Below are 72,089 nucleotides of genomic sequence, written 5' to 3' on the forward strand. Positions count from 1 at the left end.
ACCGTCTATATCCTGTTGTATCCTTCGACAATCCTCTTCACTATCTGCAACTCCTCCAACCTTAGTGTCGTCTGCAAACTTACTAATTAGCCCAGTTACATTTTCCTCCAAATCATTTACGTATACTACAAACAGCAAAGGTCCCAGCACTGATCCCTGTGGTACACCACAGTCACAGCTCTCCATTCAGAAAAGCACCCTTCCACTGCTACCCTCTGTCTTCTATGACCAAGCCAATTCTGTATCCCTCTTGCCAGCTCACCTCTGATCCTGTGAGACTTTACCTTCTGTACCAGTCTGCCATGAGGGACCTTGTCAAAGGCCTTACTGAAATCCATGTAGATAACATCCACTGCCCTTCCATCATCGATCATCTTTGTCACTTCCTCGAAAAACTCGATCAAGTTAGTGAGGCCCTTCACAAAACCATGCTGCCTCACTAATACGCCCATTTGCTTCCAAATGGTAGTAAATCCTGTCACGAAGAATCTTCTCCAATAATTTCCCTACCACTGACGTAATGCTCACCGGCCTGTAATTTCCTGGATTATCCCTGCTACCCTTCTTAAACAATGGAACAACATTGGCCATTCTCCAGTCCTCTGGGACCTCACCCGTAGCCAGTGAGGATACAAAGATTTCTGTCAAGGCCCCAGCAATCTTCTCCCTTGCCTCCCTCAGTACTCTGGGGTAGATCCCATCTGGCCCTGGGGACTTATCCACCTTAATATTCTTCAAGACACCTAACACCTCCTCTTTTTTGATCTCAACATGATCCAGGCTATCTACACACTCTTCCCTAGACAAATCGACCGCTAAGTCCTTCTCTTTGATGAATACTGATGAGAAGTATTCAATTATTATCTCTTCCATTTCTTCTGGCTCCACACACAGATTCCCACCTCTGACACTGAGTGGGCCCACCCTTTCCCTGGTTACCCTCTTGCTTTTTACATATGTATAAAAGGCCTTGGGATTTTCCTTAATCCTGGTTGACAATGACTTTTCATGACCACTTTTAGCCCTCCTGACTCCTTGCTTAAGTTTCTTCCTACTGTCTTTATATTCTCCATGGGCTTCATCTGTTCCCAGCCTTCTAGCCCTTACGAATGCTTCCCTTTTCTTTTTGACTAATCTCACAATATCCTTCGTTATCCAAGGTTCCTGAAACTTGCCATACTTATCCTTCATCCTAGCAGGAACATGCCGGTCCTGAATTCTTATCAACTGACGTTTGAAAGCCCCCCCACATGTCAGTTGTTGATTTGCCCTCAAACATCCGCCTCCAGTCTAGATTCCTCAGTTCCTGCCTAGTATTGTTATAATTAGCCTTCCCCCAATTAAGCACCTTAACCCAAGGACTCCTGTTATCCTTATCCACCAGTACCTTGAAACTTACTGAATTATGGTCACTTTTCCCGAAATGCTCCCCTCTGAAACTTCGACCACCTGGCCATCATTCCCTAATACCAGGTCCAGTATTGCCCCTTCCCTAGTTGGACTATCTACATATTGTCTCAGGAAGCCCTCCTGGATGCACCTTACAAATTCTGCACCATCCAAATCCCTAGCACTAAGTGATTCCCAGTCAATATAGGAAAAGTTAAAATCACCCACCACAACAACCCTATTGCTTTTACATCTTTCCAAAATCTGCCTACATAACTGCTCCTCAATCTCCCGCTGGCAATTGGGAGGCCTATAGTAAACCCCCAACATTGCGACTGCATCCTTCCTATTCCGGAGCTCTAACCATATTGCCTCGCTGCATGAGCCCTCCGAGGTGTCCTCCTGTCGTACAGCTGTGATATTCTCCTTAACCAGCAGTGCAACTCCCCCACCTCTTTTACATCCCTCTCTATCCTGTCTGAAACATCTAAATCCTGGAACGTTTATCTGCCAGTCCTGTCCATCCTTCAACCAAGTCTCTGTAATAGCAATATCATAGACCCAAGTACTAATCCAAGCTCTAAGCTCATCTGCCTTGCCTGTTATACTTCTCGCATTGAAACAAATGCATTTTAGACCCCCAGTGTTCAGTAATTTCTCCCTGCCTGCTCTTCCTCTTAGTCCTACTGGACTCAGTCATTTATTTCACCTGCTGACCTATTGTTCTGATTCCCACCCCCCGCCATGCTAGTTTAAATCCTCCCGAGTGAAACTAGCAAACCTCGCAGCCAGGATATCGGTGCCCCTCCAGTTTAGATGTAACCCGTCCTTCTTGTACAGGTCCCACCTGCCCCAGAAGAGATCCCAATGATCCAGATATCGGAAACCCTCCCTCCTACGCCATCTGTTCAGCCACGTGTTTAGCTGCACTATCTTCCTAAATCTAGCCTCACTGGCACGTGGCACAGGGAGTAATCCTGAGATTACAACCCTAGAGGTCCTGTTTTTTAACTTTCTGCCTAACTCGCTGAACTCCCGCTGCAGGATCTCGTCACTCTTTCTGCCTATGTTGTTAGTACCAATGTGTACCACGACCTCTGGCTGTTCTCCCTCCCCCTTCAGAATGTTCAGTACCCGATCAGAGACATCCTGGACCCTGGTACCAGGGAGGCAACACACCATCCTGGTGTCTCTTTCACGACCACAGAAGCGCCTATCTGAGCCCCTGACTATGGAGTCCCCTATGACAATTGCTCTTCTGTGCTTTGAACCCCCCCTGCTGAACAACAGAGCCAGCCATGGTGCCACTGCTCTGGCTACTGCTGTTGTTTTCCACTGATAGGCCATCCCCCCCAACAGTATCCAAAATGGTATAGCTGTTAGAGAGATGGACAGCTACAGGGGATTTCTGCACTGACTGCCTGCCCCTTTTAGCGGTCACCCATCTATCTGTCTGTACCTTGGGTGTGACCACATCTGCAAAACTCCTGTCTATGACGGTTTCCGCCAGCTGAATACTCCTAAGTGCATCCAACTGCTGCTCCAACCGATCCATGCAGTCTGTGAGGAGCTGCAATTGGGTACACTTCCTGCAGATGTAGTTGTCTGGGACACTTGAAGCGTCACAGGTTTTCCACATCCCACAGGTGAAGCACTTCACCCCAGCAACTGCCATTTCTAGAACTATTTAATAAATTAATTTAAATCTAATAACTGCTTACTGACTCCTTATTAACTATACGTTCCCTCGGGCTAGACTTCTACTATAAATGCTAAATTCTAAGAACAGTAATCCCCAGCTTCTGGTCTAGATACCCTCTACTTATTAATTAGGTGATTAATTTATTTGGTTTAATTAGTTTAACAATGTTTTAGTTTAAAATTCAGTGTAGATTCCGTACCAGCCAATCAGGTCACAGATTTACCGTGACACCACTTAAAATTTTTTTTTTTAAGACCCGAGGTCCGCCCTCCAACTGCTCCCTGGAAATAGGCCACAAAACCCCCAGGTAAGGTTTTTATACTCACCTCTCTGGTACTCTGCCCTCCGACTCTGCTCCCTGGAACAGGATGAACAGAAATGTATAATGGAAAATAAGGTTACCAAAATTAAAATGTTTTGAACTGTACAATGGATAATTTAAAAGACCATTACTTACACTGCATTATTGAACATCTGCTTCTAAACTGATTTCACATTTTAAAATATTTAATGTTAATTGGATACACCTTCAAGGAAGCAGCCATCACTTTATTAAGGACTTGATCACAAATACAATGTACAGCAGTTAACAAGTCACAGAATTTTAAATTTCAGATCACAAATTAATCAGAATCACATCCTAATTATTACACAAAACTCAAGAGCTTTCTACACACGGCACATGAATTACCAAATTGCACACAAATACTTTACTCCTAGGTCCCTACTCAAGGATCTACCATTTATTTTCAAATTTCGCATTTTATGCTTCAACATAACGAACAAGCAAAACTCCTTGTGAACATGGGCCCAGCCAGCCAATTCTTCCCTGAATGTAAACAAGTTTGTGGTGAATGCTGGAGTAATACTAAAATACCTCATGCAGAAGTGAATGCTCCAGGAACAACAGTGGCAGAATAATTACAGCATACATATAAACAATTTTCAGCTACTCAATGCAGTGTGGAGCATTTTCCGAAAATAAAGCATTGCACTTACAAGATAAACGACTACCATTGATCAAAGATGATCATTATATAAAGATATTCAAATATTTGAAGAAATTGCAATGCTGACCTTCTGATCCATCTGCTCCCTATGATTTTGCATTGCAATTAAGACATTGAAAGATTACTCCAATAAAGACGTTAAAGCACTGAGAACTGTAATATTGCCAAAAAATAAGATTAAAAAAACTAATTTCCCACACTTATTGGAAAATTAGTTTTAAAAATATAATTAATGTTTATGAGTATAGTGAATCAACTTGCCAATGGCTTCACAGGTTATTGTAAATTAAGCAACTAGGATTTGGAGTTAGTTTTATTGTTTTAGTCTTATTTCAAGGAGCAGATTACAAATTAAAACGTCAGCAATGCCTTTAAAAAAACGGAATATGAGGAATATGTCCAGGAAATTCAATGTACATTTTACAAATGAAAACATATAAACTAGAAACAGTAAAGAGATTAAATGCAATTAGTATTTCATGTATTGGGGTGGTGTTGGGGGTGGTGGTGAGCAAAACTGGAATTCAGAAGATTGGAATATAGTTATCAATCTTGGCCCTGTGCCTTTGTGCAATACACTCTGCAATCCATACAATGTTCCTGCATTCCTGTTCTTTAAGCTTCACATATGCATAGAAGACTCCAAAGTGGAATTGGTTCAGAAATGCCAACTTGTTCAGTTTAACCTGCAAAACAATCCAAAGTTAATGTGAGCCATGCAGAATTCTTAAATTCTGTAGACCCCAAAACATTTTACAATCAAAAAATACATTAAAGCAAGCCCAAACGCAATTTCTAAACTTCTTCTGAAGCCAGACATGAACTACAGATAAGACAGTTGCTCCTCGACCTTTTCTAACAGCCTTGTGCAATAAGCTTGCGTGAAAAGTTGCTCGAATTTGATAATTCACCAATGAGTTATAGTAATTTCAATACCTCTCTGTACTTGCACAGGAGAGTTCACTTAATAAATCGAGTTCACAAATCACTCCAGCCTGCAGGGGCGTTGCCTTGCTGGTTTCTGATGCACAATCTTGTGTACTTGGGGGCGACCCTAATCTAAAGATGCTGGATTTGCTAAAGCCCATTAAAAATAATCATTCAAGTGGCTGTTCTTCATAAATCCAGCAAGTTTACATTGGCGTTTCCGTCAAAAACATGCATTTATATAGTGTCTTAAATACAGCAAAATATCCCTCCAAGGCCAGTGTAGAGGGTAGTTAACTGTGTTTTATACACTAGTTTAGAATTATTGAACATTCATATGGGAATATCTGCATTATTTTCTAAATTCCAGTACTCAACAGCTAATGAATAAAGAATGGAAAGTTCTTCTTCCATCTCCATCCATCGTGCTGACTAGCTTTGGTTGCAAATGGCTAGACATTACTCCTTGAATACAAAGGCTCTACAGGAATCACTCACGTACTGAACGACACCTCCACATTTACAGGTCATTGAACATCTACAGAATGAGGCGATTAACAATTTTTGTATTGCATCAAAATGCAACAAACCAGTTTAAATTTTAGAATACGAAGGTGCATAAATACGCAGGCTGTCTTACATCTGTTAAAGTTCTTAAGACTAAATGTTTTCAACAAATGTATAAAGAAATTGATAAGTCTTTACTGGTAGGTAGAGAATCAGATGGGAACCAAGGGGGTGAAGTGGTCCCCAGGTAAAATCCCAGCTTTGGTCCGGAAACCCAATTTTTATTATGAAATTAGAGAACACACTCTACAACAGTTTATGGTCTACCAGGGAATCACTTTAGGAGCACCTAACGAAATTTTATCAATGGCTACTGAAGATTCAATTCTTGAGAGTTCCTCAATAACATTTCAAACAGACTGGGACAGGAAGAGCCATATAATTCTTAAGTCTCCTTACATTTCTTTACTGGTTCCTCCACAGTGTCATCCTACATGGAATCTAGAGTAACTTGGGTAATGAGATCGCTACAGGTTATCTGGGGAGATCTGACTTTATTAAGTGGTTGTTCAAAGGTATAAACCCACAATTCATCTAACAATGCATTGCTGAGCGATACTTTACTCGATGTTCTTTAATATTGTGCCAAAAGTTCTAAAAACAAATGTGCAGTAAAATACATTACATATCCCAGGAATGGTGTTGCACTTCCCCCACACCATCTATTATTAGGCAAAAAATATAATGTAACACCTCACACAATACTCTATTTTTGTCACACTGCTCAATTCAAAAGTTAAGTACCTCATGTTCAAAAAATCTATCCTCAAGGGTTTTGTCTCCAGGATTGCTGCCAGCTCCTTCAAACAGTAGCTTGTATTCCTGAGGGGTAAAAACAATAAGTGCAGTAGGAATCTGGCACTCAACTCAATTATCAGATGTGAAGAACATAGTGCAAGTGTTATAAAGTGCGTGTCTGAAGTGCATGAAATAAAGAAAATACAAGAAATTTGTGAATGTACATTTTATTCTACATCTAAGCCAATCCTCTAAACCCAAGTCAGAGGTGCATTTAGCTTGTAGTAAAAGTAGTTTTCACATTAGCTACTTGCATTAAATTACCCGTTATGAACCAATAGCGGAGATTGCGCTTTCTTAATAAGGGAATATATCAAAGCATAAAAAAGATTCTATTATAGAAAATAGAAAAAAAGAGCAAGCTATCTCTTGGAACAGAAATCAAAAACATATCACAATCCATGGAAGAAGCTATTTACATTTAGTCAGTACTTTAGCATGTACAAATTACTCCAGAACTTTTCAATCTAAAAATGGGCACTACTTACTGGATAATAGTCTGCCACGGTTTTCACCTGCTCATAATCATCTGCTCTGGCTAACTGAGCAAGACCTTCTGGGTAGAGTTTTCCACAATGAGGGAATAGTTTCGCTCTGTCTTCTTTAGACAGTTCTGTCCCAAAAGAGTTTATGGTGATGATGAAAGCTCGCCTGTCTGCTTCAAACTAAATGTTATGGAGAACAAATTATTCTAGTGTTCATTCCTCACAATAGGTTACAGTTTCTTCTACATACACTGCTACACAGTATCTGTAGTGCACAGAAATCCATATTAATACATTTCATTTATTGGTGTTCCAGCACTGAGGAAATTGATTCAGATTGCCCAATTGCAAAGCAAAGGATTTTAAAATGATTTAGAAAATATAAACACTTTAAAAATTATAATTGAAATATTTAATGGATGTTTATAGGCTACTTTGATCCGAAGACAATTTTTTTTTCTATTTAAACTACATTTCAAATCTACACTAACTAGAGGGTAGCGGGAGGGGTGTGGGGTTGGAAAACACAACAGGGAATGGTGACCACTCTGTATCTCAATTTGCACCATCTGCACCACAGGTAGTGTTGTGCATCCTGCTCTTTAGTGAGTTAGTGATTCATGCGGATGTTTTTTTAAGTGATATTTGAAATCTGATCTCATCCCTCTCAACTTCAAGTATAACTGTGCCTGACTGCATCTGAAGCTCTCCATGGAGATCCAGCACCACTTCTTCACAAGAGATTAGCTTCTAGCTGCAGTTTACAGTTGAAGTAGCACTATTGCATTATAATAAATTTTCCAAAAGACTGCACATGCAATGAGTAAACAAGCTAAATCTATTTTTAAAAAATTGAAGTTGGGCTGGATTAAATGTTTATTTTAAAAAGTATTACAAATGTAATAAATTCATGTAGATGTTCCACCTTTACATGAGGTCCAAGTGTCAAAAATTCCAAATAGCAGCTTGGTCAAGGTTTGGGGGAGAGAACAAATGTTAGATGTAACGATGTGGAAGGGACCTATTTTTAAGGTATGGAAACTTCTCCGTGCACATGTTAGATCACTCATTACTAAGCCAGTAAGATCACAATTGTAGCTAAACTATTGTATGCAGTGCCTTCTGTAAACCAGCTGCAGCTGTTACAATGAGACATTTCAGCCATTTACAAAAATTCTAATTCTGACATGAATCTTAAGTCTTACTCTGATTATTCTGAACAAAAATTCAAACAAAGGTTCATTAATATTTAAAAACAAACCCAAACTTCAATCAAACAAATGAGAAATTACCCAACTGGCTACTTTGATCAGAACCTTGGGAACATGAATCAATATATAGGGTTTGTACTGACTGTCAAAAATATTTAAATCATGGCGAGTTTTTAATCCTCAAACTTAATATACTAAGTTCAAATTAAAATTAATAAAACGTTTTTGAATGTTTAGCATTGCAGCTTAAAATTCTCACCTCCAAAATAGGACACATTGCATCAGCAGTTGTACCTCCCAATGTCTTGCAGAACTTGTAAAATGATTCGAGATATGCCTTAGGGTTTTGTGGGGATGGGGGAGGGCAAGAAAAGCAGATAAGTCAATTACATAACAAGCTTCCAAAATCATGTTGAAACATCCTAGCAAACCCCTCTCAGCGAATTGTAGCAAATCTATAGCGGTTGAATTGCATTAGATTTCATGACATTCAACTAAAACTTTGTTCCAACTTGCAAGTTGGCCCATCTGAGATTCTCTTCTCTTCTGCCAAAAAGATTCATACTGAAGCTCTGTTCCATGTACACCAAGAGTCCTTTGTCACCTGCTCATGTATCTATGTTAAATGAGTTTACAGTGAGTTTTGGCAGGTTAGGATTTTGACTGATTCCATTATAGTAGATACCACATTACGACTTAGCACTCACTGAATAAAATAATCAACCTGTCTTATCAAAGCAAAATTTTTCATATTTCATTTGGGCAATATAAACCAATATTCCCAGATTCAAAATGGAGAATAATGCATTCACATGCTTCTCACCTAGGTAGTGAAAACAAAATACTGCCCAAATTTCACCAAAATAAAGGTCTCACACTGAAATGAATTTGACCTGTCTTAATCTTTCAGTTCCCACATGCCCATACACTGAGCTGCCCAAAATTTGATAAGGTTGGCAACAAAATTGGAGAACCCTTAAGGTTTAGTGGTTATGGGAAATGCAAAATATATTGTGTCCTGTTAGTGGTGTTTCAAGATTCTGGGTATTGTACATTACAGAGGGCACTTATTGAAAATCTGACTTTATTACACCCACCTACACGTACTGGATGCTAATACTGGCTGTCCAAGATGAGAATGTGTTCCATTTCTTAGCAATGACATCTTTTACTTTGTTGAGCATAGAGTTCATTTAAAGTTTCAGAAGTACAAGTTACTTTGCAGTTACCTTGTACAGTGTATTACGAATAATTTCAATGTTCATTTCATCAAGGTCTTGTTCAGATATACAATCTTGGAAAAATGCAGCTGAAATGAAGACAAAAATCTCATTGCACTCATTACTTTGAATTTTATAAAGAAAAACTGAAAATCTCAACCACAGTGCATTCACTAAATTAAAATTCTGAAGGAACAATTTACATTGAATATCACTTACAATATTTCAAAAAGCACAGAAACATTTTTACTGTGTAGCTCCCTGAGTTCTGCAACAAGAAAATGTATTTTAAAACATAGATCCCTGTTTACACTCTGGGTCATGCCTGGATGGAAAACTAACTGCTCCATTAACTCTGTAGATACAGGCAGCTGCAGATGTCTCCCAAACAGATATTCAATGGGAGAATTGCAGGTTATTTTAAACCTTAGATTAAGGTCAGATAGGTTCCTAAATTGTCCAGAGGACCCAAAGGTTTGCAAACCAGGTTTACTGTCCATGCAGTACAAGATGTAGGTGTGACATGAGCCCTCCTGCTAATTTAGTGTTTGCACTAAGTGGAAATAGCCTCACACAACTGCTAAACTTGTAGTTATGTGCATCTTTAGCATTGATAACCAGTACATTCTAATAGAAGCCCTCTGATGTTTTTTCCTTAGAAAACTAAGTTATGCAAACTCAAAAGTGTTGTCCTCTGGCCCTTGGGCAATGCTTTACACTACAAGACCATAGATTGGAAAATCAAAAGTTCCTTAGTTGCCTTCTGAATGTTTAGCAGATCACTATACATCTTGCAATGGATGAGAAGTTGAGGGTCAAGGAGGACAAGATCTAGCAGATATAGTACTTTAATACATTATTGCATACAATTAAGATTCTTAAATGCCTCATTTTCTCTTATTAATTAGTGCTCAATGCTAAACAAACTATGGCAACAGGCTTTGATTTGCTGTAAGAATGCTATTGATTTTGAAAGAATATTTAACTTTTGCAAACCTAAATAATAATCCCAGTTTTATTCTTAAGCCAAGGGTTAACTGCATAATAGTTTTAAAAACACTGCAATTTACATAGCTTCTTTGTACAGCACTCTAGATCAGAGCTTCCCAAAGTGTGGATTGCACCCCCCCAATGGGGATGCAAGATGAGATTTTGAGGTTGCGAGCTCAAAGGCAGCAATGGTTGCTATGCTCAAACCAATTTGACAGCTGTAGGGCCCCTTTAAATCCTCACCTTTTTCCCATTGGGTAGGCGAGGCCTAATGGACTGCTCTCTGAGGTCTCATTGCCGTTGCAAAAACAGTCTGTGAAAAGGTTGGGGTTCGTTGTTTTTGTAGAAACCCTTTTCATTAACTTCCCCAACACAACTCCTGTTCCCCCACCACCACCAACCTACCACCATCTCCGCACCCCCCAGTCAAGAACTAAAGCCCCCTCCACTTAACAACTGAAAACCTCCCCTCGCTGCTCAAGAGCTCTCGCAACCCCAGATGTTCACTCAGGGATCACACAAAATCTGAGGCATTAAAATGTAGTCACACCAGGAACAAGTTTGGGAAGCACTGCTATAGATCCTTAATTTCCTGAAGGCGATGCATTGGCATGTTGAAAACCAAAAGTGAATAGTTTCAATTCAAATCAAGTGCTTTGCAACAACCCCTATCTGCGCTATTCACCTGGGCACCTAATAAGTTAATTGCTATTCCAGGTCAGTATCATGAGCCATTAATACCATAGACATGAAGAATAGGTCACTTTTCTAATTTATAAAACAGCTGAAGTATATCCTAGCTGAAGGACTGGACCCAGTGAAGAGCGCTATTCAACTCATCCATAGAATCAATCGTATAAATTCCCACAGTACTCATTAAGCGATTAGGTAGCCCTTCCCATTCAATGAGATGTAAAAAAATAGGAGGTTGCACATAGACTGACATCTTCACCATACTCTGCTCTCATTCCTTTAGGTCAAGTTGTTTCAGCTTGGCTGCCTTTCACGTGCACAGTAATTCCTTATGAGTAATTATCCTACCTTGGTCCGTAACCAAACCCCCAATCTTCCATAATGTGGACACTTAGATTTTATAACAGTTGTTCTGTACCTAATACAAAGTTCCAAATTACAAGGAAGAACTTGAAACGTCGTCACAGTTAAGGAAAAAATAGATTAGATTATAAGCCAAACTTCAGTTCAAAAAGATGCTTTTACCTATGTTCTTGGAGACATAGAACTTAGGAAGAGTAGACCATTCAGCCCTTCGAACCTGCTCCACCATTCAATAAGATCATGGCTGATCTGGTTGTGTCTCAACTCCACTTTGTCGTCTGCCCATCCCCATAACCCTTGACTGCCTTGTCTATCAAAAATCTGTCTAACTCAGCCTTGAATAAATGACCCAGCCTCCATTGCTTTCTGGGAAAGAGATTTCCACATACTAATGACTCAGAAAAAAAATTCTCCTCATCTCTGTCTTAAACAGTAGACCTCTTATTCTTAAACTGTGTGCCCTGGTTCTAGTCTCCCACAAGTGGAAACATCCTCCTGGTATCTACCCTATCGAGTCCCCTCAGGACCTTATATATTTCAATAAGATCACCTCTCACTCTTCCAAACGCCAATGGGCATAGACCCAACCTGTCCAGCCTTTCCTCATAAGATAAGCCCTTCATCCCAGGAATGAGTCTTGGGTCAATCATAATGTTATACAGGAATTAATCAAATGTTGAACTCCTCTCATTACGACTTTTACATTCTTTAATCTTCAGACCCATACCTTACCTAAAGGTGTGTCAACCAAGATGGCATTGTAAAGTTCTGCTGGTGTCTGGGCAATGTTCACTGCTTCCATCTGCTCAAAGCTGCCTAAGGGGTGGCACTTTGGAACTAGTTCAGAAATGGATCGCTGGTGTAATGTTCCAGTAATCAGGAGAATTACATTGTCAATCATGTAGCTGTACCTGTATAAATAAAACTACATTAACAGCTTATATAGGGAGTTGGTGCTCAGTTTGAAGTCCCAGTTATATTTTTAAAGAAAGCCATCATACTGTTGTAAATTCTAAATGCAATCACTTGCACTTAAGATAACTTACCTTTAACCAAAGCACTTCACCAGGTAGGAGAGAGGATTTGGCACCCAGAACACCAAACATAAATGTGCTGGAGTTAGGGAGAAGCTAGTTAAGATGACTTATCCAAGAAGTAAATTTTGAACTTTTAGAAAACAGGGAAGAGATGTAACAAGGAGGATCATTTTTGAAGTAAATTCCAAACACAAGAATATTATGGTTGAAGACGATGCAACTAAGCTTGGAACTAAAGAGTATGGAAAATAACCAAGCTGGAAGAGCAAAAAGATTAACCAGGAGGTAAAGTTAGAGGAAGTTTCAGAGGTGAAAACGGATGAAAGTGAGCACCACTTAATAAGCATAAGATATAGGCAGTACATTTCTCGATAACTTGCAGTTTCTGAATGGTGGAGCTGAAAGCTAGCAGAAAAATCATTGAAGCTTGCATGAGTGCTTTAAAAGGCAAGTCTACTTTACTATTCCCCTCAATCTGATGCTTATGTCAAAATACTTCAGGCAACTTTTAATCTCGTAAATGTTACTAAAATGGTCCAATGGTGAAACCCTCCTTTCATCAGTACCATTTATACTGGATAGCATTTACAAAGTAATGTACAGCAGTAAAGGCAACAGCCATTTTGGAAAAGCAACTTTCTCCATTTCAGTTAATCAGGTTTGGCCCACTTGGTTCCAAAGTGCTTTCTGCACATAATTTTAAGGACACATCCTGAGAGGAGTGCAATTTTTTGAATGGCTATTGGCCATAATTTAAACATTGTCAAACAATGTTTAAATTATATGACCAATGCTGCATCCTCAATATAAAGTAGTCGAATACAACAGTCCTAGAAGAGTATTTTTGGCAACTATCTTTCATAAAGCTTTACATTGGCCCAGGACTTCCAATTTCCAGACAATTGTACATCGGAAGTACACCAGGAGATGAGCTGGAGCATCCCCCAGAAGTCTCCACACAAGGACTACATGAGAATTGCACAGGAAGTTTAAACTTCCGATGGGCAATTACCCTGCACCGGGAACTATCCAAAACTCCAATTTAGATCTGAGACTTTGGATGGTCCTCACTCTTTTAGCAGAATAGTTACCCAGAAAAAGTTGGAACAATTAAAGCCATTTCTAACTCCTGGGTAACTATGGTATTGAGCCCCCGACTCCTGATTGGTTCCCCCCGTCCAACCCAAACATCTCCCACGTCCTTGACCACCCCTGAATCCCCACTAACCCTTTGACCATCCTCCTGACAACCCCGACTACCCACCCAACATCCCCTGCTGCCCCCTCCAACTACCCGCCCAATCCCCATTCCCCTACTACCCCCACAAATGACCACCCGCCACCCCCCCAAACCCACAACATACCTTCCTACCTCACCCACCCATCCCACTATGCATCATCCCTACCCAACCCGCCCATACTACCTACTTACCTTATCCTTGGCTTCTGAAAGTACATTTAAATATAGGAACCATACCTTAAAAAGGGGTTGTGGCTCACTTCGCCGACGTCGCTGTCCTGCACTGGAAGGCCTCGGGGACCAGGTATGCTGCACATTTCTCACCAGGCCCGGGTCGGAAGGTCAAACAAGAAATGTGCAGCTCCCGACCTGGGTAAGTAAAAAGGAGCAGAGGGGCAATCTGACTGCGATTGCCACTCCATGGAAGTTCTGGCCCAATATCTGTTTTTAAAATTGTATTCTTACTCATGGTGCAAAAGAAATCTTATTTGCTGACTGGCATTTTAATTTGCAATTCTTGTTTGCGTTAGAATATCATAACCAGCAGAATTGGAAGCTTGAATTGGCCAAGTACCAAATTTTGCTATTGAAGTGGGTGGTAGAATTTTGGGAGCATTTTACACTCATGAGTAATTTTAGGACTGCCTCACTAAAAATACTATGACAGGATCTTCTGGTATTTAAAACACCACAAATGATCTTGTATTTACACTCATGACACCTTCAGGGTGTTCCAAAGCACTTTGTGCCCAATTAGTTACTTTTGAAATGTTCACCACTGTTATTTTGGTAAATAAGAACCAATTGTACATGATCCCAAACGGCAAATGAGCTGAATGTGCAGTTAATCTGTTTTTGATGGTGTTGGTTGAGGAAGGAATGCTGGTCAAGACAACTAGGTAAATATGATACAGATATTATCGTGAAAGACAAGGTAGATTTTCTCTCCTATGTTACATTGCCCCCACTCATAACTTTTTACTCACGTGATGAAATCAAGAAAGCTGCCCAGTGGCTCGTATGCATGGTTCCTCATATGCCTAAACTCAACCACCATCTTTTCCTTCAACTTATCATCAATCACTGACACAGTGAGTGGGGAGGCCTCATTCGCCAGGAAATTACCATAGTCTGTGCTCTGGAGATGAAGCTTCAGATCTGTAAGATATAATTTAAGATGTAAGCATAATTAACTCATATTCCATGAGACAAAAGCTTCCCCACCCCATCAAAACAAAGATCACGATCAAACTGTCAAAAGAAACAAAAAATATATTTCTGGCCAGGAGGTTAGAGTATACTTTTGTATATTTCTTCCCTGCAGTCTAACTCCTTTGCTACATGCAGTTTTATGCCACAGATCAGCTCAAATAGAATTGTTCTCTGTTTTAGCAATCAAATTGAACACATTAACATGGGGGAAACTAAACTCCATCCCATTTCTGGTACCCAGTGTCAGTGAGCATTTGTATATCCACAATATTACAAGTATCACCAACTCTGTGCCAGTGGATATCTTGAAACCACTTTAGAACATTGTGCAAAAGCCAACTCCAAGATTGCCAACATACAGCAAATTAAGGGCAGTTTTCCTCTGTTGGGCCATAACTGGTAGATTTCAGGCTGAGATTGCTCAAACTCATTTTTATTTGTTCATTCACAGGACATGGGCACCGCCAGAAAGGCCAACATTTATTGCCCACCCATAGTTGTCCTCAAGATGGGAGTCATCTACCCTAACCTCTGCAGTCCCATAAGGTAAAACTACTCTGACAGTGCTGTTAGGTAGGGAGTTTGACACAGCGACAATGAGAGAATGATGGTACATGCCCAAGTCAGGATGGTGTGCAACTTAGGTGATGTTTCCCATTTGTGTACTGTCCTTGCCTTAACTGGTAGAGATTGCAAGCTTGGGAGTTGCTGTTGAAGCAGCTTTGGCAAGTTGTTCCAATGCAGCCTGCAGATGGTACACAAAACACCAATCTACATTTCATAGAGATCAACTACCAGTATAGATTTTCATTCCAGCACACTGGGCTGAATTCCATGGATGAAGTTTCTTCTGAATTCCCTACTGGATTTTTTCATGACTATTTCATATTGATAGCCTCTAGTTATGCTCTACCCACAAAAGGAAACATTCTCTGTATCCACTCTAACAAAACATTTCATAATTTTAAAGGCCTCTGAGGTCATCCCTCAACCTTCTTTTTCAAAAGAGACCCAGGTTGTCAATCTATTCCTGATATGAATACCCATGCATTTCTGATATCATCCTATCAAACTCATCTGCATCCTCTCTAGTGCCTCTGTATCCTTTTTATTATAAAGTGACCAGAACTGCATGAAGTAATCTCAACTATGGACTAACCAAAGTTTGATACAGGTTTAGCATAACTTCCCGACTTTTCAATTCTCTCCCCGTAGAAATAAAACCTAGTGCTTTTGTTTTTTTATGGTCTTGCTAACCTGTAGCACAACTTTTCATGATTGATGGACTTGCACTCTTGAGTTCCCATTGTTCCTCTAACCCATTTAGACTTGAGCCTTCGAAGTAATAGTTGACTTCCCTATTCTTTCTGCCAAAATGCGAAACCTCTCCTTTATCTTTGTTGGACTTGATTTGTCAATTTTCCCATACTGCAAATTTATTAATGTCCTCTTGTAACTTGCTGCAGTCCTCCTCAGCATTGACTTTCACCCGCAATTTGGTGTCATCTGCAAGTTTGGAAAGTTGATTGGGGCATCACTCTAATCCAATATGCTACAGTTATTTTGTGCCAAGTGATTTTTTTTAAACAAAACTAACATGTAGACATTTTCAATTCCTGCACTGAGAGGGGGGGCAAAACCTCATCTAAGGAGCATCCAGACATTTTGGGGGGACATTTGGGGGCGGGGGGAGGGGGGGGGGGGAGGAGGAGAAGAGGGAGAAGAGAGAGAGAGAGAGAGAGAGAGAGAGAGGCCGGGGCGGTGGTAGGGAGGGGAGCAATTGCTTCTTGTCAAGTAATCAGAACATTCAAAATCCTGACACAGCTAATTGATTAGCCACTCAGCTAGGTAGGTAGGTGCAAAAGCTAATTTGCATTCAGCAAGTTACAGTACAGCAAATGACTGGTTAATCAATTTTTGGTGGGGTGATAAATGTTGATGAATGTCAACCAAGCCACAGAGAATTCGCTGCTCTTCAAATGGTGCCACAGGATCTTTTTTGTCCAATTCAGTTGGTAGATGGAGTCTGCAAATGACATCTCTCTGAAAAGATAAAATGTCCAACAATGCTGCACTCCCTAGGTATGGTATTGAACTGGTGGTTTAGATTGATTGCTCAGATCCATAGCAGGACTGAAAATCACAACCACTGGACTCAAGAGTGAGCCAAGTTCAGTAAAGTCTAAAAAAAATGACCAAAAACTTTTGTTTCTCCACAAACTGTTTAGGAGACTTCATCATGGGATGCAGAGGATATAGGCCCAACTAAAAGATTTGGTTTAATCATTTAAATGTGGCACACTCCATACAAAGTGTGGCATAATACATACTTCTTACCACCATGGACTATACATTTGATTCACTGGACAGCTCTACAATCTCAGCAAACAGAACAGTGGAAAGCCCAGCACATTACCATCTGATATGCATAGTGTGTAAAGTGCAAGTGAAATTAATTAATTTTCAACTGAACTTCAATATTGCAATTTATAATAGCAGAAAGCCACAGCACAGACTGTTCAGAATCTTGATCCAAAACCCTGGGAGCGCAGGTAGCTGAGGAATTGGTAATCAAGAACGAACTTTAATGCTGCAATAGCCAGAGACAGGTCAACACCAAAATCCTAATTAAAACAATACTGATGGCATCTCTATTTTACCCGGATGTGACTTAATACTGGAGTGCATCTAGATAAGGGAACTGCTATTCAGTTAACATTAGGCAGGGCAGAGGTAGCTGTCAGTTAAACCAAGTTCAAAGAAACCACAGTATCTGAAAATCAAATTAGGAAGGGTAACCAGAGCTCTGGTTAAATAAGGTGTTCTGCCAAAAATGGCTAATTGTTGCAATTAAGTTACATAAGAATGAAAAGAAATAGCCACTGTAACTTCTCTTTTGCGACTACTTTTTAAACACTTTGCTATTGTCGGGTGTCCTAAAAGAGGAACACAAAAAGTGAATGTTTAAATTGAAAAAGTGTGCACTGTTTTGGCTTTAGCAACCTTTGACTTTTACTCCAACTTATTCAGCTAGTAGAACATGGCTTTGAACATAAAGAAATATGTTATTCATTACTGGTGACTGGAGTCATACAAAACAGTTTTCCCATGAAGTCTGGAGATGCTTTGAGGGTGAAAAACACATTTGATGGTGTAGTACAAAACAAACCATTCACCCAGTTAATTTCAACAATACAAGTACTTTAACTTCCTCACAGGAAACAGGGTCAGTAATGCCTTTAATTCAGTAACCCCACTGGAGGTTAAAGAAATGTTTTTTTTTGTACTGATGGCAAGCTTTATAAGATGCAGTGTTCCAATTTCAAACCAAATTTGATTACATAATAGAGAACATATTTGCAAACATTAATCAGGATTACAACTCATTTTCACCAGTATTTTAGTTCCATTGGACTTTAATAAGCTCAGGCATTGCCCTGCGATTAATTTAAGAAATTCTTGTTTCAGTGCATGCTCTACCACAATTAACATCCTGATCAAACATCGTCTGTGGGTCATATTTCATTTTCATAACTGTTTTAGTTACAGGTTCACAGGAAAGCATCCAAGCTTTGCAGAGAAGGTCCACAAAGCTGATCCACAGCATTGTTATAAAGAAAGGTTCCTAAAACTCACTTTATAGAAGGGGAGATGAAGGTGTGGCACCAATCAATCAATCAACAGGCTGATGTAGAGTATATGCAATCAAATTACAAATTCAGGAGGAGGAGAGGTGGGTAATCTATAAGATCAGTCAATAATTGTTGCCACAGTATGAACCAAGTCAATAGTGAAGGCTATAAACAAAGAGCACAGCAGGGGAATTTCACATACTGGGGATCCCACAGCAAGAACATTACTGCAGCTTTCCAGTGACTCCTGTCTGCAATGCTTCAGTTGTCTTCCCCTTACCTCAATTATTTTCTGCTTTTCCCCCTCACCTTTAGTTCATTTCCATATTCACTAGATTTTAAACTAATGTACGATTCTTACTAACAAAAGTTTGCACAAGTTGACCAGTGAACAATTTTGCTTTTATCCTATTGCCACCTTTCTGGAACTAGGACCTGAACAGTGCAACCATGAGCTCCTGCAGCCAGAGACAAGCAACCTATGCATACGTGGCATTCTGAGAAGCTGCACAATACTTGATATTGTGTAACTGTTTTCAGCTTGCATCGTCAATAACAAATCTTGATCATATTTACAATATTACCATCTGGAATCCTGTAAACAGGGTTATCAGATTAAGGCTAGGAAGTACCATGTTATGCTATTTGCATTCATCATTGGACTGAGCTTCGCATAAGAGATCAATCCTACTGCAACTGTTAGTCTGGACCGCTGAAAAATTCAAAGGGGTCTTGTTTCTCTCTCTCCAGTCCCTTGCTTTTCCCTTCCATATTTAAACTAAGCACTGCTGCTATATACAGCAATTCCAGCGTCAAACACACAGACACAGTACAAGTCTCCAAGCTGCTATTAATGTGTTAATTATTTTTAAGTTGGATTCCAGCAGCCAGCTGCCATCACTATTGCTAGCAAATATGGCTCCCTTATTCCAGCAACAGACTTAAAAGGCCCAACTTTTTTCCTATACAAAGTGCTGTGACGCTTAATTTATTAGGCAAATCAATTAATATGAATCGGAGTTAAGGAAATTTTGTCTGATTACATCTATATGATGCACCTTGGGTTTTTTATCCAAATTAAAATGTCATACTTAAATGCAAGTTATTGTTGTTTTACACTGTTCATACAGCTATTAAAACTGACAAAACAAATAAAAGCAAATCATCAAAGGAATTATAGAAACTTTCTTCAACGTTTCCCTCAATATTGCAGCCACAGAAATATAGAAGAGGAGAAATATTAATTTTTTAAAAACATGCACATTGGTATTTTTAAAGTGTGTTCTGGAAGAGGAAAACATTTTGGACTTCTACAACTTTTGAATTCCTAAACATTGTACTTCAATTATCCCCTGTCTAGGCCACCCTTTCTACTTTCAGCCCAAACGTCTACTAGTGTTTCTCTGAAAGTTTTTTTTTATTCTTTAATGGGAGGTGGGCACCACTGGCTAGGCCAGTATTTATTGTTCATTTCTAATTGCCCTTGAGAAGGTGATGAGCTGCCTTTTGAACCACTACAGCCCATGAGGCATAGGTACACCCATAGTGCTGTTAGGGAGGGAACTCCAGGATTTTGACTCAACAACAATGAAGGAAAGGCGATATATTTCCAAGTCAGGATGGTGAGTGACTTGGAGGGGAACTTCCAGGTGGTGGTGTTCCCATGCATCTGCTTATCTTGTCCTTCTAGGTGGTAGAAATTGTGGGTTCGGAAAGTGCTAAGGAGCCTAGGTGAGTTGCTGCATTGCATTTTGTAGACAGCTGCCACTATGCATCAATGGTGGATGATGAAGAGAGTGGATGGGGTGCCAATCAAGCGGGCTGCTTTGTCCTGGATGGTATCAAGCTTCTTGAGTGTTGTTGGAGCTGCACTCATCCAGGCAAGTGGATATTATTCCATCACACTCCTGACTTGTGCCTTGTAGATGGAGGACAGGCTTTGGGGAGTCAGGTGGTGAGTTATTCTCTATAGGCTTCCCAGCTTCTGATCTGCTCTAGTAGCCACAGTATTTATACGGCTGGTCCAGTTCAGTTTCTGGTCAATGATAACCCCAAGGATGTTAATATTGGGGCATTCAGCAATGGTAATGCCACTGAATGTCAAAGGCAGATGGTTGGATTCTCTCTTGCTGGAGATGGTCATTGTCTGGCACTCAAGTAGCAAATAACATTCGCGCCCAAGCTTGAATCTTGTCCAGGCCTTGCTGCATATGGGCACGGACTGCTCCGGTATCTGAGGACTCTCAAATGGTGCGGAACATTTCATCAGTGAACATCCCCACTTCTGACCTTATGATGGAAGGTCATTGATGAAGCAGCTGAAGATGGTTGGGCTGAGGACACTAACCTGAGGAACTCCTGCAGTGATGTCCTGGGATTGAGATGATTGACCTACAACTACCACAACTATCTTCCTTTGTGCTAGGTGTGAAGCCAACCATTGAAAAGTTCTCCCTATGATTTCCATCGACTCCAATTTTGCTAGGGCTCCTTGATACCACATTCGATCAAATGCTGCCTTGACGTTAAGGGCAGTCACTCTCAACTCAAGTACAGCTTTTTTGCCCATGTTTGGACTAAGGCCGTAATGGGGTCAGAAGCTGAGTGGCCCTGGCAGAACCCAAACTGAATGACAGTGAGCAGGTTATTGCTGAGTAAGAAAGTGCCGTTTGATAGCACTGTCAACGACACCTTTTATCACTTTGCTGATGATCGAGAGTAGACTGATGGGACAGTAATTGGCCGGGTTGGATTTGCCCTTTTTGTGGATGGGACATACCTGGGCAGTTTTCTACATTTTCACATACTTGTAGCAGTACTGTTTTGGAATACAATTAATAAAATGCAAAACTTCCAAACTCAAGTCAATTTGGCTTCATGTCCGAGAGGTGCCAATCATGTACAAAGTTTGCATGGATAAACTATGTTTTCATTAGTCTTGCATTATAAGTTTACAACTGATCCATAGATTCTAGAAATGATGTGCGCCAAGGGATAAAGTTTAAAAGAAACCAGCTTTCCGAACATCTGGATGCCATTTTCATTCGAAACGCATACCTTTCCTTCAGAGGCTTCCAGTTTGGTTTCTATCACATATTTGACAGAAGAATATTAAAAATTGAGAACAGTGCGTTCTTAACACTTGTGTAAGTGCTGCATTTGTAGGATTTAATTTTGTAATTTCCCTGGAGAATCAGTCAAATAGAATTAATCATAAATGATATCTAGCAAAATCCTGGTTTTGTAACTCCCAAGACAGAAAACAAAGGCTAAAAATCACATTTAGAGCACTTTGAATTACTATTTTCCATTTTCTAACAGCTGTTAATCCATTTGAAATATAGGCTGGTTTTCAATCATTTAAGTATTGACAAGCAACTTTCTATTAACAAGGCATGCAGCACAGTCTCCCAAAAGTTGTAACATATTGGTAGTAAATCAGATTTATTATACTGGTCTAAAAGCATTTATCTGGAGTTATTCTAGCAAAAAATGCCATTTGGAGATCTGATGGGATCATTTTTTTGTTGTACCCCATTTCATCCATGGTCACAAGGTAAGGTACTATAAAAAAAGTCCTGTATTTATATAGCACTTTTCATGACCACTGGATATCTCAAAATGCTTTACAGCCAATGAAGTACTTTTGAAGCGTAGTCACTGTTGTAATACAGGGAATGGGGCAGCCAATTTGCACACAGCAAACTACCTCAAACAGCAATGTGATAATGACCAAATAATCTGTTTTTGTGATGTTGATGGAGGGATAAATATTGATCAGGACATCAGGGATTACTCCCCTATTCTTCTTTGCAGTGCCATGGGATCTTTTAAAGTCAGAGCAGGTTCATGGGACCTTGGTTTAATGCCTCTTCCGAAAAGCAGCACCTCCAACAGTGCAGCACATCCTCAAAACTGTATTAGACTGTCAAGCTTAAATTTGTGCTCAAGTCCTGGAGTGAGACTTGAACCTAGAACCTTGTGACTCAAGAGGTGACAGTGCTACAAACTGAGCCACTTGACAAACTATATTGAAACTATATTGTAGTGCTGGACAATGGATACACAGAATGGATGACAACAGAGTCAGGTACTACAACAAATGCCATTACAGTATTTTTGTTGGGCTTAAATAAGAGCAAAATTAGAAAAAATGAAAATTAATGTTCTCACAAATGACACTGGCTGTCAGTACATATTACTCCTAGATAATGAAGCACAAAAATTATTGGCCACAAAAGTCGCAAGAAACAGCCCAAATAATAAACAATACAAAAATGTAAAAACATAATTGGGAATAATGTTTTACTTTAAAGTTTAACATTGAATTCTTTCAATTTTTTGGTGGGTTGGAGGAGGGGAAAGAGAAAGATGCTCAAGAATACATCTATACTTTTAGTTTGTAAGTATTCTGCCTAGAACTAATCGTTTCCAAGTATTACCATCATTGGCTGAATCAACCAAGCTGTTTACAGCCAATAGCCTTATTGATTACCCTCTCACCAAGGAAAGGGGATATGGGTAAGAAAGTCAAGTTCAGAGTTGATCCATATCAAGGGCTTTACTGCATTCAAGAAATGTGAAGATAATTGAATCTGCAATTCAAAGAGGGCTTATATATAAATCTGAACCAAGAAAAAGCAAAAATGAAAAGGTAAAAAATCTTGGCTACCAAGGATTAAACTGTACCAGTCCCTAAAAGACAAAGCCCCACAGAATCAAACTGAAGGGTGTGTTATCCAACAAAATTTAATTAATGGAAATAGCCAAGAATACAGTACTGAGGAGCTGTAATTCAATCAACTGAGTTTGACATCTTAAACTGGAAGTGATGCATCAAGAAGCTAATGTAGATAGATTACTGCCTTGTCATCATTTATAATTTAACGTACAGTAGCTTACAGAACTGTAAAATGGGCAAGTTGAGCCCATGTACATGAAAAGGGGTTCGCAGCAGGGATACTGCCTCCTAGCACATTTAACAAATTACAGCCAGATGATTTGACATTCTTTGGAAGTTACTATTGATGAATTTCTTCAGAGTTTAGATGCAACCTTATGACTTACCAGCCACTTATGGTTTTATTGCAAGGCATACCACAAAGTGAGGGGAAAAAACTTGCATTTATAGAGTCTTTCACATCTTTGGAATGCCCCAAAGCTCTTTGCAGCCAATTAAATACTTTTGAAATATAGTCACTTTTGTAGGAAAGGCAGCATCTATTTATAAGGCCCCACAAATAGCAACATGTTAATGACTACATAATCGATTTTAGTTTAGTGACAGTAATTGAGGGATAAATATTGGCTGGGACACTGGAGAGAACACTCCTGCTGTTTTTTTTTGAAATAGCACCATCGGATCTTTTTCATCCACCTGAGACAGGATCTTGGTTTAGTGCCTCAGTATCACACACTCCCTCAGTACTGCTCTGAAGTGCCGCCTAGATTCTGTGAAGTCTCTGGAGTGAAACTACCACTGAGCCATGTCTAACACTAGGAGAATTAGTATTAATGCAACAGTACATCCTCGTCATATTGGTAATAAGCACTGATATACAAGCAGTTAGTTTGAGTGCAAGGAACATACGTTATAGATCAACACTTGTTTGTATTTGACTTTAATTATACTAAGCTGCAGCACTCCTGCCCTCTGGAGGAGGGATAATGTATTTTTACAATGTACAATGACTGGAAAACTCTACATGGAATTCCTTTGAGATAAACACAAGTAGATATATTACTTCCAATGTGAATACAATGTTGCCTCCCAGAACTTAATAAATATTTTAAAGAGCAATGTCATATTGCATACATTAGAATAGTTCAATAGTTCTATCAGAGTTCTTAGCAAGCTAGAAAATTACTGCATTTGTGTTGCACCTCATTACATTTGAATTACTTATTGGTCTGCAGTCATTATCTTCAGATCAACAAATGCAGTGACTATTCTGCACACAATCTGGGGCTTAACGTCTTCAGAGGCCAAACAGTGCTAACTGAGAGAGGAATGGTAGCCAGGAAATTAGAAAGACTTTCTGATCTTTGGATCCAGTCACAGGATCTTGACCATCCATTCACCTTGGGTGGTGACTGGGACATTGTTTTAACATTTTAGGTTTGCCACCATTGCTGCATTTTTGAGGCTGAGTGTCAATTCGCATCCTTCCTGGTTCCTATCACTCTTCACTGTTCACCATAGAGGCATAGTGCAGGTAACTATAATTTTCAGAATCGCCGCTTCCAGAATCACATGAAGATGGAACCCAGCTGGATTTGAAGTATATTACAAAAATATTGCACTGATCCATTTGATTTATAGAGGGATACACTGTATTTATTACAGCTAGTATACAAAAGGTGTCAGCTCTATATATGGCTCCTATGCTCAATGATGTCAGTCACACTTTTATCTCAAATTTTCAGAATCCGGTCAGTTTTAATCCTGTGGCTAGCACACAAGAGCTGTGAAGTACATGCTTTGCTGTTCCCGCTTGTCCAGTTCACATCTTTTCAAACTATCGCAGTCCAATTTAGAAATTACATGTCAAATACACAAATAATAACTTGAGAGATCAGAGACTGGAGTATAATTTTCTGTGCATGGAGTCAATCCAGAACTTCTTTGCAACATCTTTGTTGTAATATGTATGTTACACACTCCATAGATTGTCACCTTGACATGGTGAAAAGGCTTGTGCCCTCTACTGATCCCTTGTGTGATGCCATCAGAAGCTCCTTGCTCCTGGTAGGGCCAGACAAACCGCAGTCCAAAAAGTCCTCAACGGTAAAACAGGCGAAGGAAGGCCGTGCATCTCACTGCTGTGAAGGCAGAAAGCAGCTGCAGTGGCAAGATGGTCCTTTGGACAATGGCGACGCCCCAAGGTCTCAACTTTAAACAAAGTTACACGCATGGTTGTACCAGGGTACATTTGCCAACTCCTGAGGTGATGGAGAATTGGCAACGGGCACAAAGCTATGAACCTGGGAGCCCCAGGTCAAGAATCTGCACACAGGCGACAAATGCATGGAGGCCATTGGACACCTGTGGTGAGACAGAGGTACCTTTGGGCAGCTACATCTGTGACTACTTCCTGTGGCTGAGGAAATCCTTCCAGAGAAAGTGTAGGGCTTTAGACCTTCCAGAGGAACCTCTGACATGGTTTTTGTTGCCAGACAAATCAAGGAAAAATGTCGAGAATAACATCAGGGACTCTTCATTGCTTTCATCACCGTGACCAAAGCATTTGACTCAGTTTATTGCAAGGCTTTGTGGATTGTGCTCCAAAGAGTTGAATGTCCAAAAAACTTCATCAAAATCTTGCAATTGCTTCAGAATGATATGACTGCAACTGTCCCGAGTGGGCAATCTGAAACAGATTTTTTTTTTTTTTTTTTTGCAAAAATATACTTTATTCATAAAATATCTTCAATCACATTCCAAACCATTTCAAAAACAACATTACAAGGGTACAATCCAGGTTAAACTTTTACAAAATGTATCACCAGGTGCATCAGTACAAACAATATTACAATCATTTACAGCCTTTCATTTTGATCTGTACAGCCCGAGGGGCTCTAAACAGTTCCCAGTCTCTCGGTGCGCTGTGGTAGAAAGGTCTTAGACAGCGACCCTTCCCCATTGCGCCTTTGCGGCAGCTGCCCCAAGCTTTAGTGCGTCCCTCAGCACGTAGTCCTGGACTTTGGATTGTGCCAGTCCGCAACAATCGGTCGGGGACAACTCTTTGTGCTGGAAGACCAACAAGTTTCAGGCAGACCAAAGCGCGTCTTTCACCGAGTTGATGATCCTCCAGCTGCAGTTGATGTTTGTCTCGGTGTGTGTCCCTGGGAACAGCCCGTAGAGCACAGAGTCCTGTGTCACAGAACTGCTCGGGATGAACCTCGACAGCAACCACTGCATCTCTCTCCAGACTTTCTTTGCAAAGGCACAATCCACAAGGAGGTGAACAACGGTCTCTTCCCCACCACAGCCACCTCGAGGGCAACGTGCAGAGGGGGTGAGCCTCCTGGCATGTAGGAAGGATCTGACGGGGAGGGCCTTTCTCACCACCAGCCAAGCTACGTCTTGGTGCTTGTTGGAAAGTTCTGGCGATGAGGCATTCTGCCAAATGACTTTGACAGTCTGCTCGGGGAACCATCCCACAGGGTCCACCCTCTCCTTTTCCCTCAGGGCCTCTAGGACGTTACGTGCTGACCACTGCCTGATGGACTTGTGGTCAAAGGTGTTTTTCTGCATAAATTTTTCCACCAGGGACAGGTGGTACGGCACGGTCCAACTACTTGGAGCGTTCCGCGGCAGCGTGGCCAGACCCATCCTTCGCAACACCGGGGAATCTGAAACAGATGCCTTCAAAATCCAGACCAAGGTCAAGCAAGGCTATGACATAGCCCCCACGCTATTTATGATCTACTGGACAGTGGCTATTCACCTCAAAGATCAACAGCCCTCTGGAGTCAGTATTAAATACTGCCTGGACAGAAAGCTCTACCTTCACTCACCTCCATGCTAAAACTAAATTGACCACCAGAGCCATACATAATCTACAATTTATGGATGACTGCAGTGTCATTGCCCATTCTGCACCAGATTTGCAAGCCACTTTCGATCTCTTCAATTCTGCATACAAGAGACTTGGCCTGTCTTTGAATATTGCCAAAACAAAATTCGTATCAACCCACACCAGGTCAGCCAAATATTCCACCTCCCATATATGCTGCAGGAAGATTTTGAACATTTTTCATAGCTTGGCAGCCACCTCTCTCAAAAGGCCACCATTGACAAGACCATCAAACACCGAATCAGCTGAGCCAGCTCAGCCTACTACAACCTAGAAGTTACATGTCAAATACACAAGTGATACAGCTAGTGTTTGACAACAAAGACCATCACAAGTCAACAAAAGTCCTAGTGTACAGAGCAGTTGTTGTCACGACACTCCTGTACTGCAGTGAGACCTGGACTGTGTATCAGCAACACCTAAGAGAATTAGAGAAATTCCATCAGCAATGCTTCCATCACATTTTCTGGTTTCAATGGGAGGAATGACAAACATTAGTGTTCTTCCTGAAGACAGATCCACAAACATTCAGGCAAAACTCCTGCAAAATCAACTTCAATGAACTAGACAGTGTCCGGATGCTGAAAAGCATGTCCCCTGCCATGTCCTGTTTACACAACTCTCAAATGGCCAACATTCCAGGGGAGGACAAAGAAAACACTTCTAGAAGAGCTTTAGAGTGTCTTGAAGTGTGGTAACATTAATATTAATGACTGGGAGGAGTTCACTCCCAATCAATCCAAATGGTGGCAATTTGTCCATCAAGCTGCATTACACTTTGAGTCACAACATCTTAATGATGAGACAGAGCAGCAGCAGAGAAGGAAAGAAAAGGAACACTCTGGTTCCCACGACCTTGTCGGACATCCTGCCTCACGAGCCTAAAGATATGCAGGTTGGGAATAGGCCTGTTCAGTCACATGTAGACCATTGGCAGAAACTGGGGATGCTGAATAGATGTCATCCTCAAACGAAGGGACAGTTGACGACGGATGTTGCACATCCTCAGTTGGGCATCACCATTCTGCCAGTCATACCTGAAACTGCACTATTGTACCACTGGATGGAGAGTCACGTGCTCCATAAATCTTCTTCCAGATCCCTAACCTCCAGCATATTACTAACACTCTGATGGAGATTTACTGACTTTGTGGTCAATGTCACAGGAGATCTGCTAATAGCTATAAAACAGTCCTGATTCAATCTTGAATTTATTTTGTAAGTGCAAAATAATTATGCCTATTGGTCACTTTTAAATGGAAGTGATGTTATATAGCACAATTAATTAGAATAAAGCTCCAGAACAGTAATTTTTTTTTTTAATTTCCCACTTTTTATTTCAGCATGCTGTATTAACATAATGTAATTCACATCTGGCAATTATAAAATCTTCTTAAGAACAGTAAAGTCCAGAAATGGGTTACTGCACTGTTGAGTCTATGCTGCAATCAACGTGAGAAAGAATCAAAGGACTGGGTGACTGAGCACAAGAACGGTCCAACAAGCAGGCCCAAAGGCGGCGAGATCACCGTGTCATTAGGCCTTGTGATCAGTTTATAATGTTGTATTCAGACTTAAACTGTAATTTTGTTTTTATTATGATATCCAATAAAAATATGGATGTGTAGTAAAAACTGGAGGGGGACACTTGTTCTGACAAACTTTCAATGAAAAATTAATTTTGAAATGTTCCCACCACCACTCAGTATTTAATATATGGGTGTTACGGACAGGAGGGGTATTAAGTTTAAACAGCCATCCATAAAGAGAAAAGTGTTTTGATTTTTATTTCCCCCTTCATAAGTATTTTCCCCAACCCCTCAGTTTTGGTGTGATCCAATTTCTAATAATAACTCCACAGCAAACTCGGGATAGGGTAAAATCAGAGGGTTAGTTTATTTTACACACTTAAAACGCAGGAGGTGGGTGTCGCTCCGTAGCCCCTGGTACATTCATACAATAAAAGGATAAGGAAAAGAAAGAGGTATAAGGCAAAGACCACAGAGAAGAGAAGTATTGTTTCATGCCAGTCCAGAATCGACAGTCCAATGGTGCATTCTTTCAGAGTCGGCAGGTTGAAGACTGATGCTGGATAATTCACTTTTCCAGTGGAGATGACTTCCACGATGAAATAGGCCTATAGAGGTGAATTAGTCTTGTAGACACTGGTACAGAAATTCCAGTAGAAACCTTGTAGTTTGGGCATTCACCTGGACTGAGCCCTTGTACTGAGCTGCGGTGGGGGGGGGGGGGGAGGAGGAGAGAGATTCTCGAGATGGTTGATGATTCAAACATTAATAATTTCAAAAGATGTTTTGGGGTCCTTTGTTACATCAGGCTGGTCATTTCCGTTGGCCTGTCCTTGGCCTTATAAATGTAAATAGCCTTTGTGCAAATCCCTTGGATTTGATCTCTGCAGTCACAGAGGTCAATAGTGTCTCATACACACATTGGAGTTAGGAGGAGTAGGCCACTCGGCCCTTCAAGTCTGCTCCGCCATTTAATAAGATCATGGCTGATCTGACTGTAATCTCCCATCTACCCCTGATAAACCAGGGAGTGAGAGACTATCAAGAATCTATCTACCTCTGCCTGGAAAACATTCAAAGACTCTGCTTTTGCTGCCTTTTGAGGGAGTTCCGAAGACTCTCAAGCCCTCAAAACATTTCTTCTCATCTATCTTAAATGGGCAACCCCTTATTTTTAAACAGTGACTCCTGTTTCTAGATTCTGCCACAAGAGGTCTCTTCAGAGATAATGAGGTGGCAGCTGTTCTGAATGCCAGGGAATACCTTTTGTTTGAGATAGCCAGTCACGGCTTCAGTCATTTTAAAGCCTCTGTCCAGTTTTTTTAAAAATTATAAATAAGCCACATATCTGGGACAATGCGGAAATATATTTCAGCAGCCAAAACCTGAAAAACCACACCCAGAAAAAGTCTCAGTAAACTTCCAAACAGGAGCAAGTTAATGTAATGAATACTCTCACCTCCCTCATACCCAAGAAACAAATTTCAGACTGTAGTTAAAGGGGTGGGGGGGCGGTGCTGATTGGGAACAAAGGGCGTTAACACATGGAGGCAGAGGACTTAGGTGAGGTACTAAATGCATCTATTTCAAGGAAAGGATGCTGCCAAATTTACTTGTCTGGGTGAATGTTGCTCCAACAACACAAGTAGTACAACACCATCCAAGACAATGAAGCTTGTTTGATTGGCACCCCATCCACCACCTTAAACAATCACTCTCTCCACCCACCAGTGCACCATGCCTGCATTGTGTACCATCTACAAGATGCACTGCAACAGCTCACCATGCTTCCTTCAGCAGCACCTTCCAATCCCACAGCCTCTAACACCGAGAGCGGTGCTTCTCAAACTGAGGTCCAAAGAGACTTTCCAGAGGTCTATGAAATAATTTCTCTAGCAGGCAAGAGAGAAATACACAAGGAAGAAAAGGAAAAAAAAAAGACACTATCCGGTTGTATAAATTAACAGTAGCTGGCGTTAGTAGCCGATAAGATAGCCACATCTGAAGCAAATACTTGCCCGTTGGCTGCTATGGTTTTCAAAGATGAGTCTTGTGCTTCCATTTGGCAGAAGGTGAGAGGAGAGGCCAGTTTCTGCTGTGAAACTATAGGGTGCATCCAATTTGGACTGAGCAAGTGCCGTTATGCTGCCAAATTATTTCCAACAATACTGTTTATATTAATCTCTTATTGCTTTGCTTTAGTAACATAGGAACAGGAACAGACAATTTAATCCCTCAACTCTGTTCTGCCTTTCAATGGGATTGTGGCTGATCTGTGACCTAACTCCACATACCTGCCTTAGTTTAAGGTATCGAGATAGCTTTTTGTTTGTTCCCCATCAATCTCAGTTTTAAAATCAACAATTGATTTTGCATCAATTGCCATTTGTGGAAGTGTGTTCCAAACTTCTACCATCCTTTGTTTAAAGATGTGTTTCCCAATTTCACCCCAAAAGGCCTGACTCTAATCTTTGGGCTATGCCCCCAACTTTTAGATAGAAATAGTTTCTCCCAATATATCCTGTTTCACTTAAAACCTTGGAGAAGTTCAACCAAATCACCCCTCAATCTTTTAAATTCCTGGAAATACAACCCAAGTTTGTGTAATCTCTCCTCCTTCATTCTCTTTTAATTATGCAAAAGTTGTAAGTCTGACTTACTTAAATCTTCCACTATGTTACAATGATGTAAATTTCTTGAATGATAACACTGTAGAAATTGGGCTGAGTTTTATACATCAGTAAAAATTCCCAAGAATGTCAAGGGAATACTCTAATAGAATTAGAGGGAAGGAAACTTGTATGATTATTAAAAGCTTTTTTAAAAATTAAATGAATAACCTGCTTTCAGCCTGTTAAGCATTAAATAGGGCGAGGCTGCTGTTAATACTGATTTGACCAATAGCTGTTTGCATTGGGTGGGATCTATGAACTGATTGCCTTTAATAGCATACATATACAATCTTTAACCATACTAAATGCAGCTCCATTGGCATAAGAACACAGTAGGAATGGGAGCAGACCATCTGCCCCTTGAGCCTGCTCCGCCCTTCAATATGATCACTGCTGATCTTTGACTTTAACTCCGTTTTCCTGCCTCAACCCCATATTCAATTCGCTTGGAATCAAAAAATCTCTGTCTTAAACATACTCAACGACTGAGCATCCACAGCCCTCTTAATGTAGAGAATTCTTAAGATTAACAAACATCCAAAGTGAAGAAATTTCACTTCATCTCAGTCTTAAATGATTGTCCCACATCTTGAGATGATGCTCCCCATGTTCTGAACTCTCCAAGCAGGGGAAACAAAATCTCAGCGTCTACCCCGTCAAGCCCTCGCAGAATCTTGTGTTTCAATGAGATCACCTCTCATTCTTTTGAACTCCAGACAGTACAGGCCATTCTACTCAACCTATCAAAGAACAACCCTCTCATCCCAGAAACAAATCCAGTAGACCATTGTTGTACTCTCCCTATAAGTATATGCTTCTTTAGAATGTTAGTGGAAATACACTTATCCTTTACCTGTTTTTTCTGGTATGTCTCTATCTACATCTGCGAACTAGTCTTCAAATTGCTACTCCAAGTAGTTAACTATTTTTGTAAAAACATTACTTGAACAACCTTAAATATGAATGTTATAATTTAGGTGCTGGGGTGGCACCTGATTACCAATCCACTACTAATCCTTTTACCAAGAAAAGTGAGGACCATGATCGAGAATAGTAGTCAAGGCCAAAACAGATCACTAATTACATCCCACCAATTAGAGTGCCTGCCCATTCTCCCTATTCTGTCCCTGCTGCTCAGATCAATAGCTTGTCCTCAATTCCATGAGTTTCAACTTTAGTTAATTTATGATGGATTTTAACAAATGCCTTCTGGAAGTCCATGTAAATAACATCTATAGACATTGTTTGAGTTATATTTTGGGACTGTAGCTTTAAATTTAGGGTAAACGAATTGGGGGCATATTTTGCCATCTGCCTGACAGTAAGCCTTGGTGGTTTGATTGTTGGAGATCAAGGGAAGACTTAGATAGTGTTGCTGAAGTGATGATGCAAGATATTTATGCTTGGACCTGATTCACCCACAGTCCCAGAAAGGTGCAATAAGTATTGAGTTGTAAACATTTGTGCTTATAAGCTATGTAGTTATTTCTAAAGGGAGTTGTTCATATTTCTGCTTCAATACAAAGCTAATGTGTTTCCATTGCCATGAGGAAGAGGGTAGACAAAGCCATTTTTGGGGTCAGGTTACAGGCTTCCCTATAAATCCATGAATATCAAAGACAAACAGAAGGTTATGGCTTGATGTGGTCTGCAGCCATCTGAGGAGAAGAGAGCAAGAGCTAGGGGGAGAGAGCAAGAGATAGAGGCAGCAAAAATGCAGGCTCATTGTTCATCACACAGAAATCAGGTGGGAGCTCACGTTCAGACTGAAGAGGCCAAGTTCATTAGTGGTTAAAAGGAGTCTGGAAGATTCGCCATGCTTGGAGCTAGAGGAAAGAATCCAGTGTAAACCTCACAGTGAAAGTCAGTTCTGAGATTGAAAGTTACTACTTGGGTTTGCGCAGAGGAAGCAACCCACTGGAAGCTGGGAGCAACTGTGAACCGTTTGTCATAAGAACTGTAATCCCGTGGAGAGTGCGGTGTGAGATAAGTAAAAAGAAACCATTTATTTCCGTACTTTAAAGTTTAAGTTGCCTACAAAAAGAAAATATTGTTTAGTCAATAGTGTTTTAATAGTGTTTCTCCAGTCACCTGTTACAGTAAAAGTTTTAAAACGGGAAATCTTAAGACATTCTTTCAGCTATTAACTGGAAGTTCAAATTTCTCTTTAAGAGATCTCTACAGAGATTGTAACAACACTCCCCTGTATTCTAGGCACCTCTTCAAAACATTTCAATCAGGTTCATCAGGCATGATCCACCCTTTACAATTCCATACTGGTTCTCTGATCAGTTGAAAGCTTAAGGTGTTCAGTCACAGCGTCCCTATAGGCTTTAGTAATTTCCCAATAGATGTTAGGCTAACTGGTTAATTCCCTGGTTTCACCCTCACGTTTCTTAACTAGCAGAGTGATACGTGCAATTTTCCAATCTAAAGGAACGGCTCCTGAATCAAGAGAACTTTGGAAAATTATTGTTAGGGCATCTGAAATGTCCTCACCTACTTCCTTTAAAATCCTGGAATGAAATCCACCTGGTCCTTGGGATTTGTTACTCATTTAGAACTATTTTTTTCCCCATTACTTTTAATTTGCTTAAATAATTTTGCTGGCTGCCTGCCCCTGATTCAATATTAGTTTCCTTGGGATGTCTGACACGCTTTCTTTCACTACTGCAAATACTGATGCAAAGCAATGATTTAGCATGACTGCAATCTCATCTTCACCATTTCAAGGGGCCCACATTATTCCTGGTCCTCTTTTTCCTAATACAGGTATAGGGCCACAAACGTGGAATTGTTCAAAAACTGGATATTTTCCTGTGGGTGCCATTCAAAATTTACAACATTTAGAAAATTTAGCCTGCTCGTTTGTAGGCTATCACATCAAATAACATGCACCTCAAGTGCCAGCATTCAGCAGCTGTCCTGTATGTGGGAACTGATGATGTGGGCTACCATTATAATAGTACCATTTGGTCTCTTTCATTCCTCGTGTCTCACTGTATGTTGCCACCACTGTGTATATGGACCCCAACATTAAAGATGGCCAACAAGATCGCTCTGGTTCGCGCATGCACAGAGTGATCGCTGATGTCATTTCGAAGCACCAATAGAGACCTGATCCATTTTTACTTGTTCACAGACATCCATGTACCTATGATACAAAAAAAGTAAATCCATGCTCTCCTTGATTCCTTCAGGCAACCTGCTACCCCTTCATCTATCATAAAAGTATAGATAAAAAAAACAAGCTCTTATAGTACTTACTGCTCATACAATCTTAGCTCATCGCCTTCCATACTGACCCTTTCCAATATGTAAACATTTCCTGGTTACCTGAGAGAAATTCATTCATTTGTCAGTTGCTCAAAAACCCCACACATTCCAGAATTTACAATAGATAATTGTATTTGCATATCGCAAGAAGCAATATAAATTGAGGCACACAATTTGAGATTAGTTCTATTTTTTGGGTTTCTGATTATGTCTGCTAAAAGTCACTGGGGCAGCCCATTCATTAAAACAATAAATGCCCTTCCATAAATTGATTAAACCTAGTAAGAGGGATAAGCTAATGCACATAAAAGGTGCTTTCTTCCCCCCCACCACCTTCCTTTAAGTCTTGTGTATATTCATTGTTCGTAATCCATTACTCAAAAATTGTTTGAAAATATTTCGTGATGACCCCAGTGAAAAATGTCTGTTTATAAGCCTACTAGCATGATCAAGTTATGTTAACAGCATAATGAATGAGCCAGAAGCGCTTTGGCTTCAACTGCAGGCATATTAATTCAACCATCCAATGCTGAATTAATCAGTAACTCCTCCGGGTTGAGATTCTTAGCATTCAATGTTCAAAGACATGTACAAATGCAAAAAACAAATGCAGAAAAAGGAATTAATTGTAATCTTCAGCATTCTTTCTCTTGAGAAAAATTATTTGAAAATTTGTCAGATATTTGCACCTCTAGGCAGACTGAAATGTGCAAACCTGAGAACCTAGACACCTGAGAAACTTGACACCTGAGAACCCAGGCAATGTGAAAGCCATGCCCAACCACTGTACAACATTTATCACATTCCTGGAGTTACATATTCATATTATATTGTATAATATTGCACAATTTGTGCTGCGCAGTCTACAATGATTTTTTTAAAGAGCCTTTTTCTCATGTAGCCATGCTAGAACACTGAATATTTAAATGTCAACAATTCTTTCATATCCCATGCAGAGGGCACAATGAGACAGCAACTGTTCCTTTAACACTCCCACCTATGCAAGAAAAAATTATATTGAGCCTTTCATGATCACAGGACATCCCAAAGCATTTTACAGCCAATTAAGTACTTTAAGTGCAGTCACTGATGCAATGAAGGAAACAGCTCCAATTTTCACACAGCAAGCTCCCATAAACAGCAACATGATAATGACCAGATAATCTGTTTTTGTGATGTCAATCGAGGAATAATGTGATTGCCTTCGATTTTTTTAAAATTTATTAACCCTGGTCCAAATCTATGACATGAATAAATACCAGCTATTATTCACTGGCTACAGTATTTACATCACATTTTATCCAGAACATGGGTTCCCATATACAAGTCTGAACTTTGTTCCAAGTACAGGAGATACTAATAAGGACTACTTCCCACTGAGGCCAAGTCCTTTCTGCTCTTTACATCGGCCAACCGCACCCAAGCCTGGGAGTGCAACAACATGATGACATCAGATACTATTGGAAATGGTAAATAATCTATTCCCCAGCCAATGATATCCTGCACAAGTGAACCATCATGTTTAACTTTGACAATTGCAGCAACAGTAGCTCGCATGGATTTTCCTAGAAATTCAGTCTGGTGGAACCGTGCATGCATACATGTTAAATATTCAACTCAGCCTCGCTAGTTAATGTACAAGAGTTTGGTTATTTCATTTTGTAACAGCTCGCCGCAAGCTGACATGCTACAGTTTACTTTTCTACTACTCTGGGTCATTTGATTAAAATTGTAATTTGGTCTTGCTACACAAATCTATATTGACCAATGCATCCTACTTACACTGTTTGTTTCTGTAGAGAAACTCTAGTGACCATATTTTTGACAAAACACGAGAATCTCTTTGTATATATTGCCTGTCCCAAAACAGAGTGAAGTGGACTTTATTTTTACCATTCTTTAGATAGTACCCCTTTTATAGTGATTTGCTCAAATCAGCACCAGCTGAAAGGCCATCTATGAAGTGACACCTTAAAAGTGCAATCTGTCCAGTATTCCATTACATGAAACATAGTTACTGTTAGAGTAAAAAGATGGTAACAGGCTCAATTTCCTGAGATCAAACATATGGGTAGTTATAAACACATCCTGCAACTACAGCCTGCTAGGATGCATGGAAGAGAGTTTCTGCTGCATAATTTCAATTAATTCAGATAAACCCCGAATACTAAAGTACCCATTCTGCTCATCCTGCCACCAAAATCTCCTACCACAGCAATGAACCGTCTTGACACCAAGACTCCAGGAATTTTGCCTCCAACCTCCCTACACCACCATGCTGCCCATTTAATCACATTTTCCTTTTACCAGCTTGTACCTTTTCCCTTGCGTGCTGTCATGGTTTAACTCAGCACAGTGCTCATTTTCTATTCCACAGCATATTCTATACCTCAATACACACACACAAAGTTACTACACTTTCAAAGTGACATTTTGAACATATCTGCTACCTACATAGAATTGTATACACTCAAGCTTTACATGCCAATTCATGATTTATAACAAGACAAATCAAATTAAATAACATTGTTTAAACACAATTTATGGCATTTGTCAGACACAGAGCATGCAATTGCCATGTTGCTGACAATTTTCAATTTCAACATCAGTTGAGATTTCCAGAAACAGGAAGTGAACACGCATTAATTTGCTACATGGTTAAAAGTAAAGAATGGCAGATTTAAATAAAAATTTCAAGTACATTATGAGTATTTCAAATGCAAAACATTTAGTAAAAGGCAACCACTTTTACTGTATCGGGCAACTTAACATTGAGTGATTAACCTCAACACCAGCCCATAGATCAAATCCTTCTACTAAACCGAGCTCAACTCCAGAACAGTCATGTTCCTAAAACTGATGTAGTATTCCGATTTCTCAATATTGTTTTCTACGAAGGAAGTGGAAAAGAAACTGATGACCAGGAGATGACAGCCCCAAAAGAGATGTTGCCTAAACCTTAATTTCCAATACTGTTCAAACAGCACCTTATTATGAGGCAAAGGAGGTTTGAGACAAGAAATAGTTGCCCTTTTCAAGCACAGTGCATGATGTTTTACTTATATAAATTACTGTCTTTTTTGACCTCGAATTGTCAGACCCACCTCATTAGTTCCCCTGATAAATAATGAGGCAAAGTAACTATTCAATATTTCTGCCATTCATTGACATTATCTATGAGTTTATCTTGTGAATCCTACCCCTATCCTGACTTTCGTGATATTTATGTTTCTGTAGAATACTTTATTTCTTTATAAATTCCTCAAGTTAATTTCATAGTTCCTTTCAGCCTTACTAATTTTGATGTTTTTCTAACCTCGTTTTGTTTGCTTTGCTTTTTCTCTCCCAAAATTGCACTGTAAATGATTAATAAAACATAATTAACATTTATTAAGAACCATCACAGATAGTAGAAAGCAGTATGCAGCTGACAAGTGGACATTCAAGCAAAGTCACCACCACCTCTCTCCTCCCACCCCCCCCAATACCATTCAAATGGCAATGCTGATTCTGAACAAATTGACATAGTAAGGCATGCATGGCAGGAAAGATGGTGCAGGAGGGTGGGCTTTCTATTCCTGGAACATTGGGACCAGTTCGGGTAGAGGTACAGGCCGGACAGTTTGCACCCAATGTCCTCAAGGGCGGTTAGCTGGTGCTGCTGGGGAGGGTTTAAACTAATTTGACAGGGAGGTGAAAATCAAGATGTAGCATTAGAAAAGTGAAACAAGGTGCACAAAGAATTGGGAGACACAGTTGGCATGACAAAAGAAACAGTGATTACATGACATCAGCCCAAGTGGAAATATAAGATGATCTAATTTAGGTTTACAGCGCATATATGTGAAAGCAAAGTGTGGTAAATAAGATTGGTGAACTGTAGGTGCAGACAGCGATTTAGAATATGACTCAAAAAAGAGCAGAACTGGGTACTAAATAGTCCTGATACAAGGGGTTCAGGAAAGATCAGGAAAGAGAGAAGGTAGGAGGGGTGACGGTATTAAAGAGAATATTACAGTGCTGGAGAAAGAGGATGTCCTAGAAGGGATGATGACAGGATCTATTTGGTTGGAGTTGAGAAATAGTCAAAGTGTCATTACACTACTGGCTGTACTCTATCAATCAGTCACCAACCATGGGAAAGCTGTAGAGGAGTAAATTTGCAGGGGTAAAAAAATCACAAAGGTGCAACTATATAATTGCGATAGGGGGCGGGGGGAGGGGTTCAAGTACCCTAACACAGACTGAAATATCAACAGTACAAAGGACAGAAGGGGGAAGAGTTTAAGTGTATTGAGGAGAATTCTCTTCAGCATTATATTTCCATTGGAAGGAATATTCCCAAGAAGGAGAGGCACATTCCTGGATCTAGTTCTGGGGAATGAGGCAAGTCAAGTGGATCAAGCATCAGTAGGGGAACAGCGATCATTGCATCACAAGGTTTAGACTAACTATGGAAAAGGACAAGAAACAATCTAGATTAAAAATACGTAATTGGAGGAGAGCCAATTTCAGTGGGTTGAGAACAAATCTGTTCCAGTTAAATTAGAATCAAAGGTTCACAGGCAAAACTGTAATTGAACAATGGCTATCTTTAAGGAGGGGAGGGTTTGAGTACAGTATAGCCACATTCCCAGAAGGGGGAAGGTAGGGCAACAAAGGCCAGGGTTCTCTCAATGATGAAGGAGAAAATGGGGGCTGTATGACAGGTGTCAAGTTGTCATTGCAAGTCTGACCTCTGAGAATAGCTAGAACACTGGGGAGAATTAAAGTACAGTTTCAGAGGGCCATGGCATACTTTGGGTGGTCCCAATAGAAGTAAATAATTCCAAGATAACAAAGTATAAATCTTTGGGAAGGAAAAAATAAAGCTAAGTGCATAACATGTATAGTTATAGCCTATAATGTTAACTTAATGGTATTTGCTTTAATTTGTGCCATATACAATAAAGTTTGTGTTTTTGTTTAAAAACAATCTTATGGAGTAGTTTTATTGGTTAAAATGAGGTTCAGATTTGTCTTTAAATGTTATCAGCCCATAATAGGATTGCATCAGTGGAAATTGGTTGGATATTGGTCACAATTTTCTAATCCTCCTTAGATTATGGGGTGGTTCCAGAGGAGATAAATCTAACAACTAAAAGCTAGTCAGTTTAACCTGTGGTGAGAAAGCTTTTAGAAACGATATTCCAGGACAAAATGAACAGCCACTTGGACAAGTACAGATTAAGGAAAGCCAGCAGATTTATTAATGGTAAACCATGTTTAACTAATTTGAAATTTTTGGTGAGGTAAGAGATGTTTGAGTTTAATGCAGGTGATGTGGTGTACATGGACTTCCAAAAGGCAAAAGTGCCACATAATAGACTTGTCAGCAAAGCTGAAGACTGGAATAAGTGGGGCAATAGCAGCATGGATACAAAGTTGGTCGAGTGGTAGTGAATGGTTGTTTTTCAGACTGGAGGAAGGCATACGTGGGAATCCCAGGGGTTGGTATTAGGGCTACTGCTTTTCTTGACATGACTTAGACTGGGCGTACAGGGCACAATTCCCAAATCCGCAGATGACACAAAACTTTCAAACGGCTTTCAAACTGGAACAAGTACCCGAACAGAAAAAAATTACAGGGCTTCAGGGAAAGAGTAGGGAAGGGTGGCCAACCATCCCATATTTTGAGATTGTCCTGTATCTGAGTACACCGTCCCAGGCTGCCGCTTGTCCCCTAATTCGGTCATCCAAATTCTCTGCATGTACACTACCCGCTCACCTCCTGTTTGCTCCCACAGCTATGACAGCGCCCCCCCCACCTCCTCTCCCAGCACCAGCCCCTGCACCCCCCTCTCCCAGCACCAGCCCCTGCCACACCCCCCCTCCCAGCACCAGCCCCTGCCCCCCACCCCCTCTCCCAGCACCAGCCCCTGCCCCCCACTCTCCCAGCACCAGCCCCTGCACCCCCCCTCCCAGCACCAGCCCCTGCCCCCCTCTCTCCCAGCACCAGCCCCTGCCCCCCCCTCTCCCAGCACCAGCCTTCCGCTCTCCCCCGCACCAGCCCCTGCCACCCCGCTCTCCCCAGCACCAGCCCCTGGCCCCCTGCTCTCTCAGCACCAGCCCCTGGCCCCCCGCTCTCTCAGCACCAGCCCCTGCCCCCAGCTCTCTCAGCACCAGACCCTGCCCCCAGCTCTCTCAGCACCAGACCCTGCCCCCAGCTCTCTCAGCACCAGACCCTGCCCCCAGCTCTCTCAGCACCAGACCCTGCCCCCAGCTCTCTCAGCACCAGACCCTGCCCCCAGCTCTCTCAGCACCAGACCCTGCCCCCTCCACACCCCCACGGCAGTCTGTCCCTTAATCTTCTCCACGAGAGTTGGTCACCCATGGGGTGGGGTATAGGACTAGCTGAGTTGTTCCTGCAGAGGGCCGGCCTGGGCTTAGCAAAACAAATGGCTTCTCTCTGTGCTGAAACCATTCTACGATTTTAAGTAGGCCCCAGATTACTGAACGTTGAGTTTCTCCGACCACTACAGCCAAACGCTAAAATAAATAATGTAAATGTCTTTATCCCTACAACACCCTCCAAACATTACTCCCCGTTTCAGCAACAGGGGAAGCCTCACCCAGCGGCCCGGCTCAGTCCAAACACTTCAACCGTTCCACACATGGGGGAAAAACAACAATGTCATTTTTGCCAGAGCGCTGCAGAGGAAGGGGCCGCAGCTGCAATCATCCTACAGCCGGTGGCGGGGGACAGGACCCCAGGCCGGGATTCACTCACCTTCCAGAGTCTCGCATTGCACCAAGTTCAGATAATCACCCTGCGACAGGATGCCGGCCTTGAACCCTCTCACCAAGCCCTCCAGGTAGCCGTTATCCACATTGAAGTAGAGTTCGTTGAAAGAGCCCATTTCAGGGGGGGAAACAAGAAACCGTCTCAGAGATCACGAAGCGGGACCGCTACAGACCACCTGACCAGTCAGCTGACCGCTTCACCGAGCATGCGCGGTCAGCGAACCCAAGCCGCGGGAACTGAGCATGCGCAACAGCAGCCCAGCGAGCCCGTCCAGCAGGCACTGAGCATGCGCAACATCCGCTCAGCGAGCTGCCCCGCAGGCACCGAGCCTGCGCGGTCTGTGAGCCCAACCGGCAGACACTGAGCATGTGCAGCACCAGCTCAGCGGGCCGGTTCAGCAGGCACTGAGCATGCATAGCATGCGCGAGCTGGCTCCGCAGGTACTGAGCATGCGCAATACCAGCTCAGCTTTTTTTTTTGTAAAAATATACTTTATTCATAAAATATCTTCAATCACATTCCAAACCATTTCAAAAACAACATTACAAGGGTACAATCCAGGTTAAACTTTTACAAAATGTATCACCAGGTGCATCAGTACAAACAATATTACAATCATTTACAGCCTTTCATTTTGAGCTGTACAGCCCTAGGGGCTCTAAACAGTTCCCAGTCTCTCGGTGCGCTGTGGCAGAAGGTCTTAGACAGCGACCCTTCCCCATTGTGCCTTTGCGGCAGCTGCCCCAAGCTTTAGTGCGTCCCTCAGCACGTAGTCCTGGACTTTGGATTGTGCCAGTCCGCAACAATCGGTCGGGGACAACTCTTTGCGCTGGAAGACCAACAAGTTTCGGGCAGACCAAAGCGCGTCTTTCACCGAGTTGATGATCCTCCAGCTGCAGTCGATGTTTGTCTCGGTGTGTGTCCCTGGGAACAGCCCGTAGAGCACAGAGTCCTGTGTCACAGAACTGCTCGGGATGAACCTCGACAGCAACCACTGCATCTCTCTCCAGACTTTCTTTGCAAAGGCACAATCCACAAGGAGGTGAACAACGGTCTCTTCCCCACCACAGCCACCTCGAGGGCAACGTGCAGAGGGGGTGAGCCTCCTGGCGTGTAGGAAGGATCTGACGGGAGGGCCTTTCTCACCACCAGCCAAGCTACGTCTTGGTGCTTGTTGGAAAGTTCTGGCGATGAGGCATTCTGCCAAATGACTTTGACAGTCTGCTCGGGGAACCATCCCACAGGGTCCACCCTCTCCTTTTCCCTCAGGGCCTCTAGGACGTTACGTGCTGACCACTGCCTGATGGACTTGTGGTCAAAGGTGTTTTTCTGCATAAATTTTTCCACCAGGGACAGGTGGTACGGCACGGTCCAACTACTTGGAGCGTTCCGCGGCAGCGTGGCCAGACCCATCCTTCGCAACACCGGGGACAGGTAGAACCTCAGCACGTAGTGACACTTGGTGTTTGCGTACTGAGGGTCTACGCACCGCTTGATGCAGCCACACACAAAGGTGGCCATCAGTATGAGGGCGATGTTGGGCACGTTTTTTCCCCCTTTATCTAGAGGCTTGTACATCGCGTCCCTGCGGACACGATCCATTTTCGACCTCCAGATAAAGCGGAAGATGGCTCGAGTGATCGCCATCGCGCAGGAGTCTGGAATGGGCCAGACCTGCGCCACGTACAGCAACAGCGAGAGTACCTCACACCTGATGACCAGGTTCTTTCCCGCAATGGAGAGGGAGCGTCGCTCCCACATGCCCAGTTTCCTTTTCACCATAGCCACTCGCTCCTTCCAGTTTCTAACGCATGCCCCGGTCCCTCCGAACCATATCCCCAGCACCTTCAGGCCGTCAGCCCTGACAGTGAAGGGGACAAAGGATCGGTCAGCCCAGTTACCAGCTCAGCTGGCTAACATTGAGCATGCGTATGTGTTGATGATGGATTTGTTTCAATAGCAGCAACATATCTTTATATAGCCCCCTTTAACGTAATAACACGGCTTAAGGTACTTTACAGGAGCGTTACAAAGCAACATTAGACACCCAATCACATAAAGTGAGATTAGGACAGAATGTGGTCAAAAGCTTGGTTAAAAGGTGGGTTTTAATGAGTGACTGGAAAGAAAATGAGGGAGAGGTTTAGGGAGGATTTGGTTGCTTAGGAAACTGAAGGTGTGGCCACCAATTGAATTTGGCAGAATGAGAGAGCAGAATTAGAGGAATGCAGAATAGATAACTCGGGCTGTGGGGCTAGAGGAGATTACAGAGATAGGGAGGGAGGGGCAAAACCATGGAAGGATTTGAAAACAAGGATGAGGATTTTAAAATCATGACTGATAACCAATATAGGTCAGTGATCACAGGGGTGATAGATGAACAGGGCTAAGTGCGAGCAAGGACATGGGCAACAGAATGGAGAGTAGAATGTGGGAAATTAGCCAGGAGTGTGTTGGAATATTCAAGTCTAGAGGTAACAAAGAGATGAACGAGGGTTTCAGCAGCAGGTGAGCTGAGGCAGGGGTGAAGTTGGGTGGTGATACTGAGTTGAAAATAGGCAGGCTTAGTGATGATGTGGTCAGAAGTTCATCTAAGTCTAATATGACACCGAGGTAGCGAACAGTCTGGTTCAACTTCAGACAGCTGCCAGGCAGACAAATGGAGCCAGTTTGTGGCGGGGGCAAAATACAATGGCATCAGTCTTCCCAATATTTAACTAAGAAGACTCCTGCTGATCCAGTACAGAGTGTCAGATAATTTAGTGATAGTGGAGGAGGGGATGGAGCTGATGATAAGGTACAGCTTGGTGTCATCAGCAGACATGTGAAAACTAATGCTGTGCCTTCAGATGAGAAATAGGAGGGGGCCAAGGATAAATCCTTGGGGTACACCAGAGGTAACAGTGCAGGAGTGGGAAGAGAAGCCATTGCAAGTGATACTGTGGCTATGAATAGATACATAAGAATGGGACCGGTCCGGCTGGTCAATGGTGGACAGGGATTGGAGGAGCATGATTTGGTCAAGCCTGTAAAAGGTCGAGAAGGATAAGGAAGGGTCATTTTACTTTGTCACAGTCACACAGGATGTCACTTATGATTTTTTTGTATTTATTCATGGGATGTGGGCATTGCTGGCTAGGCCAATCAAGTGGGCTGCTTTGTCCTGGATGTTGTCAAGCTTCTTGAGTGTTGTGTGAGTTGTACTCATCCAGGCAATGTGAGCGTGTTGCATCACACTCCTGACTTGTGCCTTGTAGATAGTGGAGAGGCTTTGGAGAGTCAGGAGATGAGTTGATCGCCACAGAATTCCTAGCCTCTGACCTGCTCTTGCAGCCATAGTATCTATATGGCTGGTCCAGTTCAGTTTCTGGTCAATGCTAACCTCCAGGATGTTGATACTGAGGAATTCAGCAAGGGTAATGCCATTGAATGTCAAGGGGCGATGGTTAGATTCTCTCTATTGGAGATGGTCATTGCCTGGCACTTGTGTGGTGCGAATGTTACTTGCTACTTGTCAGCCCAAGCCTGGATATTATCCAGATTTCGCTACATTTGGACTGCTTTCGTATCTGAGGAGTTGCGAATGATGCTGAACATTGTGCAATCATCAGCAAGCATCTCCACTTCTGACATGTTGGAAGGAAGGCCATTGATGAAGCAGCTGAAGATGGTTGGGCCTAGGACACTAAACTAAGGAACTCCTGCAGCGATGTCCTGGAACTCAGATGATTGACCTCTTACAACCACACCCATCTTTCTTTGTGCTAGGTATGACTCCAATCAGCAGAGGTTTTTCCATCTGATTCCCATTGACTCCAGTTTTGCTAGGGCTCCTTGGTCTCCTACTCAGTCAAAATGCTGCCTTGACGTCAAGGGAAGATATGCTGGACATGTTTGGACAAAGGCTGTAATGAGCTCAGTGCTGCATGACCCAGATGAAACCCAAACTGAACGTCAGTGAGCAGGTTATCGATACGCAAGTGCTGCTTGATAGCACCATTGATGACCCGTTCCATCATTTTACTGATGATTGAGAGTAGACTGAAGGCTGGTAATTCACCAGGTTGGATTTGTCATGCTTTTTCTGAAGAGGACATATCTGGGTAATTTTCCACATTGCCGGGTAGATACCAGTGCTGTGGCTGTACTGGAACAGCTTGGCTAGGGGCGCAACAAGTTCTGGAGCACAAGTCTTCAGTACTATTGCTGGAATATTGTCAGGGCCCATAGCATTTGCAGTATCCAGTGCCTTCAGCTGTTTCTTGACATCACATGGAGTGACTCGAACTGGCTAAAGACTGGCATCTGTAATGCTGGCAAACTTCAAGTGGATCATCCACTTGACACTTCTGGTTGAAGATTGCAGCAAAAGCTTCAGCTTTATCTTTTGCACTGATGTGCTGGGCTCCTCCATCATTGGGGATAGAGATATTTGTGGAGCCTCCTCCTCCTCCAGTGAGTTGTTTAATTGCCCACCTCCATTGACAACTGGATGTGGCAGGACTGCAGAGCTTAATTCTGATCTGTTGATTGTGGAATCACTTAGCTCTGTCTATTACTTGCTGCTTGACACACAAACAGTCCTGTGCTGTAACTTCACCAGGTTGACATCTTATGCTGCTCCTGGCTTGCCCTCCTGTCATTTACAGTGTCTCAGTCAATGCCAGGTGGTTTGTCTGCTTTTTCCCAGTTTTGATCCAACTGAGTGGCTTGCTAGACCATTTGAGAGAGCAGTTAAGATTCAACTGCATTACTGTGGGTCTGGTGACACATGTAGGCCAGATTTCCTTCTCTGAAAGGGACATTAGTGAACCAGATGTGTTTATATAACAGTGGACAATGGTTTCATGGTCATCATTAGACTTTTAATTCCAGATTTTTATTGAATTCAAATGCCACCATCTGCTGTGGTGAGATTTGAACCCAGGTCCCCAGAGTTTTGCCCTGGGTCCCTGGATTACTAGTCCAGTGACAACACCACCATACCACCACCACCACCACTATCTCCCCTTACTGTGTCAGGGACCTGATTGGAGGAATTCAAACATGGAGTTCTGGGAAAAATGGGCACAGATTTGGGAGGTGACAGCACGTTCAAGGACTTCGGACAGGTTAGGAATGTTGGAGATGGGGGCGATGGTTTGCTATGACAGTGGTGTCAAGGGTTAATTTTTTTGAGGAGAGATGATGATGTCAGATTTAAAGGCAAGAGGAGCAGGCACCTGAAGCGAAAGAACCATTAACAATATCAGCCAACATAGGGACCAGCAGAGGAAGTTGGATGGTAAACAGCTTAATGGAAATAGGGTCGAGGGAGCAGGAGGCAGATCTCAGTTTCTACTGTAGCCAATCTCTTTTTGCAACAAATCTTATGCCTGTCCATTTAATTTTTCTTTATGGATATGATTGTAAGCTCTTACTTTAAGAGGTGGCATCATTTTTCAACTCTAACTTAATACAAAATATAGCCAATTTGGTTTTGAAAAGATAAGCAAACCCTTTGAATCAAGTGGAGCTGTTTCATTAAAAAACAAAATATTGGAGATGCTGGAAATCTGAAATAAAAATAGTAAATGCTGGAAAAGCTCAGCAGGTCAGGCAGCACCTGTAGACAGAACAAAAGTCAGCATGTTGTGTATAAGCCCTTCCTCAGAACGGGAGGATATTACAGACAGAGCAGAAGTGGAAAGATGGCAAAAGCATAACAACCACATACAGGAAAAGAAAAATTTTATTTTATTTAGTACTCCAATTCCCTGCAATAAAGGCCAACATACTATCTGAATCCCTAGTTGCACCTATGTGTTAACTTTCTGTGATTTGTGCACATGCACACTCATATCCCTCTGAACACCCCCATTTAATAGTTTCTCACCACGGGTAGGCACATGGCAGATGTGATATAATGCAGAAAAGTGTGAGGTGATGTAATTTAATAGGAAAATTGAGCAGTGGTAATATAAACTAAAGGGTGCAGTTATAAAAGGGGTGCAGGAAGAGAGAGACCTGGCGGGTGGGGGCCAGGGTTCAAAATATGGGTGAATTCGGCCTCAAAACATCACAAATAGCTCATGAAAAATCAAAGACAAGGACGAAAAATTCAAAACATAGAAAGAAAGATCGCCCCCGTGTATTTTGATTGGAGGAGTAGCAATCGTGGGAAAGACAGAATCTATGAGGAGCCGCTTCTCCAATCACAGATTCTGTCTCTCCCATGCTCGCTGCTCCAGCTCCTCCAATGACAGGTTCTCTCCCACCCAGTCTTGCTGCTCCTCCCAGAGACAAAACCTGTGTTTGAAGGAGCAGCAAGGGCAGGAGGGAAGGAACCTGTGATCGAAGGTCGAGGGGCAATTACTCTGACTGGTCTCACTGTTGCCATGCAGCATGCTTTCGGCTGCACCACGAATTGCTTTGACCAACTGCTGAATGACCAGAGGAGGGAGGAGGCAGCCAGAAACCAAATGACGAGGCGCAGAGTACAGATCAGGCCAGGCTACATTTTCACAGTGTCACATGTAACACCGTCCAATTTTTTTCTACTTAAAAAACCACCTTGGTTCTATCAAGTCCAATTTTAATTTAATGCGCCAGTCGATCTTCCATATAAGCTGCACAGAGGATGTCAAAGCCAAATACAGTATGCAGGCCTGGCTCTTTGAGGCGAGGGAATCATTGGGCTAAAGAAACAGGAGAGGAGACCGATGTGAAGAGCATGAGAAGTAGAGGGTCAGAGGGAGATAGGGGGAGAATGGGAAAGATGAATGAGGGAGCTGATGTGGAAGGAGATATGGAGGGGTGAGGGAAAGGAAAGGAATGGAGAAGGGGGCAAGGGTGAGATGATGGGAGAGGGATGGCAATGGGAACAAGAGGAGAAAAGGCAGAAAAACATAACTCAGTGGAAGGGCAGTTGTCAAAATCTTTCAGCAGGGAGGGAGCGGGACCGTGGCACCTCGAGCAGCGGGTTAGTTCAAAGGCGGGTTGAGGGTAGATGGTGTGGGATTAGCTTCTCCATCCGAATAACTCCAAAATTATTCCCATTCTTTGCCTCCTCCTCACCATCCAACTCGGTGGAGCAACTTCCCAAAAACAGAATAACTGATTGTTATCAATTTTCTACTCGTGGGAGCTTGTTGTACATAAATTGGCTTCACCCAATAAAGGAATTAGTGAAAGTGAAGAAAGGAGTCCCTGAAAACCATAGAGTAGCCCCCAAAAATCCAAAGATAGCCTCTGAGAAAATTAGGCTGGGCAGTTTTCTTTCTCAAAACAGACCTTGAAGAAAACAAACTATTTTGGCCCCTGTAGGGGGTATATATGCACAAAGAGCAAAGGTAGCAGGGCAAATTGAGAAAGTGGTTAAAAAGGCATATTGTATCCTAGCCTTTATAAACAAAGACATAGACTAGGATTTTCTGAAGGTGGGACCTGCTGAGGGGGTGCAGCCGCCCAGCCAAAAGTCCATTGACTTTCGGCAGGACTGGATGATCCCAGTGGTGGGTGGGGCTGGAAAATTCAGCCGATAGAGTAAGATAGCAAGGAAGATATGGTAAACCTTTATATAACACCATATCAGCCTCAACAAGACTATTATGTGCTATTCCATGCACTGCACTTTAGGAAGGACGTGAAGGCTTTAGACAGTGTGTAGGAGAGATTTACAAGAATGATTGCAGGGATGAGGGACTTCAAGGATAAGTTGGAGAAGCTGGCATTGTTCTCCTTAGAGAAAAAAAAAGTTGAGAATAGATTTGATAGAGGTGTTCAAAATCACGAGAGATATAGATAGAGAGAAACTGTTTCCATTGGCAGGTGGGTTGAGAACCAGAGGACACCGATTTAAGGTATTGAAAAATGAACCATCGACGACATGAGGAAAATCTTTTTATGCAGCGAGTGGTTAGGATCTGGAATGCAGTGCCTGAGAGAGTGGTGGAGGCAGATTCAATTTGGGCTTTCAAAAGAGAATTCTATAATTATCTGAAGGGAAACATTTTGCAAGGCTACAGGGAAGGGTAGGGGAGTGGGTCTAGCTGAGCTGCTGTTGCAGAGAACTGGCACAGACAGGACAGGCTGAATGGCCTCCTTCTGTGTTGTAATCATTCCATGTAAAGTACTTAGATGAAGAACAAGAAATTGTTAAATAACAAAAAACATAAATAATAACTGTATTTTCCCCCATATAGTCAGCATCTGTCAATTTGATTCCAGCATAGTCACTGGGTAGCACATTAGTTTCAAATTGAAGATAAAAAGTAAAGTTAATGTAAACTTTAATGATTCTTCCTAATAAACCAATCTCAGTATGAATATTTTCTAGATGCCAGTGTTGCAGCTGTACTGGAGCAACTTGGCTAGGAGCACAGCAAGTTCTGGACCACGTCTTCAGTCCTATTGCTGGAATATTGTCAGGGCCCATAGCCTTTGCAGTATCTGGTGCCTTCAGCCGTTTCTTGATATCATGGTGAATGAATCAAATTGACTGAAGACTGGCATCGGTGATGCTGCGGACCTCCAGAGCAGGCCAAAATGGATCATCAACTCGGCACTTCTGGCTGAAGATTGTAGTAAATGCTTCAGCCTTATCGCTTGCACTGCTGTGCTAGGCTCCTCCATCATTGAGGACGGGGATATTTGTGGAGCCTCCTCCTCCAGTGAGTTGTTTTATTGTCCACCACCATTCACGACTGGTTGTGGCAGGACTGGAGAGCTTAGATCTGATCCATTGGTCGTGGGATCGCTTAGCTCTGTCTATCACTTGCTGCTTTTATGCTGTTTGACTAGCAAATAGCTCTGCGTTGACACTTCATTTTTAGGTATGCCTGGTGATGCTCCTGGCATGCCCTCCTGTACTCTTCATTGAACCAGGGTTGATCCCCTGGCTTGGAGGTAATGGTAGAGTGGGGGATATGCCAGGCCATGAGGTTACAGATTATGTTCAAGTACAATTCTGCTGCTGTTGATGGCCCACGGCACCTCATGGATGCCCAGTCTTGAGTTGCTAGATCTGTTCGAAATCTATCTCATTTAACACGATGGTAGTACCACACAACATGATGGAGGGTATCCTCAATGAGAAGATGGAACTTCATCTCCACAACGACTGTGTGGTGGTCACTCCTACCGACACTGTCATGGACAGATGCATCTGCGACAGGCGGGTTGGTGAGGATGAGGTCAAGTATGTTTTTCCCTCTTGTTGGTTCCCTCACCAGCTACCACAGACCCAATCTAGCAGCTATGTCATTTAGCACTCGGCCAGCAGTAGTGCTACCGAGCCACTCTTGGAGATGGTCATTGAAGACCTCCCCCAGAGTACTTTCTGCGCCCTTGCCACTCCCTGTGCTTCCTCCAAGTGGTGTTCAACATGGAAGAGCACTGATTCATCAGCTGAGGGAGGGAGGTAAGTGGTAATCAGCAGGAGGTTTCCTTGCCCATGTTTGACCTGATGCCATGAGACTTCATGGGGTCCAGAGTCAATGTTGAGGACTCCCAGGGCAATTCCCTCCCGACTGTATACCACTGTGCCGCCACCTCTGCTGTATCTGTCCTGCCAGTGGGACAGGACATACCCAGGGATGGTGTTGGTGGTGTCTGGGACATGGCCTGTAAGATATGATTCCATGAGGATGACTATGTCAGGCTGTGCTTGACTAGTCTATGAGACAGCTCTCCCAATTTTGGCACTAGCCCCCAGATGTTAGTAAGGAGGACTTTGCAGGGTTGATAGGGCTGAGTTTGCCTTTGGCGTTTCCGGTGCCTAGGTTGATGCTGGGTGGTCCGTCCAGTCATTCCTTTTTTGAGACTTTGTAGCGGTTTGATACAACTGACTGGCTTACTAGGCCATTTCAGCGGGCATTTAAGAGTCAACCATATTGCTGTGGGTCTGGAATCACATGTAGGTCAGACCAGGTAAGGACAGCAGATTTCCTTCATTAAAGGAAGGGCATTAGTGAACCAGGTGGGTTTTTATGGCAATCGGCAATGGTTTCATGGTCATCGCTATACATATGCACATACAAGGTAGGAGCAGGAGTAGGCCACTCGTCCCTTCGAGCCTGATCCACCATTTAATAAGATCATGGCTGGTCTGACTGTAACCTCCCACCTACCCCTGATAAACAAGGGAGTAAGAGGCTATCGAGAATCTATCTATCTCTGCCTGGAAAACATTCAAAGCCTCTATTTCCATTGCCTCTTGAGGGAGTTTCAAAGACTCACAAGCCCTCAAAACATTTCTTATCATCTGTCTTAAATGGGCGACCCCTTATTTTTAAACAGTGACTCCTGTTTCTAGATTCCCCTACAAGAGGTCTCTTCAGAGATAATGAGGTGGCAGCTGTTCTGAATGCCAGGGAGTTCCTTTTGTTTGAGATAGCCAGTCACAGCTTCAGTCATTTTAAAGCCTCTGTCCAGTTTTTTAAAAAATTATAAGTAAGCCACAATATATATATATATATATATATATATATATATGTGTGTATTTTATAAAAATACAGAGTGAGGTCTTAGCTCTGGGACAATGCGGAAATATATTTCAACAACCAAAACCTGAAAAACCACTCCCAGAAAAAGTCACAGTAAACTTCCAAACAGGAGCAAGTTAATGTAATGATGAATGCCCCTCATCTCCCTCCTCATACCCAAGAAACAATTTTCAGGCTGTAGTTAATTAGAAGTATGTGAAATACTATAAACATTCAGTGATCTGCATACAACAGGATTCTTCCATTTTTCAACTCAGGAAACTGGTCCATAGTCTATCATAGTAAACACAAATAGTAAAAACGTATTAAGAGGAAGGGTTGGGCTGATTGGGAACCAAAGTGGGAATCAACACATGGAGGCAGAGGGCTTAGGTGAAGTACTAAATGCATCTATTTCAAGGAAAAGGATGCTGCCAAATTTACTTGTCTGGATGAATGTCGCTCCAACAACACAAGTAGTACAACACCATCCAAGACAATGAAGCTTGTTTGATTGACACCCCATCCACCACCTTAAACAATCACTCTCTCCATCCACCAGTGCACCATGCCTGCATTGTGTACCATCTACAAGATGCACTGCAACAGCTCATCATGCTTCCTTCAGCAGCACCTTCCAATCCCACAGCATCTAACATTGAGAGCGGTGCTTCTCAAACTGAGGTCCACAGAGACTTTCCAGAGGTCCGTGAAATAATTTCTCTAGCAGGCAAGAGAGAAATACACAAGGAAGAAAAGGTGACTTCTGTGGGATTTCACAACCCGCCATCCACAAATGTATCTGTGAGGTCACAGATGCCGTCTTCTCCATGGCACACAACTTTGTGCATTTCACCCGGGACCGGGACAGCCAGGATGCAAGGGTCATTGGATTCACTCAGATCTTGGGATTCCCACAGATGCACAGTGCGATCGACTGCACCCGCGGCACACAGGTCTCCATCGCTACACTCAGTGGACTTCATCAACCGCAAGGGCATCCACTCACTGTACGTGCAGCTGGTATGCGACCACCAGAAACGCATCCTGCAGGTATGTGCATGGTTTCCAGGGACTGTGCACGGCGCCTACATCCTGAATGGCTCGCAGATCCCTGCAGTCTTCCAGGGTCCACAGAGACTGCAGGGTTGACTCCTCAGGAACAGGGGCTACCTGCAGAGGACGTGTCTGATGACACCCGCGTGGCAGCTTCAGACTGCAGCAGAGTGGCGGTATAACGAGACTCATGCTGCAGCTTGCAACTTGGTGGAGCAGACCATTGGGATGCTGAAGATGAGGTTCCGGTGCCTGGGCTGGTCTGGTGGAACCCGGCAATACAGTCCGCAGAGGGTGTCATGCATCATTGTCGTCTGCTGCGCCCTTCACAACCTAGTGCTCCAACAGGGAGATGAGCTGGCTGAGGAGGAGAGGAGGAGCTGGAGGTCTCCTCGTATGAGGAGGGCGGCAGCGGCGGTGAGGGTGAGGGGGTCCTCGGAGGTGACGATGACGGGGATGAGGCTCTCGCACTGGCTAGATGAGGCAGGTGTGCTCAGGAGGCCCCCATAGCTGCCAGATTTGTGGAGGATGATGACAACATGCAGTGAGGTGTCCCCGTAAATCCTCAAATCGCAGTTGTGAATGTTTGACACCAGTCTGGCTTATGGCAGCGCCAATACCCTCTGTGAGAATGCTCCTGTCATGGAGACGCAATGGAGGCCCTAATAGTCACTCAATCGCAGGAGGATGATGACAACATGCATTGAGGACACTCCATGAATCTTCACATAGTCTCTTTGGATGTCTGACTCCTGTCTGGCTGAGGGCAGGTCGCTTGGGCTCCATGGTCAGGGCCATCTCAGAGACTCAGCCATGAAACTTTAGACGCATCCGATGCTGTGTCCGCTTTCACCACCTGAACCCTTCAGGGGTTGGTGCACAGCATCACTGGTCACAGATGCGGGTGTGATGGGGGCCAGCCCCACCTTAAAGGTGCTGAGAGCACACAGAGAGAATGAGAGAACTCTGTGGCACCTGCCCACTACATTCTGGCAGCAATGATTGCACTGCCGAGGTGCAGACATTAGTAATGTTTCCAGGGAGCGTGAGGCTGGACCATCACTTTGGTCTGAAGGCTGCACAGAGCACAGGGAAGAGGCCCTGGACTGAGACACCTGCCTTTTATCCTGTGCAGAAAGGTTTCACATCTGAGTGACAAGAACACTGCTCATCAGAACAAGGAGCCACAGGCAGGGAGACATTCTTAGGAGTTTATTGACAATATTGAACAGTATGTACAAGTGATCAACAGCCATGGCCAGGCTGTGCAATTACTTTTCTTAACTGTACTAACCCTGCTGCTACATCTTGGTGCTCCCTAGACATCCACAGCAGAGGTGGAGGCAGCCTGCTGACTGTGATGCCCTGTCTGTGATGACCTCGGCGGGCATCCTCTGGAGGACCAAGACTTGGAGGGCTCCAGCCTGCTTTTGGGGTCCTGCTGCGTGGTAGTGGCACCCTCCTCGGCCTGTGGAGCTGGAGCTGCGGAGATCACAGGAAGAGGGGATTCGGATGGGCCGGACATTCCCGGAGTCACCTGGGTGGATGACCCCGGAGCGTGCACCTGCTGATCTTCCTCCCTATGGGTGCCTAAGGGCCCCTGGCTGACTCCATGAGGGGAAGGGGTAGCTGAAGCGAGATCGAGCTGCCCAGCACCCCTCTCACATACACACTGTTGGAGGCCAACTATGGCAACAGCGATGGAGCAGTACAGAAGCGACATCCTGGACCAAGGTCTCCATGGCGGCTGCTATCCTGCCAGTGTTGCCTTCGGTGCATTGCAATGCAGGTGCTATCACCTCAGCCTGAAGATGGACGGACTCCTTCGGCGTGCCTTGCAATCTGAGGAGTGCAGCGGATATCCCTTCTTGATGTTCCTGAGCTTGCCTTTGCAGCTCCAGCAACTGTGACATGACCGAATCCAGAGGTTCATCATCTGACTTGGACTCAGCAACGTTCTGGCCTCCAGCAGTCCTCCAAATGCCAGGGACTGTGGAGGTCCCTGCCGCTGCCTACTGTGGATCAGACTGTGCACTGTGCTCAGCAGTATGTGATCCCATGCCTATTCTAGAGCTAGGTCCCACCGAGGTGTGTGTTTCTCTGCTGGTGGAGGGTGTGGGTGAGCGCTGTGAAGGGACTTCAGGGAGAGTGCCTTCAGATTCCCCTTTGGAGGTTTCTTCGGAGCTTGATTGAAGGCCCTGGGTCATGGACTCTGTCGGCTGTTTCCCGATGTGCCTGCGAAAGCAAGGAGAGATAATTAGTGCATGGCAGTGGCCTGTGAAAGAGGACACATCACTCACGGCATGGTTGTCTGATGGATGTTGCACTGCCGGATCCTCACTTGGTAGAGCAGAGCCAACCTCACCATCAGCACAGGACCGGTCCAGATTTTGGCCGGCCAGCTGGATGGCTGTTTTCAAAGTCCCTGAGGACCTTGATTTCGGGCATTCTGCCATCAGTCTGCAACCTCTATCTCTTTTTGTGTGCCAGCCTGCATGAATAGAGAGGGAGAAAGTGTAAGCAGGACATCAGCCAGGCCAGGTGATACATGTGCCTGGCCTGTGCTGGTGGTGAGTGGTCCCATGGATGGGATGAGGACAATGCAGGTGTGTGAAAAGTGAATGGTGATGTCCCTTGCACTGGCAGTGAGTGTGGGCCCTGTGGATGTGTTATGGGTTTGTGAGTGTGTGAGTTGAGGGTGAAGAAAAGAATGACTTACCCTGGTGGAACGGAGGAGATAATTTATCCTCTTGCGGCACTGGGTGGCTGTGCTCTTCTGAAGGGCATTGGCAGTGTCCACTGCTGCCACCGACTCCCAAGCTGGATTGGTCACGTTGCTGCCCATCCTGCGGCCAGAGTGAGGCTACAGGACATCGCGGCGGGCCTCCATGGCATCCAGCAGTCACTCATTGAAGCTGGGGGGGAGCTGCAGTCTTGTTTCCTCTGCTGGCCATGTCTCCCGGGCAGCGGGGGTGAGCTGGTAATGATGAGCAGTTTGCTGGCGGCTGCCTTTTAAACATGGCGGCCAGTGTGATGCACGGCCAGGTGATTGCAGTGGGGTGAATGAGACCCCACCTGACATGGAAACGGCGTGTTTCCCGAGAATGCATAAATAATGAGGCAGGTTTGGGACAATACGGCGTGAAAACCCGCCGTTGCGGCCGGAGGGTAAAAGATCGTTTTACATGCCCGCATGTGCAAATCTGGGAAAATTCCGCCCAAGGTAAATCTGCTTCATTCTCTTTTAATTATGTAAAAGCTGTAAGTCTGACTTAGTTAAATCTTCCACTATGTCGCATTGATGTAAATTGCTCGAATGATAACACCGTAGAAATTGGGCTGAGCTTCATTGATCAGTAAAAATTCCTCAGAATATCAAGTGAGTACTCTAATAGAATTAGAGGGAAGGAAATTGGTATGATTATGAAGAGCTTTTTTAAAAATTAATTAATTCCAGATTTTCACTGAATTCAAATCCCGCCATTTGAAACCAGAGCATTACCCTGGGTCTCTGCATTACTAGTCCAGCGACAATACCACTATGCCATCGCCTCCCCCAATTCTATCTCTGCTTTCCCCCAATAGACTGCTGTGCAATTCATCATGCTTTCTGCCTGAAAATCAACATGAATAGCCAAGCAAAGAGATTGGGCAACACTAAGGAAGGGCGACACCAGCTGCTCCAGCCATTTGAAACAAAGTATGATACAGTGTTAGATCAGCATGGAGCTGAGAAAAGACCATCCAAAAAGATGACTATAGGGGAACTGTGTGCCCATACATCAAATGAGTTTGAGGAAGTAATTTTATGTACAACATTTATCTATTTTTTAATTTTCCCTTTGTATTTATGAATATATTCTTGGTTTCATTCTTGTTTTTTGTTTATCAAATAAATAGATATAAAAAGTGCTGGACATACTTAGTAGGTCTGACAGCATCTGTGGAGAGAGAAACAGAGGCCAGAATTTTTCCCTCGTTGGGCGGGCTCGGTGGGAAGTGGGCAGGGGGCGGTCGGGAAGCCGACCGGCGCCCGCGATCGGCTCCGCACCGCGATTTCACGCGGTCGGGCCAATTAAGGCCCACCCTGCGTGGATCACGAGCGACAGCGCTGAGCGCTGCCTGTGCAGGTGGGGGGAGGAGGGAGAGTCGGGTCGAGTGCGCAGTTCGAGCATGTGCATGAAAGAGTGCTTCAGCCTCCCTGAGGCGCGGAGCTGCCTCAGGGAGATTGAAGTGCTTTTTAAAAAAATTAATAAAAGCAATTAAAATGTAATGAAACATTGCCCCTTATGTGACTGTGTCACTTGAGATGGGACTTGTTTTAATGTCAAAAGAAAGTTTTTATTTAATGTCTATTAGCTTTAGGAAACTTCATCCCGCTCATGGGTGAGGTTTCCAAAAGAATGTAAAGGCCGCTTGACCTTTTCGCCTGCCCACCAGCCATTAGGTTGGACGGGCAGCATAAATTTCCAGTTAATTACCTTGTTAATGGTCTTAATGGGCCTTTCAATTATTGGAGGGCATTCAGCCGACTCCGGCACACATCTGCTGAATGAAATATCGCGCCAGTGCGCGATGACGTCAGGACGCACGCCTGATGTCATAGCGCATCACATTACGTTTGGACGTGTCGGGCATGTTGGGCGCGTGCCCACATGCCAAAGGTAAAATTCTGGCCAGAGTTAATGTTTCAGGTCAATGACCTCACGTCAGAACAAAAGGTCATCAGAGCTGCTGAGTACTTGTCCAGCATGTTGTGTTTTTATGTCAGATTTCCAGCTGTCATAGTATTTAGCTCTTGTACCAAGTAAATTAAGCCTGGGTTTTTTCTGTAGATAGCTTAAATGAGAACTTCTTAATGGCAAATTGTCAAGTAATCTACTTTTATTATTATCATTAAATTGTATTTGAGTTTTTTGCAATAGAAATACCACGGACAACAAAATTAATCCTCCAATAAATTAAAAATAAAATGCTGCAGCTGCTGGAAGTCCGAAATAAAAACAGAACATACTGGAAAAACTCAGCAGGTCTGGCAGCATCTGTGGAGAGAGAAGCAGAGTTAACGTTTCGAGTCCGTATGGCTCTTCTTCAAAGTTAATCCTCCAATCATTTACAGCCCAGCATCAAAAAAAATCAACTTGAAAGCAGAAAGTGATGATAATACAAAGCAAATCAGCTATTGTCTGAAATAATGATATGATGGCCGAAATTTCACGGCACTGTTGGAATCGGGCATCATGGCGGGTGGGGGGACAATATGGCGTGAAGGCCAAAACTTGGTTTTAAGCCTTAGTGAAGCCAGTTTACAATTGTCTGCTCCACCCCTCAATGGTAGGCCGCGTTTCCTGCCACCGTACATCAGCAACGTCATTTTAATATATTTGCATCTAATTATAAGCCCTGCTTGCCGGAATCATCCACCCACATCAAATTTACTGCCCACATCGGCGTGATTTCAGAATGGCGTGCTTCATGACTGCCTTTAAAAGGCATGCACCTGGTGACCTGGACTTCGAGGGCAACTCGGAGGAGAGTGCACACAACCTCGTGCAGCGCTCGCGAGCATCGCCTGTAGGACATCAAGGAAGAGGGGCCGTGCATTCGCTGGGGGGCACCAACAAGTCACATTTTCCCAGCTGCCTTTCAGTGCAGTGTCCGGGCAAAGGCTGTAGTGTGGGTCAGGCTGGGGTGGGGGGTGGGGGCAAGGCAGCACAGACTGAAGGAAGTACACAAGCACATGGCAGAGGGAGGGGGGGGTGATGAGGGAAGCGGCCACACACATGGAAAAGCTTGTCAAAAGTGAGCATTCTTCCACAGCTGAGACTGTTCAGCTGCAGCCCCATTGACATGCTTGGAGTGGGGCCTCTGAAGCTTTTCTGCCCACTCAACAACACAAAAGCATGAAAGTGTCACCAAATACTCCAGGACATTTCACCCCTTGGGCACAGACTGCAAATTAATGTGTGTTTTAGGAGGCAGCAGAGCAATTGGCAGACTGGGCAAGTTGTAAAAGCCCTTTGCAAAAGATTGCCATGGGCACAGCCACTCGTGGAGCCTCTTGCAATGTGTTTATTGAGGTTTCGGCCAGTATCCATTATGGTTCAAGCTAACAGTGCAGCCTTGCAGTGCGGGTTAGGAGAATGCTTGTGTCTGAGCTAAGAGCACAGCATGCAGTCCAATGGCGGGAGCTGCCGCCAATTGGTCAAGTGGAGTGGGATGGAGGTGGTTGAGGTTTCAGGCAGCCATGCAGCTCACTAAACTCTGGCCATCCAAGTGGTGGCCAGCGCTCTCCTGCATGAATGAAGGGGCCTTCAGACTTAACCAAGAGAGGTTCTTAGGACACGTTTGCTAACCCACGCATCTCTCTCTTTGAACCTGCAGGAGGAGAACATCAGGATCATGGAACCTGGTGATTTAGTGGTATGTCTCATGGCTTACAGATGCCAGGGAAGGAGAAGAGAGTGGCGGAGGCGCCTGGCTCGGCAAAGGGAGGAGCACCTCCCTCAAGATGAAGGGGCAGCAGGGCCTGCTGCGCACACAGCTGAAGATCCACAATGAGCCATCGCTCGTAGGCGTCTCATTAGACCCAGGGTCTACACATGGCGCCTGTCGTTCCTGCAGACGACCGAGAACCAGTGTCGCCGAAGACTGCGCATGTCTAGGGAACTAGTAGGTTACGTATGCCACCTGCTGCAGGATTTGGCGTCATGGGGACATGGAGGGCATCCACTGCCAGTGTCCATGAAAGTGACCGCGGTGCTCAATTTTTATGCCAGTGGCTCCTTCCAGAACCCCACAGACATGTGTGAGATCTCGCAAGCCTCCACGCACAAGTGTGTCAGAAGGTCACAGATGCCATCTTTGTGAAGGCGCAGATTTTGTGCATTTGGCTCCAGATCAGGAAAGCCAGGAAGCAAGAGCGCTGGATCTGCACAGATCTCGAGTTTTCCACAGGTACAGGATGCCATCGACTGCACTCACGCAGCGCTTAAATCTCCATGGCAACAAGCAGTCAACTACATCAACTACAAGGGCTTCCACTCACCGGATGTTCAGCTAGTATGCGACCACCACAAACGCATTCTACAGGTCTGCCCACAATTCCCAGGGAGCGTCTACAATTCCTACATCCTTAGCAAGTCTCAGATCCCTGACATCTTCTAGGGCCCAGGGACCTGCTGAGTTGGTTCCTCAGCGACAAGGGCTACTCACAGATTATGTGGCTGATGATGCCCGTGCGGTGACCTCAGGCTGCAGCAGAGCGACAGTATAACGAGGCTCATGCTGTGACCCGGACTTTGGTGAAGCAAACGATCGGCGTTTTGAAAATGAGGTTCTGGTGCCTCGAATGGTCCGGTGGTCTCCAAAGGGTGGTGCGCATCATCATCGCTTGCTGCACACTCCACAACCTGGCGCTGTAATGGGGGGAGGACCTGGCTGAGGAGGAGAAGGAGGAGCTGCATGTATCCTGCGATGAAGAAGATGTCAAAGGGGATGGTGATGACGAGGTGCTCGAAGGCGAGGATGCCAGCAATGAGGCCATAGCACTGTCCAGATGAGGCAGGTGCACTCGGGAGGCCCTCATAGCCACAAGATCCATGGAGGATGACCACGAGATGCAGTGACGACACTCCATAGATCTTCACATAGTGTCTGTGAATGTCTGACTCCTGTCTGGCTGAGGGCAGCTCGCTTGAGCTCTGTGATCAGGGTCATATCATGGAGACACAGCCAAGAAACTTTAAATGCACCTTATCCTTTGTCAGCCTTAAGCACCTGAACCCTTCAGGAGCACAGCATCACCAGTCACAGATGCTGAAGAGGTGGGGCGCCTCAAAGGTTTTGAGAGCACACAGAGAGAATGACAGAACTCTGTGACGTCTGCCCACAACATTCTGGCAGCAAAGACAAGCACCATCAAGGTGCAGGTATCACTAATGTTTCCAGGAAGTGTGAGGCTAAACCATCACTTTGGTCTGAAGGTTACACACTGCACAGGGAAGAGGCCCTGGACTGAGACACCTGCCTTTATTTTGTGCAGGAACTAAGGTTTCACATCTGAGTGACACGAACACTGCTCAAAATAATAAGGAGCCATAGGCAAGGAGACATTCTTGCAAGTTTATTTACAATAGTGAACATAAAGTACAAGTAATTAACAGCTGTGCCCAGGCTGTGCAACTACACCTTCTTAACATTCCTGTCTACATCTTGCTGTTTCCGGGACATCCACAGTGGAGGTGGAGGCAGCCTGCTGACTGCCTGTGATGACCTTGTTGGGCGTCATCTGGAGGGCCGAGACCTGGAGGGCCCCGGCCTGCTTTGGGTGTCCTGCTGTGTGGTAGTGGCGTCCTCCTCAGCCTGTGGATCTGGAGCTGCTGGAATCACAGGAAGAGGGGGTTCAGATGGGCTGAACACTCCTGGAGTCACCTGGGTGGATGGCCCTGGGGTGTGCACCTGCTGATCCTCCTCTCTCTGGGTGCCTGAGGGCCCCTGGCTGACTCCTTGAGGAGCAGGGGAAGCTGGAGTGAGATCGAGCTGCCCTGCAGTCCTCTCGCATTGACACTGTTGGAGGCCAATTATGGCATCAGTGATGGAGTTAAACCCGTGCAGCGGTGCAAAACTGATGTACTGGACCAAGGTCTCCATGGCAGCCACCATCCTACCAGTGTTGACCTCGGTGCGTTGGCATGCCAGCGCTGCCACCTCAGACTGAAGGTGGACGGACTCCTCCATCGTGCCTTGCAATCTGAGGAGTGCAGCGGACATCCCTCCCTAATGTTCTAGAGCTTGCCTTTGCAGCTCCAGCAAATGAGGTATGACCAAGTCTAGAGGCTCCTCATCTGACTCGGAGTCAGCAGATTTCTGGCCTCCAGCAATCCTCAGAGTGCCGGAAACTTTGCAGCTGCCTGCTGTGGATCAGACAGTGTGATGTGCTCACCAGATTGTGGTCCCGAGGTATGTGTCTCTGTGCTGGTGGAGGGTGTGGGTGAGCGCTGTGATGGGTCCTTAATTAGGGTGTCTTCAGATTCTTCTTCCGAGTTCTCTTTGGGGCTTGAGTCGAGGACCTGGCTCATGGACTGTCTTGGCTGCTTCCCAAATGTGCCTGCGAAAGCAAGGAGAGATAATTAGTGCATGGCAGGGGACTGCGGAACAGAGGGACTGAATCACTGCATGATTGTCTGATGGATGTTGCACTGCTGGATCCTCATTTGATTGAGCACCGCCGACCTCACCGTCAGCACAGGAATGGTCCAGATCGTCACTGGCCAGCTGGATGGCTCTAAGTCTGTAAGGAACTTGATGTTGGGCATTACTCCATCAGTCTGCGACTTCTCTCTTTTGTTGTGTGCCAGCTTGTCCTGCGTGAAGACAGATGGAGAGTGTAAGCAGGACGCCTGCCAGACCAGATGAGAAGGATGCCTCACATGTGTGGGTGGTGAGTGGTGCCATGGACAGGATGAGGGCATGATCCACAGGGGAGATGAAGGTGTGTGTGAGAGAGTGAATGGCAATGTCCCTTGAACTGGCAGTGAGTGAGATCCCTGTGGATGTGTGATGGGTTTGTGAGTGTGTGAATTGAGAATGATAAGAACAATGACTTACCCTGGCAGAACGGAAGAGATCATTCATTCTCTTTTGGCACTGGGTGGCTGTCCTCTTTTGCAGGGCATTGGCGCTGACTGCCACTGCCAGCGCCTCCCATGCTGGATTGGTGATTTTTCTTGCTGGTCTTCACCCAGAGCCAGGACTTCATAGAGGGCCTCCACTGCGTTCGGTAGGCACCCAAGGGAGGCGTCGCTAAATTTGGGGGCAGCATGTTTCCTCCCTTTGGCAGCCATGACTTTGCAGCAGCTTCCGATCCCATAGAGAGAGTTAGCTCTCTGCAGGGTACCCTTTAAATATGGTGCCCTGGTTACAGAAGGCCTGAAGTGACAGCAGGGTGATCTGGCGTGTTTCCTGGGAATGCATTATTAATGAGGCGGGACATGCTGGGAATAGGGTGATATGGCACGAAAACCCACCATTGCGACCGATGAGTAAAACGTCCTTTTTCCCGCCCACTACTGCATTTTGTGCAAATCTGGGACGATTCTGCCCTGTAATTTTTTTTAGATAGAATCTTCTTTTTTGGTCGGTTGAGTATCCGACAGGCACAGAAATTCATCTCAATTCTCTCCATAAATGTAAGCAAAGTGCTTCTGCAGGTTTTTATATATGAAGAGAGCTCTATTTTAAAGAATAATTCTTCCCTTTTAGAAAAAGTCTTTCTATAAAAACAGTTTAATTAGACAGCTAGAGATTGAAACTTTTCTTGGTCAAACCTTGGCATGTTTGAGGGAAAGGAGGAAGTCTTATGTTTTATAGCTTTAGGGAGGACAGGGAAGTTGGGTACTGTCTGTCATCTCAGGTGAGACAATAGAACAGATGGTTGCCAGGGAAGGCACAAAGAACATTATTTATGGGAAAGTATTTTCAATGGTGTGTTTTAATTCATATAAGCTCACACTTGGAAGTCAGGTGCTTGAGTTCCCTTGGAGTAGAATTAGTCACACTTAAAGCGAGTCCCCTGCAAGGCTTGTGGTTGTATATCAACATCTTATTCACTCTTTAACTGCTTGGTGAATTTAACCATTGTGTTTTAACTTATTTATGCTATGTTGTAGTTTATTAAACATGTACAAGAGACATATATATTGTTGTCCCACTAGTCTCAGAGTACCACAAACTGAATTTAATGTTCATAACTAACCCTGAACAATTCATCTAACGATCTTGTACACCTGGCATGGGATATGCAATCTCTCTGTGTAGAGATATGTCCCATTTGTCCATACTCAGAGAACTTAGGCATAGAACCATGGAATGATTACAGCACAGAAGGAGGCAATATGGCTCCATTCTGGCTCGCTGCAAGAGCAACTCAGCTAGCCTCACCCCACTGCCTATTCCCTGTAGCCCTGCAAATTTTTTTATTTTCAGGTAATTATCCAATTTCCTTTTGAAAGCCACTGTTGAAAGTGCCTCCACCACACTCTCAGGCAGTGCAATCCAGATCTAAACCACTCGCTGCTTAAAATGTTTTTCCTTGTCTTGCCTTTGGTGCTTTTGCCATTCACCTAAAATCAGCGTCTTCTGGTTCTCGAATGGGAATACTTTTTCTCTATCTACTCTGTCTAGGCCTTTCATAATTTCCAACACCTCTATCAAAGCTCCTCTCAATCTCCTCTTCTCCAAGGAGGCCAGATTCTCCAATTTATCCACGTAACTGACGTTCCTCATCCCTGGAACCATTCTCATAAATTTTTTCTGCACCCTCTCTTTTGCTTTCACATCCTTCCTAGGGAATGTATAATTATAGTAGTACTTCCTTGTTTTGATGTTTTATGCCACATAACACTTATTGAACCAATGAGTCAATTCTTAATTATCCAGACTCGTAAGTGCTTTGGCTGATCTGCCACGACAATGCATCCCCATTTTGATTATATTCCCATCTTCCATTCTTACGCACAAAATGTACAAACTCTCTCTTACATTGAACTGCTTCTGATTCACTTAGGTGCTTAATCTATCAATGTTCTTTCTGCTTAACCTGTTGATGCCTGGGGCTTGAATCTAGTCAGGACCAAGGAGAGGAACGTCTCCTCATCCTGTCAGCTATAAATATCTTAAGTGAAATGAACTTGGGTAGTCTCAACAACATTTCTGTTTGTGTCAAATCTACAAAACAAAACTCAGAAAGCACATGACCGGGCTGATGTAGGTAATAAAAAACTGCTGCAGTCCAAAATGAGGTGCTCATTTGAAAGTAGGATTGAGAATAATTGTTTGGGTAGAATTGGAGGAACATATTCAAAGTCTAGTTTATGTTACACATAAAAATATGAACAACAGCAAAGGGTGACAAAACAGATAGTAAGACCTACAAAAATGGAGTGTGAAAAGAAATTTGCAAGGGATATCAAAATCAAAGAAAAATGTTTTGCCATTATGTTCAGAAAAAAGGTTGTTCAGGAGCAATGTGAGCCCCTTAAAAACTGATAGTAGTGATATTTTCAATGAAAATAAGGAAATAGTGGACATCCTGAGTAATTCCCTGACTGAAATGCTTGAAAGGATGGCCTGAACAGATTCAATAAAAACTTCCAAAAAGTAATTAGATAAATACTTGAAATGGGAAAATTTGCAGGGTTATGGGAAAAGAGCAGGGAATGAGATTAATTGAATAGCTCTACCAAAGAGCTAGCACAGGTATGATTGGCTGAATGGCCTCTTTCTGTCTCCTTCTATGATTCTACATCTAATGTATGCTTAATGCTGATACTTATGTGTTCAAAAGTATGGAATGTAGCCTGAACCACTCACATTTGACATAATTCTTACAAAAAAAACCTTCTAAAACATATAAACCGGTCCATATTTGGGTGCAGATGGATTACACTGCCTTGTTAAACCACCTCTTATACATTCAGCAATTAATTTCAGTTCTGGTCAGTATGCACTGCAATGAATCCAGACCAAGCCAAACTGAATGGACAGATGTCCAAATAAGATATGGCTTACTTTATCAAATGACCTTGGTTCCATTAGCTTGCCTTTCTCAATAAAAAAAGCATTTTGACAAATCAGGGAAATTTGGTATTTCATTATCTCTCAAGCCCCAGGTGATTTCTTTCATTTCCTGAGTAAGTCAGCAACTGGAACACACCCCAATATTGCTTCGATAATGTTAACATGTTTCCCTTTTGCAATAAGTAAAAGCCAGAAATCACCATTCGTTTTTGAGTTATTATTCTGTTATATTTACAAATTAGGATCTTCCATCTACAGCCAATTTGGCAAAAAGGTCAAGATAATTTGTTGCTTCGAGGACTCTGTACATTATACATTAGGGCTTAATTACACAAAATGTCATGAAATGTATTTACTTGAACAATTGAGTTGGTGTTGACATACCAACCATCTATGATGCAAAGATGCAGAGACAAAACATTCTGGGGCTGAATTGCCAAATAAGGTTTTCCCTTTTCTTCATGAATTCAGTAAAATACAGTTCAGTTATTTAGCTGAAGCCAGTCTGTGCCGAAAACCATTCATTTATGCATTCATCTTTCCTCTTCTTCTCATTTTTGAAGACCAATTCAGATCGGGTCTTCTTTCCTTAGGCTGTACCTCGGGATCAAGGATGACTTGCTTCCACCCCAGTTCAGTAGGTTCTGAAATGGCTAAAAAGCTCAATGCATGATCTGCAGACTCTGACACCTGGGGCTTGAAGGGTCAAGTAGATGAGTTTTTTGGAAGGTTGTGAGCTCTCTCCGATCCCTTGTCTTTGCCGCTCCATGTTCCCAGTAAAGTCTGTTGATGTGTTCGGTATCATCTTAAATGAACCTTCTCCACTTTGGTCAGTCACAGCCCAGGGTCTCCCAGGATGTTTGGCCTCTTCACAGATGCTTTGAGGATATCCCTAAAGCATTTCCACTGTCCTCCTGGGAGTCTCCTGCCATGGCCAAGTTCTGAGTAGAGCAGTTGCATTGGGAGTCTGGTATCAGGCATAAAAATGACATTTCCCACCCACCGGAGCTGGTTTTGAATGATTAGCTTCTCAATGCTGGACATGTTGGCTTGGGAGAGGACAGTTATGGCACAGCTGATGGTAAATTCTGAGTTGTTCAAATCCCAGAGAGAAACTTGAGACATCTGTCACAACTTTTTTTGCAATTTGTATGTTTCGGGATGCGGGCTTTGAATTCAGTACTATTAAGGCTACTGAGTCTTATAGGTTTTTACAAAACTATATTAAACATTTATTAATAAGAGAAGTGATTTGAAGCATATACATATGTCTACAAATTGCTACTATAACAACTTCTAAATCTTGTAACTAATCTGACTCCCAGTTCACCTCCGTTAAGGCAACAGTACAAACACACAGATTTTAAAAGACCCAGGCAAAGAAACATGATCCCCTGAACAATCAAATTCAAAATGAGTTTCCTTAACTTTAGTTGGTTGCAGACAGCAGCTTGGGGCTTGATGCTGAAGGCTTTTCATGCTTGTTAGATCTTAAAATGCCTTCTCTCCTTTATACATATTTTCCCTTTTGAATGCAAATTCTCATTGTTTCACTATGTCTTTGGACTTTACCTCCCTGATCTTAAAAATTTATCATAGTACCAATTTTGCCAGTAATCTTTGGGAAAAATAAACACACTGGGGAGAATTTTCCCCCGTTAGGGGGGTTGTGCGGGGGCGGGCAGGAGTGGGTGCAAACCTGATCAGCGTCCCCGATCGGGTCCGTGCCACCATTTTATGTGGGCGGGCCAATTAAGGCCTACCCAGCGTGAAGCGCACCCAGAAGTGCTGTGCGCTCCCTGTGTGGGCGAGGGGTTCCCTGAGTCGGGGCCAGCACTCTTTTGTGCATGCATGCGAAAGAGTGCAGAGATCTCCCTGAGGCACAGAGATGCCTCAGGGAGATTAGTTTAAGTTTTAAACATCTAAATGTTTAAAATGAAATTAAAAAATTTCAAGACATGTCCCCTCATGTGACAGTGTCAAATGAGCTGGGACATGTCAATGAATTTTTAAAAAGAATTTTATTCAATTTTTAAACACTTCATGAAACCTCATCCCGCCCATGGATGAGGTTCCATGAAAAATGTGAAGGCCCCCTGGGCTCGTCGCCTGCCCGCCAACCTTAAGGTTGGACGAACAGCTCAGTTTTTTAGTTTATTTAGTTCAATTAGTTTCTAACAGGCCTTAATGGACCTTTGAAAGTTCGGCACATGCCCGACATCACCCCGCGTCATTTTACGCCTCGGCGAGTGGGCCCCACCCCCACTCGCTGAGCCAAAAATCCGGTCACTGTTACTGAACTTCACCTGGCGACGTGACACATTTCACCCCTCCTTTGAAAACAATCTAGTCTGGTTTATTTAAAAAAGCAAATGCTCTTTTACACCTTACACTCTAAACTTACCCCATATTTAACTACTTAACATTTCAAGCCCAGTTTATCTTCTAATACATCACAGCCTTCAGACCAGCTGCCTTTAATCCAATTAAGTCCCTCACACACAGACACAGACACATATAGACACAGGTACCACTATTATTCTACTTAACAATAAATTCCAGTAACATTATCTTCCTGACAAGGACGCTGCCAATGGACTGCACTTTCTGCCACCAGATTTGGAGGATCGTGCGTAGACACCACTGGTGATATTTCTGTATGCTTTGTATGTTGTCTAAGTCTCTGAACCATATAACAGCGCATGGATCACCGCTGCCCGGTAAACCATGACCTTAGTCAGATCAGGTATGGCACCAAAAACAATATGTTTCTTCCAGTGTAATGTTGAAATAATCATTCTTAAACTATGAGCCTACACAGTAAGTGTTGGTAAGCTACTCACCATGCAGTGTATCACAGCTGAGCCTCCTCGTCAATGATGACAAAATGATGGATGTTTCAGGAGGTATTTGATAAAATGCCCTGAGCATGAGAATTGCAAGTAACTCTGTGGAGAAAGGAAGAAGTCACCAATCCACATTTTCAAATTACATCATTAATAAGAAATGAGGGATAATAATTAATGATCATTATTTTAAGTTCACAGAGCAAGCCAAAGATGGCAGGAACCTTGACTGATAGCAATCTATCTATTATTGTGCACAGTGAATCAGAGGATATAGCTCATGTGGGGCATAAACGTAGCATGGACTAGGTGGGTTGAATGGCCTATTTTTTGCTCTAAATTCTATGTAATTCTAAGTAATTCTATGCTGTCTTAGTATTTGAGTGGCTGCTTTTTGGAGATTGAATTTAAGATAACTTTCTTTCTATTATGGGAGCTTTGTGGAATTTTCAGATTGAATTGGATGATTGTGCCAATGTTTCTGTGAAAACTGTAAACCCTGGTTATTGTGTATTGTTAATATTCATTTATTTATATCTTACCCTTTGTTAAAGTCCAGGATATGGAAAATGATATGAGAGAAAACACTTCTGGTTGCAGGGTGCTAACAATTAAATTGTAGGCCCTGCTACCTGGGAAACAAGGTACAAAATAGTAAGGGGCTATTGGTATATGGCAAGAATGGAGAGTTGCTGCGGTCTATAATCTTTGGAGAAGTGGATCCTTCAATGTGGAAGTAGTGAAGTGGATGGGGGTGGGGGGAAGGTTCTAAGGTACGTGATGACTTCTTCAGACTATGGCAGTGGTGGGATGGGTTTCCAGGTAGCGCTGGGAAAATGGTGCTGAGTTGTGATGTTGAAAACTGGGATTGCTAGCAAGGAGAGCCTGAAGGATAATGAAGACGTTGGTTGCCAGAGCATTGGAGTGGAGTGAAAAGGTCTGGGAGAAATAGGAAGGACTTTGCAAGATTTGCAAGCACTGAGAAAGGGATACCAGGACCTGGAAGGTGTTGGGGGGAGACCTTCACTAGCACTAGAAAGGATGCTGGTGTGTGATCGTGTTGGAAGAGTAGCCTCGGTGTGTAGTGGCAATGGCACAGTGGTGAAAGACTTTGAGGGGACTGAATAGAATATTTTCTTGATGTGGGGATAAAGGAAGGTAGGTTCTTAGTAACGAAAATAATTGGAAGGAGGTTGGATGCTGCTAAAGAAAAAGCACAAAATTAAGGGTTTTTACAGGGTGGATCAACAATGGCAAGTGAGGAGAAAGGGGCTTGGGTATTTGATGTCAGTCAAACAGCATAGATCTCCACTTAACCTAAATCTACTGAGCTCTGAACACCAACTGGAATGAACTGATAACAAATGAAGGATTCTTTATTTACAAGGTATTTTTTGAATTACCCATGGTTCTCAACAACAACTCTTTCTGTTTACCAAGAGTTCATCATGATTATAGCAAACCCCATTTTTTTTTAGCATTTTTAGGCCATTTTCCCTCTCTGAAACTTGAAGGGAAATGCCACAGTCTGACTGTATGCAATGTGTATAGTTTCTCACCCTGTATCGTTTGACTGTACACGCTGGCGTTTACTCCGTACAGAACCTCCGACTTTGTTTCAGTCAACAGATTCCAAAACAGAATTGAAGAATCTGATTTATTTATTTCCTATCAGATAATATTTACCTTGTAACTATAATCCATTGTTGAATTAAACTCCCATTTACCAGGGTACTCCTTCTGTTATCAGCCATGGCTCAGTGATAGCATTCTTGCCTCTGGGTAGGAAGGTTGTGGGTTTAAGCCCCATCCAAAGCCAAACACACAAAGCTAGTTTAACACTCCAATGTAGTACTTCACCCTCTTAAAGCAACACATCCACAATTAACTCTTCACAGTGCTCGTTCCTAAAGAGAAGCACCAACTCAGTCAGCATCTTGCACTACCCCACTCCACTCCCCCACTACTTGTGCACAAAATGAAAATCCCTTCCTTTGTTTGTAAGAGTCATATACACCCCCATCTCTTATTTTAGCTCTGCCACAGTGACTTATGCTCATTTAGAAACACAGAGTGAAATTTTCCTGGGGGAGGTGGGTTCAGGGCAGGTGGGGGCGGGCAAATTGCAGAGAATGCCATGAGGCTGGTATCCTGGCATGTTCCCACTTCCTTCTGTCTTTCCCGGGATAGTGAAGTCGGAAACCCCACAGTTGAGGCCAGAAGGCAACTGACGTCCTTAAGGTAACTAAGGGCAATTTTGTGCATGAATTTCCTCTTTCCCAACAGTGAAGCGATGACGCGCTGTGTCTCCAAACTGGCAGGTTGGACCAAGCGAGAGCACAACGGAAAGAAATTCCTCAGTGAAACTGACAAGCTGGAAAGACTTTGATCAGTTACACTGAAGAGCCCCAGCAATGGTCAGGTGAAAGGCTGCAGTTCAGAGCACTCCTTCTGTCAGAGAATGGTCTCACTGCTTGACAGGTGATTTTCAAATGCTTGGAAGGCACTTCACCAGATCAGCGATTCACCCACCCTCAGCTGCATTTTCCTGCTGCCAGCCTTCAGAGTGGCACAGGAGCAGTTTATGTAGCTCCACCCATCCACCTTTGTTGAAGGTGAAGGGTAGAGGGCTCACCACCGCCAGCTGCTCCAGCAGCAGTAGCAGAACCAGCTGCCTTCCCCTTAGCTGTATGCCCCTCCAACAGGAAAATGGAATGGCCACTGAGATCCAGCTAGAAGGAGGTGAGACCCCTGACACTGGGTCTCCAGGCAGATGATCTCGACATGTCTGAGCACTGGTGCTTCAGGAGGCTCAGGCTTTCCTGGCAGGTCACTGCTGACATTTCCAGCCTCATGGAACAGGATCAGGTGGGCACACATTACCATTGGCCAAAAAGGATGCCTGCCTCCCCCCGCCCCCCACCGCCCCCCCACCACCCTGTGTCTCTGCCTCTTGCCAGGTTGTGTGCTTTCTTCTCCATCAAGGTGAGAAAGCAGGGAGGTGTGAGTGCTTTTAATGGCTTGTTTGTATAGGAGTGAAGGACACCATTTGTAGAGGGTCACCGTCAGGCATGGGTGAGAGAAGGCAGTAGGGAGAGGGCAGCTGTGAGTGTTGGCCGCTTGGATGGGGATGTGAGACACCTTTAGGGAGAACTGCAAGATGTGTTGGCCTGAGATGTGCTATGCAGAAGAGGACAAGTCAGAGTGTGGAGATTGAAACCCGAAAGTGTTCTGCCATTCATCTCTCATGCGCTCCTGAAGTCCTGGAGCCTCTTTGCACAGTCTACAGGTTAGAGGGAGCACACTCCTGCTGCTCACTTCCTCAGCCACTTTCATCCATACCTGCTTAGTTGAAGAGGTTGTCCTTTTTGCCCCATCCATGGGGTAGCTCAGCGTCCTGCAGTCCCTCGGCTCCCTCAGCTGGACCTCCAGGTAAGAATGAGAAACCCAAGGGAGCAGCCTTCCCAGGTCTCCATTCCTATGGATGCCACAGCCTGAAAAATCCAAATGCCGTTGAGATTCTCTGAAGCGTAGTGTTTTCCTTTTAAAGGGAAATCCTTCCTCTAACAAAATGGCCACATCAGCCTGTCCTGCCACCTTCGGGGACCTATGGACATGCACTCCAAGGTCTCTCAATATCCTCCCATTTATTGTGTGTTCCCTAGCTTTGTTTGCCCTCCCCAAATGCATTACCTCACGCTTTCCTGGATTGAATTCCTTTTGCCACTTTTCCACCCACTCAACCAAATAGAGACAACCAGCTATCATCTTCACTATCAACTACACAGCTAATTTTTGTGTCATTTGCAAATTTCCCAATCATGCCTCC

General features: G+C 43.5%; 1 protein-coding gene across 1 annotated transcript; it reads right to left on the minus strand.

Annotated features, from left to right (window-relative positions):
* Positions 1-3,619: 3,619 nt before the first annotated feature.
* LOC144681984 (V-type proton ATPase subunit d 1) lies at positions 3,620-41,503 on the minus strand. Its single transcript, XM_078544176.1, has 8 exons — positions 41,302-41,503; positions 14,619-14,790; positions 12,088-12,266; positions 9,319-9,398; positions 8,349-8,426; positions 6,882-7,058; positions 6,340-6,417; positions 3,620-4,787 (listed from the first exon to the last, which is right to left on the minus strand). The coding sequence occupies exons 1-8, from the start codon at positions 41,429-41,431 to the stop codon at positions 4,626-4,628; spliced, it is 1,056 nt and encodes a 351-aa protein (XP_078400302.1). The 5' UTR covers positions 41,432-41,503; the 3' UTR covers positions 3,620-4,625.
* Between the last annotated feature and the right edge of the window lie 30,586 nt (positions 41,504-72,089).

The sequence above is a fragment of the Cetorhinus maximus genome, chromosome 6, assembly GCF_964194155.1.
Source record: "Cetorhinus maximus chromosome 6, sCetMax3.hap1.1, whole genome shotgun sequence".
NCBI classification, from domain to species: Eukaryota; Metazoa; Chordata; class Chondrichthyes; order Lamniformes; family Cetorhinidae; genus Cetorhinus; species Cetorhinus maximus.

Excerpts from the sequence above, each read along its gene's own strand:
- LOC144681984 (XM_078544176.1), bottom strand. The coding sequence starts at position 41,431 with ATGGGCTCTTTCAACGAACTCTACTTCAATGTGGATAACGGCTACCTG. Across the intron at positions 12,267-14,618 it reads AGCTTTCTTGATTTCATCAC|GTACAGCTACATGATTGACA; the intron begins GTGAGTAAAAAG and ends TTATTTATACAG. Across the intron at positions 6,418-6,881 it reads CCGTGGCAGACTATTATCCA|GAATACAAGCTACTGTTTGA; the intron begins GTAAGTAGTGCC and ends TTTACCCCTCAG.